The following is a 60,545-nucleotide window of genomic DNA, read 5'->3' as shown; positions in this document are numbered from 1 at the left end:
GTTCTGTCCTTATTGAAAGAGACTGTGATAATACCTCACTTCTCAAAATAGAACAATTTAATGTCAGATCCCTCACTACCAAGGCAGTCATAGTCAATGAACTAATCACTGATCGTAAACCTGACGTGATTGGCCTGACTGAAACATGGCTCAAGAATGATGAATTTACAGCACAGTCATGGCAGATAATCCTCACATTTTTGGTGACTTCACTATTAACACTGAGAACACCACAGACCCATTTTAAAAACTATTGCCTATATCTAATCTCCCATTCCCCTCATTGTTTTTGTCTAAAGCCGTTCAGTCAGCCATAACTGACGTCCAGGACAATAAGTGGCTGTGCATGCACCTCAAAAAATTGGATACGATCCTTCAACCCAATCCCAAAGAAGATGAAAATGAAGAAGACATTTGTCATCATTAAGTTCCTAGAAAAGATTAACCACAACCAGCTAAAACGGTTATACCTTATATACATGTAAATCGATTGACTTATGTAACATCTGACGTATCGGTCCACAGTCAGTGAAGAGAAAAGTAAACACAGAATGAATATGTGTCGTGTACGCGTACTACACGCATACGTGGCATGTTTTTTTGTTTGTTGCACGGACGGTGACGTAGGCGTTACCCGGAAGTGCTACATTTCATCCGCAATGGAGATGCTGACTTGTTGGCAAAACATTTCGAGCTAGCTATAGATATATATATATATATAAATAATAATAATAATAATAGCTTACTGCAGGTAGCTAGTTTTGATGAAATGGTTATAACAAATAGCAACGTTGGAGAGTGTACGATGTGGTCAACACGCTATGAATTACAACTTGCCTGCTGTAGGCAATAAGACTCAAGCGAGAAGATTGCCCGCTAGGCTAACTCTGCTAGCCAACGGTGTTTACATATCTGCAAAGTAAGGATCAGATTAGTTAGGTAGTTCTCTAGATGTACATGTTTGCATAACAAAACCGCGTTCAAGATAGATCAATAACTTGGAGCCTTTCCACGTCCTCTGAAAGTCACTAGAAATGAGTAAGACTGACATGTCTGTTTAGACCTCGGTACAGAAAGCTCTAGCCAGAATTGCGACGTCCGGGAGTTATATTTGTCGAGCGAGCTGGAGCCTCAACACGAACCACAAGTCGTGTCAAGCAAGCAAGTTGAAGAGCAACAACACCATTTGTGTTATCTAAACTGTAACTATGTCTATGGACGACTTCACTTCGATCAGCCTGCTTTCCCTGGCCATGTTGGTGGGGTGTTATGTGTCTGGAACCATTCCTCTGGCTGTCAGCTTCTCAGAGGTGAGTCGTATTCCGACTACAACTACCGTCTGTCCTAGTTGTTCTGTAGTCCTGATGAACCCTCTGTCCTAGTTGTTCTGTAGTCCTGATGAACCCTCTGTCCTAGTTGTTCTGTAATGTTGATGAACCCTCTGTCCTAGTTGTTCTGTAATCCTGCTGAACCCTCTGTCCTAGTTGTTCTGTAATGTTGATGAACCCTCTGTCCTAGTTGTTCTGTAATCCTGATGAACCCTCTGTCCTAGTTGTTCTGTAATGTTGCTGAACCCTCTGTCCTAGTTGTTCTGTAATGTTGATGAACCCTCTGTCCTAGTTGTTCTGTAGTCCTGCTGAACCCTCTGTCCTAGTTGTTCTGTAATCCTGATGAACCCTCTGTCCTAGTTGTTCTGTAATCCTGCTGAACCCTCTGTCCTAGTTGTTCTGTAATCCTGCTGAACCCTCTGTCCTAGTTGTTCTGTAATCTTGCTGAACCCTCTGTCCTAGTTGTTCTGTAATCCTGATGAACCCTCTGTCCTAGTTGTTCTGTAATGTTGCTGAACCCTCTGTCCTAGTTGTTCTGTAATCCTGCTGAACCCTCTGTCCTAGTTGTTCTGTAATGTTGCTGAACCCTCTGTCCTAGTTGTTCTGTAATCCTGATGAACCCTCGGTCCTAGTTGTTCTGTAGTCCTGCTGAACCCTCTGTCCTAGTTGTTCTGTAATCCTGATGAACCCTCGGTCCTAGTTGTTCTGTAATGTTGCTGAACCCTCTGTCCTAGTTGTTCTGTAATCCTGATGAACCCTCTGTCCTAGTTGTTCTGTAATCTTGCTGAACCCTCTGTCCTAGTTGTTCTGTAATGTTGATGAACCCTCTGTCCTAGTTGTTCTGTAGTCCTGCTGAACCCTCTGTCCTAGTTGTTCTGTAATGTTGATGAACCCTCTGTCCTAGTTGTTCTGTAATCCTGCTGAACCCTCTGTCCTAGTTGTTCTGTAATCCTGATGAACCCTCTGTCCTAGTTGTTCTGTAATCCTGCTGAACCCTCTGTCCTAGTTGTTCTGTAGTCCTGCTGAACCCTCTGTCCTAGTTGTTCTGTAATCCTGATGAACCCTCTGTCCTAGTTGTTCTGTAATCCTGCTGAACCCTCTGTCCTAGTTGTTCTGTAATCCTGATGAACCCTCGGTCCTAGTTGTTCTGTAGTCCTGCTGAACCCTCTCTGTCCTAGTTGTTCTGTAATCCTGATGAACCCTCTGTCCTAGTTGTTCTGTAATCCTGCTGAACCCTCTGTCCTAGTTGTTCTGTAGTCCTGCTGAACCCTCTCTGTCCTAGTTGTTCTGTAATCCTGATGAACCCTCTGTCCTAGTTGTTCTGTAATCCTGCTGAACCCTCTGTCCTAGTTGTTCTGTAATCCTGCTGAACCCTCTGTCCTAGTTGTTCTGTAGTCCTGCTGAACCCTCTGTCCTAGTTGTTCTGTAGTCCTGCTGAACCCTCTGTCCTAGTTGTTCTGTAATGTTGCTGAACCCTCTGTCCTAGTTGTTCTGTAATCCTGCTGAACCCTCTGTCCTAGTTGTTCTGTAATGTTGATGAACCCTCTGTCCTAGTTGTTCTGTAATGTTGCTGAACCCTCTGTCCTAGTTGTTCTGTAATGTTGCTGAACCCTCTGTCCTAGTTGTTCTGTAATCCTGATGAACCCTCGGTCCTAGTTGTTCTGTAATCCTGATGAACCCTCGGTCCTAGTTGTTCTGTAATCCTGCTGAACCCTCTGTCCTAGTTGTTCTGTAATCCTGATGAACCCTCGGTCCTAGTTGTTCTGTAGTCCTGCTGAACCCTCTGTCCTAGTTGTTCTGTAATCCTGATGAACCCTCTGTCCTAGTTGTTCTGTAATCCTGCTGAACCCTCGGTCCTAGTTGTTCTGTAATCCTGATGAACCCTCGGTCCTAGTTGTTCTGTAATCCTGCTGAACCCTCGGTCCTAGTTGTTCTGTAATCCTGCTGAACCCTCTGTCCTAGTTGTTCTGTAATCCTGATGAACCCTCGGTCCTAGTTGTTCTGTAATGTTGCTGAACCCTCTGTCCTAGTTGTTCTGTAATCCTGATGAACCCTCTGTCCTAGTTGTTCTGTAATGTTGCTGAACCCTCTGTCCTAGTTGTTCTGTAATCTTGCTGAACCCTCTGTCCTAGTTGTTCTGTAATCCTGATGAACCCTCTGTCCTAGTTGTTCTGTAGTCCTGCTGAACCCTCTGTCCTAGTTGTTCTGTAATCCTGCTGAACCCTCTCTGTCCTAGTTGTTCTGTAATGTTGCTGAACCCTCTGTCCTCTCTGTCTTGTCCTGCAGGAGAAGCTGAAGCTGGTGACGGTCCTGGGAGCAGGGCTGCTGTGTGGTACTGCCCTGGCTGTCATCATCCCCGAGGGGGTCCATGCCCTGTACGAGGAGGTCCTGGAGGGTGAGGCTCGGCCTGTGTCCCAAATGGCACCCTATATTCCCTTTCATAGTGCACTACTTTTGACCAGGTCCTATGGGGTTCTAGTCAAAAGTAGTGCACTATGTAAAGCTGAGCACAGATCGAAACAATGAGACAGATATTTCACCAGTGGTATGAATCTGAAGCATCCCCTTGGCGATTCCACTCACTACCAAATATGGTGGTGAGAGGAAGCCCAGTGGCTGGCAGTGGGAGAAGGGATACTGACATTTTGACAATTTTCTCATTGATGAAACATTTGATCTCAATACAGTATTCTGTTCCCAAAACTAGACATTGTTACAAACAGACTGGACTAAGTTTTGTGGACTTTACCCTTTGCCGAAGTTTTAAAAAATTCCGTTGTTTACAAGGATGTGATGTACACACTTCAGAGTAGGCGTTTCCTAATGGTTATATGCAAATGCACGCTAGAACGCGCCAATAGGAACTCGCTAGCTCGTGCTTGGCTCTGCCCAGGTTGCTTGTTCAACCCAATATGACTTATTTGTGCCCATTGGAAACAACAGTCTGTAGTCTATCTTGGGTTAGTTATAAAACACTCTTTGGTGTTAGGGTCTGTTCTTCTTTTGTCTGACTGGGTATGTCTGTCTGTACGTAGCGATGCTAGCAAGCCCAAGTAGGTAACAGTGATGTGTGTCTGTACGTAGCGATGCTAACAAGCCCAAGTAGGTAACAGTGATGTGTGTCTGTACTCTGTCTCTACTCTACTCTATGGGTTAGGGTCTCTGTCTCTACTCTACTCTATGGGTTAGGGTCTCTGTCTCTACTGTATGGGTTAGGGTCTCTGTCTCTACTCTATAGGTTTGGGTCTCTGTCTCTACTGTATGGGGTAGGGTCTCAGTCTCTCTCTCCCTCTCTCTCTCTGTGTAGGTGTGCACCACGCCCCTGGCCAGGTGGAGGGCGTGGAGGTGTCCCAGCCCAAGGAAGGTGTGGATGCAGCTCTGGGGGTCAGTGTGGAGCACAGCCACGGCCACGGCCACGAGCACCTCCATGCCTACATCGGGGTTTCCCTGGTCCTGGGGTTCGTCTTCATGCTGCTGGTCGACCAGATCGGAAGCGCCCACGTACACAGCAGTGCTGACGGTCAGTCTACACACACACACGGACACACGGACACACACACACGGACACACACACACAGACAGACAGACAGACAGAGCATGGGTGGAGCTCACCACTCTCAAGGCCTGCTTCCCGGACACAGATTAAGTCTAGTAGTCCTGGACTAAAGAAAGTTCAGTGGAGAATCACCATTGAAAGTTATTTTCACCCCAGTTCTAAGATTAATCAGTCCGGGAAACCGGGCCCTCAAGGTTCTACTTTATCAGAGCACGATTTGTCCATGGAGCTTTCTGTCTGATTTGTTAATGGAGTGGTCTGTCTGATTTGTTAATGGAGTGGTCTGTCTGATTTGTTAATGGAGTGGTCTGTCTGATTTGTCCATGGTGCTTTCTGTCTGATTTGTTAATGGAGTGGTCTGTCTGTTTTGTTAATGGAGTGGTCTGTCTGATTTGTTAATGGAGTGGTCTGTCTGATTTGTTAATGGTGTGGTCTGTCTGATTTGTTAATGGTGTGGTCTGTCTGATTTGTTAATGGAGTGGTCTGTCTGATTTTTTTATGGTGCTTTCTGTCTGATTTGTTAATGGTGTGGTCTGTCTGTTTTGTTAATGGAGCGGTCTGTCTGTTTTGTTAATGGTGTGGTCTGTCTGATTTGTTAATGGTGTGGTCTGTCTGTTTTGTTAATGGAGTGGTCTGTCTGATTTGTTAATGGTGTGGTCTGTCTGTTTTGTTAATGGAGCGGTCTGTCTGTTTTGTTAATGGTGTGGTCTGTCTGTTTTGTTAATGGTGTGGTCTGTCTGTTTTGTTAATGGAGCGGTCTGTCTGATTTGTTAATGGAGCGGTCTGTCTGATTTGTTAATGGAGCGGTCTGTCTGTTTTGTTAATGGTGTGGTCTGTCTGTTTTGTTAATGGAGTGGTCTGTCTGATTTGGTGTGTGTTCAGATCCAGAGTCTGCGAGGGTTGCCAGCTCAAAGATCACCACCACCTTGGGACTAGTGGTCCATGCAGCGGGTAAGATGGCTTCCTGACACAGTGTTTCAGACCAACATGTTTTTAGGAAGAAGAGGGAGTGGAAGGCTTGTTGGTGGATTTTTGTTGTTGTTGGTATGTTTTGATAGAGTATTTGTATTGATAAAAACATTTATGTTCCAGCGGATGGTGTGGCTCTCGGCGCAGCAGCTTCCACCTCTCAGACCAGTGTACAGCTCATTGTCTTTGTGGCCATCATGCTTCACAAGGTACAGTGAAAACGATTACAGACCGTTCACCTTCTAGTCCATGTTTGTGTGTTGCTTAACAGAATAGCCTCCTTCCTCACGAAGCCACACTGACAAACCAAATGATTTTCAGTTTAAAAATAAAAAAGATGAACAAAACAGACGAAAGGAACAACTATGAGGTAACAATTAGAAAGTAACCAATCCATGCTCTTATAAAGTTCAGTTGTCATTGGTCTGTATGTTAACCTGTCCCCCCCCCTAGGCCCCAGCTGTGTATTTGAACCCTGTCTTTCTCTCCCCACCCAAACCCCAGGCCCCAGCAGCCTTTGGCCTGGTCTCTTTCCTGATGCATGCTGGTCTAGAGAGGAACCGGATCCGTAAACACCTGCTGGTCTTCGCCCTGGCAGCACCAGTCCTCGCCATGGTTACCTTCGTAGGACTCAGCCAGGTCAGTTGGGGAGGGGGGCCCGAATGAGCCCAGAATGCTATTCTGTCCCCTCAGTACTCCTGTCCCCAACCCATAGAATGAAATGAAGCCCTGAGTATTCATTCCAAATGTTGTTCTCCCTCTATGGCTTTTCAAAAATGTATTTCACTTCATGCTCCAGTCATGAGAATTGATGCTCATTCTAATTCCTCCGTTCTGTTTGTTGTTTTCTTTCTTCCTGGTCTCGTCGACCTCTAGTCCAGCAAAGAGGCACTGTCAGATGTGAACGCCACGGGCGTGGCCATGTTGTTCTCTGCCGGGACCTTCCTGTACGTTGCCACGGTACATGTCCTTCCCGAGGTGGGCGGGACCGGACACAGCCACTCCCCCACACCGGGGAAGGAAACAGCGAAGGGACTGAGCAAGGTGGAGGTTGGGGCTCTGGTTCTGGGCTGTCTGATACCACTGGTGCTGTCTGTGGGACACCAGCACTAGAGACACACCCAGAGGAGGAGGAGAGAGAACGGGTAGGAAGGAGGAGGGTCTACAGGGAAAGCAGCCAAACAGATATCTCTCTTGTGTCTTATGTATCTGTTCTTTGACTGCTGATTGGTTGGAGTGGGACAACGACTTGCGGCGGGATCAAAACCATTTAAAACCCACGCTGGAAGACACAGGGATGACGATGTCATTAATAACAACAACTTTCCCACTTTTTCTACGAGAAGTGTTGTCTGTTGACAAGAGACTTGTACTACCATGTTTAAAAATATATATATATATTTGATTTGATTTTGAGCTCTAGGTAGACTGTACAGATAAGCAAGAGAGTTTGGATCATGGTCGTATCCTGTTTCAGACCAACTTTCAACTGACTCCTGAACTCGTATTAACGGGAAACTTGTTTGAAGACTTGGGCTGTAAAAAAAACTTTAAAACCTTATTAAATTGTGACATCTTGCAGTAAAATTTAAAGTTGTTTTTAAATCAGTGATTTAAAAAAAAAAAAAAAAAAAACCCTCCTTGGTTTTCAGACTTTGAATAACTTTACTCTTACTGTAAGATGAAATGTGACAGTTATTTATGTTCATGCTAGTGGGAATCGGGTTAAGTATTTAGAAGTTTTACATGTAAGTAGTTACATTTCTATGGCTTTTGATCTTACCTAATGGTTACTTATATATATCTGCTCTACTAGTAATATGAGACGTCTGAGAGAAATGTATCTATGAGACCTTTTGTTAACTGAAAGTTAATGACTGTCTAGCTTCAGCCACATAAAGGAATGCTTGCCACAGGATCGGCCTCTAAACGAGACACTGAAACATCTAAACCTAACAGCCCTTCTTTCTTTCACATTTCGTTTGGTTGTTTACCCCCTAGACCTGCTTCCCTGGTACAGGAAGTGGAGAGGTGATTATGGAGTAGAGTGAGGTTGCCACTATATGCTGATCTTTGGTCAGTTTTGTGTTCCCCCCCCCTCCCCACTAATGGGTAAGGTCAAAGCTGTACCTAGGGGAAACTTCACTCCTGAGAGATGATTGTATGGAGACAAAATGGCAACTAGTCTTTTTGATGGTGGTGGTGGTGGTGGTGGTCAAATAGACTAGTAGCCATTTTGTCTCCATACAATATGTGAGTAGTCTTTGTACAGTGTATGAGTAGTCAGAGAGACTCATTATAATGACCTCTGAACTGAGGGACCAGCATTGTGGAGTGTAGGGAGACAGACAGACAGACAGCTTCCTTTGGACCACTTTGTTTTAATCTAATCAGATGTTATTTGTCACATGTGCCTAATACAACAGGTGTAGACTTTACAGTGAAATGCTTACTTACAAGCTTGTAACCAACAATACAGAGTTAAAAAGTAAGAAAGAATAGCAAAGTAAGAAGTTTTTCACAATTCCTTAGGTCAGTTAGGATCACCGGTTTATTTTAAGAATGTAAATGTCAGAATAATAGTAGAGAGAATGATTTATTTCAGCTTTTATTTCATTCATCACATTCCCAGAGGGTCAGAAGTTTACATACACTCAATTAGTATTTGTATAAATCATAGCATTGCCTTTAAATTGTTTAACGTTTCGGAGTAGCCTTCCACAAGCTTCCCACAATAAGTTGGGTGAATTTTGGCTCATTCCTCCTGACAGAGCTGGTGTAACTGAGTCAGTTTTTATTTTTTAAAATCTTCATTTAACTAGGCAAGTCAGGGGGCAGAACGACAGATTTGTACCTTGTCAGCTCGGGGGTTTGAACTTGCAACCTTCCGGTTACTAGTCCAACGCTCTAACCAACTAAGCTACCCTGTGTGCTCACACATGCTTTTTCAGTTCTGTCACATATTTTCCATTGGATTGAGGTCAGGACTTTATGATGGCCACTCCAATACCTTGACTTTGTTGTCCTTAAGCCATTTTGCCACAACTTTGGAAGTATGCTTAGGGTCATTGTCCATCTGGAAGACCTATTTGCGACCAAGCTTTAACTTCCTGACTGATGTCTTGAGATGTTGCTTCAATATATCCACATAATTTTCCACCCTCATGACGCCATCTATTTTGTGAAGTGCACCAGTCCGTCCTGCAGCAAAGCACCCCCACAACATGGTGCTTCACGGTTGGGATGGTGTTCTGGGATGTCTTGCAAGCCCCCCCTTTTTCCTCCAAACATACCGATGGTCATTATGGTCAAAGAGTTCTATTTTTGTTTCATCAGACCACAGGACATTTTTCCAAAAAGTACGATCTTTGTCCCCATGTGCAGTTGCAGTGGCTTCTTCCTTGCTGAGCGGCCTTTCAGGTTATGTCAATATAGGACTTTACTGTGGATATAGATACTTTTGTACCTGTTTCCTCCAGCATCTTCACAAGGTCCTTTGTTGTTGTTGTTGTCCTATGGTGTTTATACTTGCGTACTATTGTTTGTACAGATGAACATGGTACCTTCAGGCGTTTGGAAATTGCTCCCAAGGATGAACCAGACTTGTGGAGGTTTACAAATTGTTTTCTGAGGTCTTGGCTGATTTATTTTGATTTTCCCATGATGTCAAGCAAAGAGGCACTGAGTCTGAAGGTTGGCCTTGAAATACACCCCCAATTGGCTCAAATTATGTCAATTAGCCTATCAGGAGCTTCTAAAGCCATTACATAATTTTCTGGAATTTTCCAAGCTGTTGAAAGGCACAGTCAACTTAGTGTAAACTTCTGTCCCACTGGAATTGTGATACAGTGAATTATAATTGAAATAATCTGTCTAAACAATTGTTTGAAAAATTACTTGTGTCATGCACAAATTAGATGTCCTAACCGACTTGACAAACACTATAGTTTGTTAACAAGAAATTTGTGGAGTGTTTGAAAAACGAGTTTTAATGACTCCAACCTAAGTGTATGTAAACTTCCAACTTCAACTGTACATGTATTTAGGGGTGAAGTGACTAGGATAGATAATAAACAATAGCAGCAGCGAAGAGTAAAAGTGTTTGGCGTCAACATGCATTCGTATGTTGTGTGTGTGTGTGTCGGTGTGTGTGTCGGTGTAGTGTGTGTGTCGGTGTAGTGTGTGTGTGTGTGTGTCGGTGTAGTGTGTATGAGAGGGTATGTTGTACATATTGAACATATTCCAGTCTGTGCTAGCGAAACAGTCCTGTAGCTTAGCGTCCGCTTCCTCGGACCACTTCCTGTTTGAGCTTCCAGTTTGAGTTTTCGCTTGTAACCAGGAATAAGAAGGATTTATGGTCAGATTTACCAAATGGAGGGCGAGGGCGAGCTTTGTACACATCACTGTGCGGAGTAAAGGTGATCTAGGGTTTTTGTGCTTCTAGTTGCACAGATGACATGCTGGTAGAAATGAGGTAAAAACGGATTTGAGATTTCCTGAATTAAAATCACGAGGAGCACCAACTCTGGGTTTTTCTTCTTTTTGCTTATGGCGCTCGTAAGTGCCAGCATCGGTTTGTGGTGGTAAATAGACACCTATGAAGAATATAGATGAAAACTTTCTTGGTAATAGTATGGTCTACAGCTTATCATGAGGTATTCTAACTCAGGAGAACAGAACCTCAAGACTTCCTTAATATTAGAGATCGTTCACCAGCGGTTGTTAACAAAAAGACACACTTCCTCCTTGAGCCCAACGCTGCTGTTCTGACCTGCCGATGCATACAAAAACCAGCTAGATGTACCCAGTTTATTATTAGGTACACCTATCTAGTAAAGGTTGGACCCCTCTGTCTCCAGAATGGAATTCTTCATTGTTCAATTGGTTTAAAGAAATCTAACGTGTGCCAGGAAAACATGGCCCAAAACAGCTCGGTGAGAGCGGTCTTAGTGCTAGCATCGGTTTGTGGTGGTAAATAGACACCTATGAAGAATATAGATGAAAAGTCTCTTGGTAATAGTATGGTCTACAGCTTATCATGAGGTATTCTTACTCAGGAGAACAGAACCTCAAGACTTCATTAATATTAGAGATCGTTCACCAGCTGTTGTTGACAGAGTCACACACCATTGAGTTTGCCCGACGCTAACCTTCTATCAGATGAATAGGAAAACCACTAATAATATTAACCATGTCCTTGTTCAGCCACGACTCGGAGAAAACATTGGATATTACAGTTCTTCAGATCACGTTGATCTCGAATGGAGCTTGTCCAGTTTATTCTCCAGTGACATTTGCCAATAGAACGGTGGAGGGAAGCGTAGTCTCGTCGGGTATCCCTGTCCTCCATAGCGTCGCCTCTTCCCTTTTTTGAGTGTCTGGGATTTGGGCCTGGTCCGGGATTAGCCGTATCGCGGCATGAATCACTGAGGCAGAAATCCTCATCCAAATCATTGCTGTTCTGATGTCCAGAAGCTCTTCTCGGTAATGAAGGGGTGAAAATGTAGGTACAAAAGAAAGGTATGAAAATAATCACACAGGAGCCTCGTCACTCTGTTTCGTCTGTAAATAGTTAATTCGTTTATTTTGGACCAAACAAAACAGCAGTTATGACGTAGATGTGTTTATTTTATTTTTTTCTCTCGGATTGCTTTCATTTATCTTCAGGTGTTAAATCTGAGATCTGCATTTGTTTGAAACAGCGCCGCTTGGCGCATCGCGGTAAAAATGAAAGTACATGATCGCGCGTGCAATGATGTCTGGGGGAAAAAAATGTTTGTTGTTTTAAGGTAACGTATTTTGTAATATCGCAAACGGACGTGGCAGTTTCACCTCTACGGATTCCAGCTCTAAAGGGATACTGTGAGATTTTCAGGATTTTTCAAATTTTTATGTCTCTGCGTGCAGTTTGGACATTATTGAAATCAAGATATCGTTAGCGTAACGCAATAGCTGAAAGACTCCCGGTACAGTAGTCAGCTCCTCTCAGAAGCATGGAAACAGGCCTTCTAACATCCCCAAAGCTGGGTCATTTATAGTCTTACAAAGATAGACATTAGTAATCAATATTTGATAAATTAGTACATTTTTTACTGATAATCATAAGAAACAAGATTCCACTCATGTTAGTATCTGTCTCAATGGCGCTGCCTAACAGACAAGGAAGTGGATAGATGAGTATCAGAAAAAATTGATCTATTTTATAAAATCTCAGTTACTATGAATAACATCATTACCGCCGTAGTATCCCTTTAAGAGCGATAATCATGTTCCTGTTGTACGTCCAGAGGGTTGGTCTGCTCTGCCAGGGGGGGGGCATTGGAGTTGGTCTGCTCTGCCAGGGGGGGGCATTGGAGTTGGTCTGCTCTGCCAGGGGGGCATTGGAGTTGGTCTGCTCTGCCAGGGGGGGGCATTGGAGTTGGTCCCTGCTCTACCAGGGGGCATTGGAGTTGGTCTGCTCTGCCAGGGGCTCTGCATTGGAGTTGGTCTGCTCTGCCAGGGGGGCTTTGGGTTGGTCTGGCCAGGGGGGCATTGGAGTTGGTCTGCTCTGCCAGGGGGGCTTTGGAGTTGGTCTGCTCTGCCAGGGGGGGGCTTTGGAGTTGGTCTGCTCTGCCAGGGGGGCATTGGAGTTGGTCTGCTCTGCCAGGGGGGCATTGGAGTTGGTCTGCTCTGCCAGGGGGGCATTGGAGTTGGTCCCTGCTCTGCCAGGGGGGGCATTGGAGTTGGTCTGCTCTGCCAGGGTGGGGGCATTGGAGTTGGTCTGCTCTGCCAGGGGGGATCATTGGAGTTGGTCTGCTCTGCCATTGGGTTGGGCTCTGCCAGGAGGGGCATTGGAGTTGGTCTGCTCTGCCAGGGGGGCATTGGAGTTGGTCTGCTCTGCCAGGGGGGCATTGGAGTTGGTCTGCTCTGCCAGGGGGGCATTGGAGTTGGTCTGCTCTGCCAGGGGGGGGCTTTGGAGTTGGTCTGCTCTGCCAGGGGGGCATTGGAGTTGGTCTGCTCTGAGCTTTGGAGTTGGTCTGCTCTGCCAGGGGGGCATTGGAGTTGGTCTGCTCTGCCAGGGGGGCATTGGAGTTGGTCTGCTCTTGGAGTTGGTCTGCTCTGCCAGAGGGGGGGCATTGGAGTTGGTCCCTGCTCTGCCAGGGGGGGCATTGGAGTTGGTCTGCTCTGCCAGGGGGGGGGGCATTGGAGTTGGTCCCTGCTCTGCCAGGAGGGGGCATTGGAGTTGGTCCCTGCTCTGCCAGGAGGGGCATTGGGTTGGTCTGCTCTGCCAGGAGGGGGCATTGGAGTTGGTCTGCTCATTGGAGTTGGTCTGCTCTGCCAGGGGGGCATTGGAGTTGGTCCCTGCTCTGCCAGGAGGGGGCATTGGAGTTGGTCCCTGCTCTGCCAGGAGGGGGCATTGGAGTTGGTCCCTGCTCTGCCAGGAGGGGGCATTGGAGTTGGTCTGCTCTGCCAGGAGGGGGGCATTGGAGTTGGTCTGCTCTGCCAGGAGGGGGGCATTGGAGTTGGTCTGCTCTGCCAGGAGGGGGCATTGGAGTTGTGTCTGCTCTGCCAGGAGGGGGCATTGGAGTTGGTGTCTGCTCTGCCAGGGGGGGCATTGGAGTTGGTCTGCTCTGCCAGGAGGGGGCATTGGAGTTGGTCTGCTCTGCCAGGGGGGGCATTGGAGTTGGTCTGCTCTGCCAGGAGGGGCATTGGAGTTGGTCCCTGCTCTGCCAGGGGGGGGCATTGGGTTGGTCCCTGCTCTGCCAGGGGGGGCATTGGAGTTGGTCTGCTCTGCCAGGAGGGGGCATTGGAGTTGGTCTGCTCTGCCAGGAGGGGGGGCATTGGAGTTGGTCTGCTCTGCCAGGAGGGGGACATTGGAGTTGGTCCCTGCTCTGCCAGGAGGGGGCATTGGAGTTGGTCCCTGCTCTGCCAGGAGGGGGCATTGGAGTTGGTCTGCTCTGCCAGGAGGGGGCATTGGGTTGGGCATTGGAGTTGGCTCTGCCAGGAGGGGGCATTGGAGTTGGTCTGCTCTGCCAGGAGGGGGCATTGGAGTTGGTCTGCTCTGCCAGGAGGGGGCATTGGAGTTGGTCTGCTCTGCCAGGAGGGGGCATTGGAGTTGGTCCCTGCTCTGCCAGGAGGGGGCATTGGAGTTGGTCCCTGCTCTGCCAGGAGTTGGTCCCTGCTCTGCCAGGGGGGCATTGGAGTTGGTCCCTGCTCTGCCAGGGGGCATTGGAGTTGGTCCCTGCTCTGCCCTTTGGAGTTGGTCTGCTCTGCCAGGAGGGGGCATTGGAGTTGGTCCCTGCTCTGCCAGGAGGGGGGCATTGGAGTTGGTCCCTGCTCTGCCAGGAGGGGGGCATTGGAGTTGGTCCCTGCTCTGCCAGGAGGGGGGCATTGGAGTTGGTCCCTGCTCTGCCAGGAGGGGGCATTGGAGTTGGTCCCTGCTCTGCCAGGAGGGGGCATTGGAGTTGGTCCCTGCTCTGCCAGGAGGGGGCATTGGAGTTGGTCCCTGCTCTGCCAGGAGGGGGCATTGGAGTTGGTCCTGCTCTGCATTGGAGTTGGTCCCTGCTCTGCCAGGAGGGGGGCATTGGAGTTGGTCCCTGCTCTGCCAGGAGGGGGGCATTGGAGTTGGTCCCTGCTCTGCCAGGAGGGGGGCATTGGAGTTGGTCCCTGCTCTGCCAGGAGGGGGCATTGGAGTTGGTCTGCTCTGCCAGGAGGGGGGCATTGGAGTTGGTCCCTGCTCTGCCAGGAGGGGCATTGGGGTCCCTGCTCTGCCAGGAGGGGGTTGGTCCCTGCTCTGCCAGGAGGGGGCATTGGAGTTGGTCCCTGCTCTGCCAGGAGGGGGCATTGGAGTTGGTCCCTGCTCTGCCAGGAGGGGGGCATTGGAGTTGGTCCCTGCTCTGCCAGGAGGGGGCATTGGAGTTGGTCCCTGCTCTGCCAGGAGGGGGGAGTTGGTCCCTACTCTGCCAGGAGGGGGCATTGGAGTTGGTCCCTGCTCTGCCAGGAGGGGGGCATTGGAGTTGGTCCCTGCTCTGCCAGGAGGGGGCATTGGAGTTGGTCCCTGCTCTGCCAGGAGGGGGCATTGGAGTTGGTCCCTGCTCTGCCAGGAGGGGGCATTGGAGTTGGTCCCTGCTCTGCCAGGAGGGGGGCATTGGAGTTGGTCCCTGCTCTGCCAGGAGGGGGCATTGGAGTTGGTCCCTGCTCTGCCAGGAGGGGGCATTGGAGTTGGTCCCTGCTCTGCCAGGAGGGGGCATTGGAGTTGGTCCCTGCTCTGCCAGGAGGGGGCATTGGAGTTGGTCCCTGCTCTGCCAGGAGGGGGCATTGGAGTTGGTCCCTGCTCTGCCAGGAGGGGGCATTGGAGTTGGTCCCTGCTCTGCCAGGAGGGGGCATTGGAGTTGGTCCCTGCTCTGCCAGGAGGGGGCATTGGAGTTGGTCCCTGCTCTGCCAGGGAGGGGGCATTGGAGTTGGTCTGCTCTGCCAGGAGGGGGCATTGGAGTTGGTCCCTGCTCTGCCAGGAGGGGGCATTGGAGTTGGTCCTGCTCTGCCAGGAGGGGGCATTGGAGTTGGTCCCTGCTCTGCCAGGAGGGGGCAGTTGGTCTGCTCTGGCAGTTGGTCCCTGCTCTGCCAGGAGGGGGCATTGGAGTTGGTCTGCTCTGCCAGGAGGGGGCATTGGAGTTGGTCCCTGCTCTGCCAGGAGGGGGGCATTGGAGTTGGTCCCTGCTCTGCCAGGAGGGGGGCATTGGAGTTGGTCCCTGCTCTGCCAGGAGGGGGGCATTGGAGTTGGTCCCTGCTCTGCCAGGAGGGGGCATTGGAGTTGGTCTGCTCTGCCAGGAGGGGGCATTGGAGTTGGTCCCTGCTCTGCCAGGAGGGGGCATTGGAGTTGGTCCCTGCTCTGCCAGGAGGGGGGCATTGGAGTTGGTCCCTACTCTGCCAGGAGGGGGCATTGGAGTTGGTCCCTGCTCTGCCAGGAGGGGGCATTGGAGTTGGTCCCTGCTCTGCCAGGAGGGGGCATTGGAGTTGGTCCCTGCTCTGCCAGGAGGGGGCATTGGAGTTGGTCCCTGCTCTGCCAGGAGGGGGCATTGGAGTTGGTCCCTGCTCTGCCAGGAGGGGGCATTGGAGTTGGTCCCTGCTCTGCCAGGAGGGGGCATTGGAGTTGGTCTGCTCTGCCAGGAGGGGGCATTGGAGTTGGTCCCTGCTCTGCCAGGAGGGGGCATTGGAGTTGGTCCCTGCTCTGCCAGGGGGGGCATTGGAGTTGGTCCCTACTCTGCCAGGAGGGGGCATTGGAGTTGGTCCCTGCTCTGCCAGGAGGGGGCATTGGAGTTGGTCCCTGCTCTGCCAGGAGGGGGCATTGGAGTTGGTCCCTGCTCTGCCAGGAGGGGGCATTGGAGTTGGTCCCTGCTCTGCCAGGAGGGGGCATTGGAGTTGGTCCCTGCTCTGCCAGGAGGGGGCATTGGAGTTGGTCCCTGCTCTGCCAGGAGGGGGCATTGGAGTTGGTCTGCTCTGCCAGGAGGGGGCATTGGAGTTGGTCCCTGCTCTGCCAGGAGGGGGCAGTTGGTCCCTGCTCTGCCAGGGTTGGCATTGGAGTTGGTCTGCTCTGCCAGGAGGTGGCATTGGAGTTGGTCCCTGCTCTGCCAGGAGGGGGGCATTGGAGTTGGTCCCTGCTCTGCCAGGAGGGGGCAATGGAGTTGGTCTGCTCTGCCAGGAGGGGGCATTGGAGTTGGTCCCTGCTCTGCCAGGAGGGGGGCATTGGAGTTGGTCCCTGCTCTGCCAGGAGGGGGCATTGGAGTTGGTCCCTGCTCTGCCAGGAGGGGGCATTGGAGTTGGTCCCTGCTCTGCCAGGAGGGCATTGGAGTTGGTCCCTGCTCTGCCAGGAGGGGGGCATTGGAGTTGGTCCCTGCTCTGCCAGGAGGGGGCATTGGAGTTGGTCCCTGCTCTGCCAGGAGGGGGCATTGGAGTTGGTCCCTGCTCTGCCAGGAGGGGGCATTGGAGTTGGTCCCTGCTCTGCCAGGAGGGGGGCATTGGAGTTGGTCCCTGCTCTGCCAGGAGGGGGGCATTGGAGTTGGTCCCTGCTCTGCCAGGAGGGGGGCTCCCTATTCCTTATGGTGGACATCTTTTGACCTAAAGTAGTGCACTATATAGGGAATAGGGTCCCTGGTCTAAAGTAGTGCACTATATAGGGAATAGGGTCCCTGGTCTAAAGTAGTGCACTATATAGGGAATAGGGTCCCTGGTCTAAAGTAGTGCACTATATAAGGAATAGGGTCCCTGGTCTAAAGTAGTGTACTATATATGGAATAGGGCCCTGGTCTAAAGTAGTGCACTATATAAGGAATAGGGCCCTGGCCAAAAGTAGTGTACTGTATAGGGAATAGGGTCCCTGGTCTAAAGTAGTGCACTATATAGGGAATAGGGTCCCTGGTCTAAAGTAGTGCACTATATAGGGAATAGGGCTCTGGTCTAAAGTAGTGCACTATATAGGGAATAGGGCTCCATTTGGGATGCACACTTTGCCGCTTACATTGGGAATGGACCTCCGCTAAATATCATGCTTTAAGTCTGACTTTGTTTTCATGGGGGATTTACCTGCTTGTTGTTTTCATGGGGATTTACCTGCTTGTTGTTTTCATGGGGGATTTACCTGCTTGTTGTTTTCATGGGGGATTTACCTGCTTGTTGTTTTCATGGGGGATTTACCTGCTTGTTGTTTTCATGGGGGATTTACCTGCTTGTTGTTTTCATGGGGGATTTACCTGCTTGTTGTTTTCATGGGGGATATACCTGCTTGTTGTTTTCATGGGGGATTTACCTGTTTGTTGCTTTTCATGGGGGATATACCTGCTTGTTGTTTTCATGGGGGATTTACCTGCTTGTTGTTTTCATGGGGGATTTACCTGCTTGTTGTTTTCATGGGGGATTTACCTGCTTGTTGTTTTCATGGGGGATTTACCTGCTTGTTGTTTTCATGGGGGATTTACCTGCTTGTTGTTTTCATGGGGGATTTACCCTCCATGAACAAATGGCTTACAGTACTTATGTGATGGCTCTTTGGTTCTCATATCAAGATGGAATTAACTACAGGCTACGTCCCAAATGGCACCCTTTTGGCCAGAGCCCGATGGGTCGTAGTGCACTATGAAGGGAATTGGGTTTCATTTGGGACAGAAACAGACTCCTGGCTTTCACAATGTGTCTGTATTCCTAATGATTTTAGCTCTGGCTTCAGAAGGAAGTCGTCTGATGTCGTAGACCTGCGTATTATCACACGCCCCGGTGACGGGAACGGTTTCTATTGGTTGATGTGGAGGCTGGCTGCTGCTCTCCTCATTTCTGATTGGCTGGGGTTTGTAGGTGTCACTGTAACCGTGCCTACCCAGCAGAGCTCGTATGTATTTATGATGTATGTACATGTATGACAGGAAGTTGGTGGCTCCTCAGTTGGGTTTGGATGGGTTTTGTGGTAATGACTGGAGCGGAATTAGTGGAATGGGATCAAGTACGTGGTTTCCATGGTTTCCATGAGGTTGATGCCATTCCATCTGCTCCGTTCCAGACATTGTTATGAGCCGTCCTCCCCTTAGCAGCCTCCACTGACATGTATTTGTTGATGCTGTACAATAAAATAACGGTCTCTCAGTGCATCCCAAATTACACCCTATTCTCTATATAGTGCACTACTTTAGACCAGAACTCTACGTGCCCTGTTGTAGGTAGTGCACTTAAAAGGTCATGCTTGTCATGAAATGTGATGATATTTGAAAGAAACCAGATCAAAGAAGGAATATAAAAGTATGAGCAATGACTGTTTCTTCTACATTGATCAACGTTTGATCATAAAGTTACTAGTCCCCTCCTCCATGTCAAACACTTGGATTCATTATTCACGGGATAGAGTGATGTCACCTTAACTCATGTAATGACCTGACTAGATCATAAATGAACAATTGTCCAGACAGAGGCTTGAGTTTGCGAATTGACGGTTTATTAAACCAACTTTACACAGGCTACTGTTTGGGCCGTAGCACACGCCAAAAAGATGACAGATAACCCACAAGCCAATCATGACCTTCTCTTGGGAAGCCCAGACGTAAGAGAGAGAGAACAAAAAGCTGAACCTGGTCTTAACTTCCAATGCTCCACCCCCCTGCCCAACCCCCCTCCACGCCACTCCGCCAACCACCAGGATGCCCGGCATCAGAACATTCCAGGCATTCCCGTGATTGGCAGATAGCAGGTTGATTGACATGTCGGACCCCGCGAACACCGGGTACTGGTCAGTACAACACAACCACCTCCTAGCCTAACACATAACACACAGCTGTCTGTGCGGGTCGCTACACTCATTTAAATACACCAAATGGGTAAAATGCTTTTCTCTTAAATCATTTAAATACACCAAATGGGTAACATGCTATTCTCTTAACTCATTTAAATACACCAAATGGGTAACATGCTATTCTCTTAACTCATTTAAATGAGTACAAGTGAACAACATCGGAGAAGGCATTTGCAGAGGGTCATGGTTTATATAACTAGGTAGCTACTCCTCTAGTGGCAAAATGTGACTGTAGTGTCCGCAAATATAGTTAAAAAGTTTACCGTATCTATGGCAACGATAATGATATGTTTCCCATTACGTCTGTGTCTGGTGTTTAGCTATGTACTAGTGAGCTCGGTCTACAGCGAGCATGGAACACACGTGGAGGAGAAGGCTCATTCAAAACTCAAGACGCTGTTGAGGCTCGCTCTCATTCTGTTGGCCTGGGCAGCATAGGCCACAGTGCTACAGTGGTTTCTGGACTTGCAGGGCAGAGGGAATAGGAAGGACCAGGTCACAAAAGGTTTGAGTGGGGAGTCCAGTCTAAATATAAATAACATTTTATTATAAGTTTTAGAAGTTAAGCTTTGAATTGAGTTTTACATGGGAATAGTAATTTAACTAATATTATATTATGAGAACACAAGAAAAACAGCCATTGTACACAAGCAGAATAGACAGAAACCAAAGATGTTCTTCTGGGGTCAGGGAGAGGGTAGCCTATCACAGTAGAGAGGAGAGGGTTGCCTATGACAGTAGAGAGGTGAGTAGCCTATCACAGTAGAGAGGAGAGGGTGCCTATGACATTAGAGAGGGGAGTAGCCTATCACAGTAGAGAGGAGAGGGTTGCCTATCACAGTAGAGAGGAGAGGGTTGCCTATCACAGTAGAGAGGAGAGGGTTGCCTATCACAGTAGAGAGGAGAGGGTAGCCTATCACAGTAGAGAGGAGAGGGTAGCCTATCACAGTAGAGAGGAGAGGGTAGCCTATCACAGTAGAGAGGAGAGGGTAGCCTATGACAGTAGAGAGGTGAGTAGCCTATCACAGTAGAGAGGAGAGGGTTGCCTATGACAGTAGAGAGGGGAGTAGCCTATCACAGTAGAGAGGAGAGGGTTGCCTATCACAGTAGAGAGGAGAGGGTAGCCTATGACAGTAGAGAGGTGAGTAGCCTATCACAGTAGAGAGCAGGGTGGCCAGATCGAACCCACCTCTGGACCCTACCCTCATCCCGAAGGAGCTATCCCCGAACTGGCCACGCCTGAGAAGAAGGCTGAGAGTTACACAACCTTTGGACAACACCTCGTCAGGACCTGGGACTCAACACCACATCAGGACCTGGGACTCAACACCTCGTCAGGACCTGGGACTCAACACCACATCAGGACCTGGGACTCAACACCTGGGACTCAACACCTCGTCAGGACCTGGGACTCAACACCACATCAGGACCTGGGACTCAACACCTGGGACTCAACACCTCGTCAGGACCTGGGACTCAACACCACATCAGGACCTGGGACTCAACACCTGGGACACAACACCACATCAGGACCTGGGACTCAACACCACATCAGGACCTGGGACTCAACACCACATCAGGACCTGGGACTCAACACCACGTCAGGACCTGGGACTCAACACCACGTCAGGACCTGGGACTCAACACCTGGGACTCAACACCACATCAGGACCTGGGACTCAACACCTGGGACTCAACACCACATCAGGACCTGGGACTCAACACCGCCTCAGGACCTGGGACTCAACACCTGGGACTCAACACCACATCAGGACCTGGTACTCAACACCTGGGACTCAACACCGCCTCAGGAACTGGGACTCAACACCGCCTCAGGACCTGGGACTCAACACCTGGGACTCAACACCACATCAGGACCTGGGACTCAACACCACATCAGGACCTGGGACTCAACACCTGGGACTCAACACCACATCAGGACCTGGTACTCAACACCTGGGACTCAACACCGCCTCAGGAACTGGGACTCAACACCTGGGACTCAACACCACATCAGGACCTGGTACTCAACACCTGGGACTCAACACCACATCAGGACCTGGGACTCAACACCTGGGACTCAACACCACATCAGGACCTGGGACTCAACACCACATCAGGACATGGGACTCAACACCTGGGACTCAACACCACATCAGGACCTGGGACTCAACACCACATCAGGACCTGGGACTCAACACCTGGGACTCAACACCACATCAGGACCTGGGACTCAACACCACATCAGGACCTGGGACTCAACACCACATCAGGACCTGGGACTCAACACCTGGGACTCAACACCACATCAGGACCTGGGACTCAACACCACATCAGGACCTGGGACTCAACACCTGGGACTCAACACCACATCAGGACCTGGGACTCAACACCACATCAGGACCTGGGACTCAACACCTGGGACTCAACACCACATCAGGACCTGGGACTCAACACCTGGGACTCAACACCGCCTCAGGACCTGGGACTCAACACCTGGGACTCAACACCACATCAGGACCTGGGACTCAACACCGCGTCAGGACCTGGGACTCAACACCTGGGACTCAACACCGCCTCAGGACCTGGGACTCAACACCTGGGACTCAACACCACATCAGGACCTGGGACTCAACACCTGGGACTCAACACCACATCAGGACCTGGGACTCAACACCTGGGACTCAACACCACATCAGGACCTGGGACTCAACACCACATCAGGACCTGGGACTCAACACCTGGGAATAAACACCACATCAGGACCTGGGACTCAACACCTGGGACTCAACACCGCCTCAGGACCTGGGACTCAACACCTGGGACTCAACACCACATCAGGACCTGGGACTCAACACCACATCAGGAACTGGGACTCAACACCTGGGACTCAACACCACATCAGGACCTGGGACTCAACACCACATCAGGACCTGGGACTCAACACCACATCAGGACCTGGGACTCAACACCACATCAGGACCTGGGACTCAACACCTGGGACTCAACACCACATCAGGACCTGGGACTCAACACCTGGGACTCAACACCACATCAGGACCTGGGACTCAACACCACATCAGGACCTGGGACTCAACACCACATCAGGACCTGGGACTCAACACCTGGGACATCAGGACCTGGGACTCAACACCACATCAGGACCTGGGACTCAACACCTGGGACTCAACACCACATCAGGACCTGGGACTCAACACCTGGGACTCAACACCTGGGACTCAACACCGCGTCAGGACCTGGGACTCAACACCGCATCAGGACCTGGGACTCAACACCGCGTCAGGACCTGGGACTCAACACCTGGGACTCAACACCACATCAGGACCTGGGTCTCAACACCTGGGACTCAACACCACATCAGGACCTGGGACTCAACACCTGGGACTCAACACCACATCAGGACCTGGGACTCAACACCACATCAGGACCTGGGACTCAACACCACATCAGGACCTGGGACTCAACACCTGGGACTCAACACCACATCAGGACCTGGGACTCAACACCACATCAGGACCTGGGACTCAACACCTGGGACTCAACACCACATCAGGAGGACCTGGGACTCAACACCACATCAGGACCTGGGACTCAACACCACATCAGGACCTGGGACTCAACACCACATCAGGACCTGGGACTCAACACCGCGTCAGGACCTGGGACTCAACACCTGGGACACAACACCTGGGACTCAACACCACATCAGGACCTGGGACTCAACACCGCGTCAGGAGCTGGGGCTCAACACCTGGGACTCAACACCGCCTCAGGACCTGGGACTCAACACCTGGGACTCAACACCACATCAGGACCTGGGACTCAACACCTGGGACTCAACACCGCCTCAGGACCTGGGACTCAACACCTGGGACTCAACACCACATCAGGACCTGGGACTCAACACCTGGGACTCAACACCTGGGACTCAACACCACATCAGGACCTGGGACTCAACACCTGGGACTCAACACCTGGGACTCAACACCGCGTCAGGACCTGGGACTCAACACCGCATCAGGACCTGGGACTCAACACCACATCAGGACCTGGGACTCAACACCTGGGACTCAACACCACATCAGGACCTGGGACTCAACACCACATCAGGACCTGGGACTCAACACCACATCACCTGGGACTCAACACCACATCAGGACCTGGGACCTGGGACTCAACACCATCAGGACCTGGGACTCAACACCACATCAGGACCTGGGACTCAACACCACATCAGGACCTGGGACTCAACACCTGGGACATCAGGACCTGGGACGTCAGGAACACCACATCAACACCTGGGACTCAACACCACATCAGGACCTGGGACTCAACACCTGGGACTCAACACCACATCAGGACCTGGGACTCAACACCACATCAGGACCTGGGACTCAACACCACATCAGGACCTGGGGACCTGGGACTCAACACCTGGGACTCAACATCAGGACCTGGGACTCAACACCGCATCAGGGACGTCAGGAACACCACATCAGGAGGACCTGGGACTCAACACCACATCAGGACCTGGGACTCAACACCTGGGACTCAACACCTGGGACTCAACACCGCGTCAGGACCTGGGACTCAACACCACATCAGGACCTGGGACTCAACACTCACATCAGGACCTGGGACTAACACCTGGGACTCAACAACACACAGGACCTGGGACTCAACACCACATCAGGACCTGGGACTCAACACCTGGGACTCAACTGGGACTCAACACCACATCAGGACCTGGGACTCAACACCTGGGACTCAACACCACATCAGGACCTGGGACTCAACACCACATCAGGACCTGGGACTCAACACCGCGTCAGGACCTGGGACTCAACACCTGGGACACAACACCTGGGACTCAACACCACATCAGGACCTGGGACTCAACAGTCAGGACCTGGGACTCAACACCTGGGACTGGGACTCAACACCACATCAGGACCTGGGACTCAACACCACATCAGGACCTGGGACTCAACACCTGGGACTCAACACCACATCAGGACCTGGGACTCAACACCACATCAGGACCTGGGACTCAACACCACATCAGGACCTGGGACTCAACACCTGGGACTCAACACCTGGGACTCAACACCCTCAGGACCTGGGACTCAACACCACATCAGTCAGGACCTGGGACTCAACACCTGGGACTCAACACCACATCAGGACCTGGGACTCAACACCACATCAGGACCTGGGACTCAACACCACATCAGGACCTGGGACTCAACACCACATCAGGACCTGGGGCTCAACACCACATCACCTGGGACTCAACACCACATCAGGACCTGGGACTCAACACCACATCAGGACCTGGGACTCAACACCTGGGACTCAACACCACATCAGGACCTGGGACTCAACACCACATCAGGACCTGGGACTCAACACCACTCAGGACCTGGGACTAACACCTGGGACTCAACAACACATCAGGACCTGGGACTCAACACCACATCAGGACCTGGGACTCAACACCACACCGCCTCAGGACCTGGGACTCAACACCTGGGACTCAACATCAGGACCTGGGACTCAACACCTGGGACTCAACACCACATCAGGACCTGGGACTCAACACCACATCAGGACCTGGGACTCAACACACATCAGGACCTGGGACTCAACACCACGTCAGGACCTGGGACTCAGGAAATCAGGACCTGGAACTCAACACCTGGGACTCAACACCTAAAGTCAGGACCTGGGACTCAATCAGGACCTGGGACTCAACTGGGACTCAACACCGCCTCAGGACCTGGGACTCAACACCACCACATCAGGACCTGGGACTCAACACCTGGGACTCAACACCTATAGGTGGAACTGGGACTCAGCTGTCACATCAGGACCTGGGACTCAACACCTGGGACTCAACACCACATCAGGACCTGGGACTCAACACCACATCAGGACCTGGGTCAACACCTGGGACTCAACACCACATCAGGACCTGGGACTCAACACCACATCAGGACCTGGGACTCAACACCTGGGACTCAACACCACATCAGGACCTGGGACTCAAGCACCACATCAGGACCTGGGATCAACACCTGGGACTCAACACCACATCAGGTGGACTCAGACACCTGGGACTCAACACCACATCAGGACCTGGGAGCTGTCACATCAGGACCTGGGATGTAGAGGTCAGGACCTGGGACTCAACACCTGGGACACAACACCTGGGACTCAACACCACATCAGGACCTGGGACTCAACACCGCCTCAGGACCTGGGACTCAACACCTGGGACTCTAACACCACATCAGGACCTGTGGATCAACACCTGGGACTCAGACACTGCCTATAGGACCTGGGACTAGACCTGGGACTCAGAGCACATCTGGACCTGGGACTCAACACCACATCAGGACCTGGGTCAACAGGTGGGATGTACACCTGGGACTCAGAGCTGTCTAGGGTGGATGCATTAGACCTGGGACTCAGAGCTGTCAGGACCTGGGACTCAACACCTGGGACTCAGACACTGTCCTTTAGGACCTGGGACTCAACACCTGGGACTCAACACCCATCAGGACCTGGATGTCAACACCTGGGACTGTCCTTTACATCAGGACCTGGGACTCAGAGCACCACATCAGGACCTGGGACTCAACAGACATCAGGACCTGGGACTCAACAGGTGGGATCAACAGACATCAGGACCTGGGACTCAACACCACATCAGGACCTGGGACTCAACACCTGGGACTCAACAGGTGGATGGGAGCTGTCTCAGGTGGACACCTGGGACTCTATAGCCTCAGGACCTGGGACACACCTGGGTCAACAACACATCAGGTGGATGTAGAGGCAGAGCTGGGACTCCAGCACCTGGGACTCAACACCTGGGACTCAACACCACATCAGGACCTGGGACTCAACAGAGCTGTCAGGTGGACTCAACACCTGGGACTCAACACCGCCTATAGGTGGGATCAACACCTGGGACTCAACACCGCCTCAGGACCTGGGATGTACACCTGGGACTCAACACCACATCAGGACCTGGACTCAACACCACATCAGGACCTGGGACTCAACACCACATCAGGACCTGGGACTCAACACCACGGCAGACCTGGGACTAAGGCCTCAGGACCTGGGACTCAACACCTGGGACTAACACCACATCAGGACCTGGGACTCAACACCTGGGACTCAACAGGTCAGGACCTGGGACTCAGACACCACATCAGGACCTGGGACTCAACACCACATCAGGACCTGGGTCGCAACACCTGGGACTCAACACCACATCAGGACCTGGGACTCAACACCACATCAGGACCTGGGACTCAACACCTGGGACTCAACACCACATCAGGACCTGGGACTCAACACCACATCAGGACCTGGGTCTCATACACCTGGGACTCAACACCACATCAGGACCTGGGACTCATAGGTGGATGTCAGGACCTGGGACTCAACACCTGGGACGCAACACCACATCAGGACCTGGGACTCAACAGGTCAGGACCTGGGACTCAACTCCACATCAGGACCTGGGAGGCAACACCACATCAGGACCTGGGATCAACACCAGGACTCAACACCACATCAGGACCTGGGATCAACACCACATCAGGACCTGGGTCTCAACACCTGGACTCAACACCACATCAGGACCTAGGTGGACTCAACACCACATCAGGACCTGGGTCTTTACACCTGGGACTCAACACCACATTAGGACCTGGGACTCAACACCACATCAGGACCTGGGACTCAACACCTGGGAATCAACACCTGGGACTCAACACCATATCAGGACCTGGGACTCAACACCACATCAGGACCTGGGACTCAACTCCACATCAGGACCTGGGACTCAACACCACGTCAGGACCTGGGACTCAACACCACATCAGGACCTGGGTCTCAACACCTCGGACTCAACACCACATCAGGACCTGGGACTCAACACCTGGGACTCAACACCTGGGACTCAACACCATATCAGGACCTGGGACTCAACACCACATCAGGACCTGGGACTCAACTCCACATCAGGACCTGGGATCAACAGACGTCAGGACCTGGGATCAACACCACGTCAGGACCTGGGACTCAACACCTGGGACTCAACACCACATCAGGACCTGGGACTCAACAGCGTCAGACCTAGGACTCAACACCTGGGACTCAACACCACATCAGACCTGACTCAACACCTGGACTCAACACCACATCAGGACCTGGGACTCAACACCACATCAGGACCTGGGTCTCAACACCTGGGACTCAACACCACATCAGGACCTGGGACTCAACACCTGGGACTCAACACCGCATCAGGACCTGGGACTCAACATCGAGTCAGGACCTGGCCCAGAATAGGAAATGACGAGGTACTAGCGAAATAAGAGTGTTTTGTTTAGCATAAAGTCTAATGCTGTATAATTGTAAGTAGAGGCAGAGCTGTCTATAGGTGGATGTAGAGGGAGAGCTGTCCTTTAGGTGGATGTAGAGGCAGAGCTGTCCTATAGGTGGATGTAGAGGCAGAGCTGTCTATAGGTGGATGTAGAGGCAGAGCTGTCTATAGGTGGATGTAGAGGCAGAGCTGTCCTTTAGGTGGATGTAGAGGCAGAGCTGTCCTTTAGGTGGATGTAGAGGCAGAGCTGTCCTTTAGGTGGATGTAGAGGCAGAGCTGTCCTTTAGGTGGATGTAGAGGCAGAGCTGTCCTTTAGGTGGATGTAGAGGCAGAGCTGTCCTTTAGGTGGATGTAGAGGCAGAGCTGTCCTTTAGGTGGATGTAGAGCCAGAGCTGTCCTTTAGGTGGATGTAGAGGCAGAGCTGTCTATAGGTGGATGCAGAGGCAGAGCTGTCCTTTAGGTGGATGTAGAGGCAGAGCTGTCCTTTAGGTGGATGTAGAGGCAGAGCTGTCCTTTAGGTGGATGTAGAGGCAGAGCTGTCCTTTAGGTGGATGTAGAGGCAGAGCTGTCCTTTAGGTGGTGTAGAGGCAGAGCTGTCCTTTAGGTGGATGTAGAGGCAGAGCTGTCTATAGGTGGATGCAGAGGCAGAGCTGTCTATAGGTGGATGTAGAGGCAGAGCTGTCCTTTAGGTGGATGTAGAGGCAGAGCTGTCCTTTAGGTGGATGTAGAGGCAGAGCTGTCCTTTAGGTGGATGTAGAGGCAGAGCTGTCCTTTAGGTGGATGTAGAGGCAGAACTGTCTATCTTTTAATCTCCTATCCACTACTACACACAAACTTCCTAAATATGCGTTGTAACCAGTTGCAACCTGTCAATCAAAGCCCCACCTGTTTATTTTTTATTTAAAAAATGGCCTGTTTTGCATGTAATTTTGGCATTAAAACGTGTCACATATCAGTAAATGTAAAAAAAATATATACTTAAATTTGAGTTAATAAAGCTACATACAAACATGGTCTCTTTTCTGCTTTCTTGAGTAAGGCAGCTCCAAAATGCAGGTGTTTCAGCCTAGCTCAGTGCCTTCTGTGGTGGTGGGGCAGCCAGGGGAAAATATGGAGTATAGGGGTTGGTAATGTTCTCTAGTTGCACCGTGATTGGCTCAGTGTTCTGTCACTCATGGGGACACTACGTCACTGCAAAATCTATGGGTAGAGCTTGAAAATTCAAGCCCCTTGGGTGCTGTCATAGAGTTACATTAGATGTGCCCATCCAAGAAGGCTCAAGGTCATTGGCCACAGATAAAATTACATTACATCACATTATAAATACCGTAGCTTTGATTGGACTGATCATGTCAACATCTAACTTTCCAAATCTTAGCGAGCAGTCGTCATCATGAATCAAGTCGACGATCTACTGGCAAATCCTTTTAAACTCTTGTCATATGAAGATAAATTATAGATAAAACATATCGGTGCTCATCGGCCATTGGAAATAAACATTACACAACGAGTTGGAAATTGCAGATTGCAAATTCAACAATGAGTGTTTTGGAAGGAATCAGTGGCTAACTGCTTGTGTTGCAAAAAAGCAATCACTAGCCTGCTATTCAGTGGTGTGGGTGTGTGGTCCAAGTCTAGGTTTAAGGGTCTCTTTACCAAGCTTAAAATGATAAACATTCAACACCATGGGCCACAAAAGGTTGAATACATTGGCCATGCTGTCAATCCAGCATGACTTCTGCCGTGTTCAAGACAACTGGGGACTCAAAAAAAAAAAATAAGGGGGGAGCTCCGACTGGGAAAATCCGATCATCCAACTCGGAATTCCAAGTCGGGGCCGATCACTGATTCAACATTGTTGTTTTCTCTCGATTTCCCAGTTGTCTTGAAAGCAACATAAATCCAGAGAATGCCATACTTTTGATGACAAAGTTTGATGACAACATTTTCTCGTGAAGGACCGACGCGCCATCTTCCTGTTGAAGTGAGCACAGCACAACAAGGTGAGACCAAAAATGTATTCTATGGTGCTGCATAAATTATGTAATATGCCAGGGAGATATGTATACTGTAGCTAAGAAAGTAATACTAAGTGTATGTTGTGTAGTAAGCTGTTAGTAGCCCATGTGTCTCATGCTAATAATTTGGTATGTTTTCCCCTCATAATTTAGCCTACTGTTCTGACTTGGTGTTGCACATGTAGCCTATATCCTGTCTTAGAAAAATGTAATCATTGAATATTGTAAGAGCTTTCATTGTCTGCTTATATGCCCCCTTTATTCATCCTACGGTTCTGACTTGGTGTACAGGGAGTATACTGTAAGAACGGCCCATGTTCTGAATTCCGTTGCTGTAAATATCAAAAGTGCTGAACAAATAGTTATATTGACTACTTTCGTCCTAGCTCGCTCATTAATGTCTTCATCGAAATGACGGATTTCCTCTTATCCCCTTATGCCATAGTTTGTACATTTTGATTGTCAGTAGAAACCACATTTGTTTAACCAAGTCAGCCATGTCAGTGATGTTTTTTAAAAGGCAGTAAATGAGGCTAAATGAACTGTTTCGCTGCCAGACAAGGTTCCCCCTGATAGCCAGGTGTAGCAGAGGATTCACTCCATGGTTCTGAATAGAAAGCTCTGCTGTTGGGACAGCTTTATAAGGCCCTAACTGCTTGTTGTCACCGTTATAGTGCAATGACTGTATTGTTTAGTGTGTAGTGTAGTGTAGAGGCTTTGCTGGCATGCATCCTCAGAAAAAAATGAAGGGGGGGGGTTGCCCCATCAAGATGTACATGCTTAAATCACCACTGTCCGTCACCTAGTAACCATTCAGTTGTATACAACAGGACTCATAATAATGTCCGGAACTGAGTGAATGGAACCGTATCCATTCCACCTATTCCGCTCCAGCCGTTACCACGAGCCCGTTCTCCCCAAACTGAGTGAATGGAACCGTATCCATTCCACCTATTCCGCTCCAGCCGTTACCACGAGCCCGTTCTCCCCAAACTGAGTGAATGGAACCGTATCCATTCCACCTATTCCGCTCCCCAACTGAGTGAATGGAACCGTATCCATTCCACGAGCTCCCCGTTGTCCCCAGAGAAGGAGTCACCAATCTCCTGTGATGTACACATAACAAACCCTCTTTTTCATTTCACTACCTAACATGCTCTTTGCTAGAAAGTAGCGTGCTTGTTGTTATGCCTCTGATACAGATTCTTAATTATACCTAACAGCAGGTAGGTCCTGTCTAGTTAAATATACCTAGCAACAGGTAGGTCCTGTCTAGTTAATTATACCTAGCAGCAGGTAGGTCCTGTCTAGTTAATTATACCTAGCAGCAGGTAGGTCCTGTCTAGTTAATTATACCTAGCAGCAGGTAGGTCCTGTCTAGTTAATTATACCTAGCAGCAGGTAGGTCCTGTCTAGTTAATTATACCTAGCAGCAGGTAGGTCCTGTCTAGTTAATTATACCTAGCAGCAGGTAGGTCCTGTCTAGTTAATTATACCTAGCAGCAGGTAGGTCCTGTCTAGTTAATTATACCTAGCAGCAGGTAGGTCCTGTCTAGTTAATTATACCTAGCAGCAGGTAGGTCCTGTCTAGTTAATTATACCTAGCAGCAGGTAGGTCCTGTCTAGTTAATTATTCCTAGCAGCAGGTAGGTCCTGCGTAGTTAATTATACTTAGCAGCAGGTAGGTCCTGCGTAGTTAATTATACCTAGCAGCAGGTAGGTCCTGTCTAGTTAATTATACCTAGCAGCAGGTAGGTCCTGTCTAGTTAATTATACCTAGCAGCAGGTAAGTCCTGTCTAGTTAATTATACCTAGCAGCAGGTAGGTCCTGTCTAGTTAATTATACCTTGCAGCAGGTAGGTCCTGTCTAGTTAATTATACCTAGCAGCAGGTAGGTCCTGTCTAGTTAATTATACCTAGCAGCAGGTAGGTCCTGTCTAGTTAATTATACCTAGCAGCAGGTAGGTCCTGTCTAGTTAATTATACCTAGCAGCAGGTAGGTCCTGTCTAGTTAATTATACCTAGCAGCAGGTAAGTCCTGTCTAGTTAATTATACCTAGCAGCAGGTAGGTCCTGTCTAGTTAATTATACCTAGCAGCAGGTAAGTCCTGTCTAGTTAATTATACCTAGCAGCAGGTAGGTCCTGTCTAGTTAATTATACCTTGCAGCAGGTAGGTCCTGTCTAGTTAATTATACCTAGCAGCAGGTAGGTCCTGTCTAGTTAATTATACCTAGCAGCAGGTAGGTCCTGTCTAGTTAATTATACCTAGCAGCAGGTAGGTCCTGTCTAGTTAATTATACCTAGCAGCAGGTAGGTCCTGTCTAGTTAATTATACCTAGCAGCAGGTAGGTCCTGTCTAGTTAATTATACCTAGCAGCAGGTAGGTCCTGTCTAGTTAATTATACCTAGCAGTAGGTAGGTCCTGTCTAGTTAATTATACCTAGCAGCAGGTAGGTCCTGTCTAGTTAATTATACCTAGCAGCAGGTAGGTCCTGTCTAGTTAATTATACCTAGCAGCAGGTAGGTCCTGCATTGTTAATTATACCTAGCAGCAGGTAGGTCCTGTCTAGTTAATTATACCTAGCAGCAGATAGGTCCTGTCTAGTTAATTATACCTAGCAGCATGTAGGTCCTGTCTAGTTAAGAGGGGGTCCTGCTGAAACGTGAAGAGAGTAGATATCATTTAACAGATGGGCTCCCGCATTCTTCTGCATGTTTTTACATAAAGATAGATTCTTTGGCCTTGTTTGCAAACTACCGCTCTCAAACGAGTGCAGTGTATAAAGTCTGAACATCTGCTGTCTCAGCCACTGCCCTGTAACCAAGGGAGTACCCCAAGGCTCGATCCTAGGCCCTACACTCTTCTCAACTTACATCAACAACATAGCTCAGACAGTAGGAAGCTCTCTCACCCATTTATATGCAGATGATACAGTCTTATACTCAGCTGTCCCCTCCCTGGATTTTGTGCTAAATGCTCTACAACAAAGCTTTCTTAGTGTCCATCAAGCTTTCTCTGAACACCTCCAAAACAAAGGTCCCGTGGTTTGCTGAGAAGAATGTCCTTCTCCCCACCAGTGTGATTACTACCTCTGAGGGTTTAGAGCTTGAGTTAGTCACCTCATACAAGTACTTGGGAGTATGACTAGATGGTACACTGTCCTTCTCTCAGCACATATCAAAGCTGGAGGCTAAGGTTAAAGAGTCCTGTAATCGGTCCTCTTTCACCTCAGCTGCCAAACTAACCCTGATTCAGATGACCATCCTACACATGCTAGACTACGGCGACATAAGTTATAGATCGGCAGGTAAGGGTGCCCTCAAGCAGCTAGATATTCTTTACCATTCGGCCATCAGATTTGCCACCAATCCTCCTTATAGGACACATCACTGCGCTCTATACTCCTCTGTAAACTGGTCATCTCTGTATACCCGTCACGAGACCCACTGTTTGATGCTTATTTATAAAACCCTCTTAGACCTCATCTCCCCCTTATCTGAGATATGTACTGCAGCCCTCATCCTCCACATACGTCTCTCTTTATGTAGTGTTGTGATGTGCGTTTTACATCCTATATATCCCATTAATCCCCCCAGGAGGCCTTTTGCCATAATTGTAAATAAGAATTTGTTCTTAAAACTTCTCCACACACCCATTCTGTTTTTGTTGCCTGGTTAAAGACAGCTGCTGTGTTGTGCACTGAAGTCCACAAGGAAAAGGTGAGAGGACGAGAGCGCGTACCTTATTTACACAAGTATTCCGACCCTTTGCTACAACAGTCCACCTGTGATGAATTCAATTGCTTGGACATGATTTAGAAAGGCACACACTTGTCTATATAAGGTCCCACAGTTCCACGTCATCCGCGGATTACTGGAGGTTTTTCAGGTCTACTTCTGGCGCAGACAAAGAGGGCCGCCTCGCTTCGCGTTCCTAGGAAACTATGCATTATTTTGGTTTTTACGTGTTATTTCTGACATTGGTACCCCAGGTAATCTTAGGTTTCATTACATAGGTTCATTACATACAGTCGGGAGGAACTACTGAATATAAGAGCAACGTCAACTCACCATCAGTACGACCAGGAATATGACTTTCCCGAAGCGGATCCTGTGTTCTGCCTTCCACCCGGGACAATGGATTGGATCCCAGCCGGCGACCCTAAACAACGACGCCGTAAAAGGGGCAAACGAAGCGGTCTTCTGGTCAGGCTCCGGAGACGGGAACATCGCGCACCACTCTCTAGCATACTACTTGCCAACGTCTAGTCTCTTGACAACAAGGTTGATTAAATCCGAGCAAGGGTAGCATTCCAGAAAGACATCAGAGACTGTAATGTTCTTTGCTTTATGGAAACATGGCTCACACGAGACACGGATGGAGTCGGTGCAGCCAGCTGGTTTCTTCCCACATCGCCGACAGAAACAAGCATCTTTCTGGTAAGAAGAGGGGCGGGGGGGGTATGCCTTATCATTAACAAGGCGTGGTGTGATCATAACAACATACAGAAACTCAAGTCCTTCTGTTCACCTGATTTAGAATTCCTCACAATCAAATGTCGACTGCATTATCTACCAAGGGAATTCTCTTCAATTATAATCATATTCCCCCCAAGCAGACACATCGATGGCCCTGAACAAACTTTACTTGACTCTTATGTAAACTGGAAACCACATATCCTGAGGCTGCATTCATTGTAGCTGGGGATTTGAACAAGGCTTATCTGAAAAAAAGACTCCCTAAATTCTATCAGCATATAAATTGTGCTACCAGGGCTGGTAAAACCCTGGATCATTGTTATTCTAACTTCCGCGACGCATATAAGACCCTCCCCGCCCTCCTTTCGGAAAAGCTGACCACGACTCCATTTTGTTGCTTCCAGCCTACAGACAGAAACTAAAACAAGAAGCTCCAGTGCTCAGGTCTGTTCAACGCTGGTCCGACCTATCTGATTCCACACTCCAAGACTGCTTCCATCACGTGGGATACTGTATGTTCCGCATTGCGTCCAACAACATTGACGAATACACTGATTCAGTGAGCGAGTTCATTATACCCACAGCAACGATTAAAACATTCCCTAACCAGAAACCGTGGATTAATGGCAGCATTCACCCGAAACTGAAAGCGCAAACCACTGCTTTTAACCAGGGCAAGGTTACCGGCAACATGACCGAATACAAACAGTGTAGCTATTACTCTCGCCAGGCAATCAAACAAGCTAAGTGTCAGTATAGAGACAAAGTAGAGTCGCAATTCAACAGCTCAGACACAAGAGGTATGTGGCAGGGTCTACAGTCAATCACGGATTACAAAAAGAAAACCAGCCCCGTAGCGGACCAGGTTGCTCCCAGGCAGACTAAATAGCTTTTTTGCCCGCTTTGAGGACAATACAGTGCCACTGACACAGCCTGTTACCAAAACCTGCGGACTCTCCTTCACTGCAGCCAACGTGAGTAAAACATTTAAACGTGTTAACCCTCGCAAGGCTGCAGGCCCAGACGGCATCCCCACCCGCGTCCTCAGAGCATGCGCAGACCAGCTGTTCCCACCATTGTTCCCGTTCCCAAGAAAGCGAAGGTAACTGAGCTAAACGACTACCGCCCCGTAGCACTCACTTCCGTCATCATGAAGTGCTTTGAGAGTCTAGTCAAGGACCATATCACCTCCACCCTACCTGACACCCTAGACTCACTCCAATTTGCTTACCACACCAATAGTTCCATAGATGACGCAATCGCAACCACACTGGACACAGACCTAACCCATCTAGACAAGAGGAATACCTATGTGAGAATGCTGTTCACCGACTACAGCTCAGCATTTAACACCATAGTACCCTCCAAACTCGTAATCGAGCTTGAGACCCTGGGTCTCGACCCCGCCCTGTGCAACTGTGTACTGGACTTCCTGACGGGCCGCCCCCCAGGTGGTGAGGGTAGGTAACAACATCTCCACCCCGCTGATCCTCAACACTGGGGCCCCACAAGGGTGCGTTCTGAGTCCTCTCCTGTACTCCCTGTTCAACCACGACTGCGTGGCCATGCACGCCTCCAACTCAATCATCAAGTTTGCGGACGACACTACAGTGGTAGGCTTAATTACCAACAACGACAAGACGGCCTACAGAGAGGAGGTGAGGGCCCTCGGAGTGTGGTGTCAGGAAAATAACCTCACACAGACAGCATCGTGAAGAAGGCGCAGAGGCGCTACAGGAAGGAGGCATAGCAGCGCCTCTTCAACCTCAGGAGGCTGAAGAAATTTGGCTTGTCACCAAAAGCACTCACAAACTTCTACAGATGCTCAATCGAGAGCATCCTGTCGGGCTGTATCACCGCCTGGTACGGCAACTGCTCCACCCACAACCGTAAGGCTCTCCAGAGAGTAGTGAGGTCTGCACAACGCATCACCGGGGGCAAACTACCTGCCCTCCAGGACACCTACACCACCTGATGACACAGGAAGGCCATAAAGATCATCAAGGACAACAACCACCCGAGCCACTGCCTGTTCACCCCGCTATCATCCAGAAGGCGAAGTCAGTACAGGTGCATCAAAGCAGGGACCGAGAGACTGAAAAACAGCTTCTATCTCAAGGCCACCAGACTGTTAAACAGCCACCACTAACATTGAGTGGCTGCTGCCAACATACTGACTCAACTCCAGCTACTTTAATAATGGAAATTTACGTAAAAATGTATCACTAGCCACTTTAAACAATGCCACTTAATATAATGTTTACATAACCTACATTACTCATCTCCTATGTATATGTATATACTGTACTCTATATCATCTACTGCATCTTGCCATCTTTATGTAATACATGCATCACTAGACACTTTAACCTATGCCACTTTATGTTTATATATCCTACATTACTCATCTCATATGTATATACTGTACTCGATACCATCTACTGCATCTTGCCTATGCCGTTCTGTACCATCACTCATTCATATATCTTTATGAACATATTCTTTATCTCTTTACACTTGTGTGTACAAGGTATTAGTTGTGGAATTGTTAGGTTAGATTACTCGTTGGTTATTACTGCATTGTCGGAACTAGAAGCACAAGCATTTCGCTACACTCGCATTAATATCTGCTAACCATGTGTATGTGAATCCCTGAGCAGTGTCCTTCCTCTCCGGCAACTGAGTTAGGAAGGACGCCTGTATCTTTGTAGTGACTGGGTGTATTGATATACCATTCAAAGTGTAATTAATATCTTAACCGTGCTCAAATGGATATTCAATGTCTGCTTTTTTTTACCCATCTACCAGTAGGTGGCCTTCTTTGCGAGGCATTGGAAAATGTTTACTCCTGAACTTATTTAGGCTTGCCATAACAAAGGGGTTGAATACTTATTGACTCAAGACATTTCAGGTTTTTATTTTTATTAATTTGTAGAAATAATTCCACTTTATGGGGTACTGTGTGAAGGCCAGTGGGTGTGAATAGTTTCTGAAGGCACTGTAGCTTCCTAACCAAGTACAGCCATTTGGGATAGGGACCAGTATGTTCAGCAACATGAAGTTAGTAGAATTTTTTTTTTTTAACTGTAGAAATGTGAACCTACTGTCTCCAGCGTCTGATGTTCTCACTCCTTCTTCAGGTGTATCACGCTGAGCTGCACCTGGCCACCTGTTTCCAGTCTGTTAATGGACACCTGGCCACCTGTTTCCAGTCTGTTAACGGACACCTGGCCACCTGTTTCCAGTCTGTTAACGGACACCTGGCCACCTGTTTCCAGTCTGTTAACGGACACCTGGCCACCTGTTTCCAGTCTGTTAACGGACACCTGGCCACCTGTTTCCAGTCTGTTAATGGACACCTGGCCACCTGTTTCCAGTCTGTTAACGGACACCTGGCCACCTGTTTCCAGTCTGTTAACGGACACCTGGACACCTGGACACCTGTTTCCAGTCTGTTAACGGACACCTGGCCACCTGTTTCCAGTCTGTTAACGGACACCTGGACACCTGGCCACCTGTTTCCAGTCTGTTAACGGACACCTGGCCACCTGGCCACCTGTTTCCAGTCTGTTAACGGACACCTGGCCACCTGTTTCCAGTCTGTTAACGGACACCTGGACACCTGGCCACCTGTTTCCAGTCTGTTAACGGACACCTGGCCACCTGTTTCCAGTCTGTTAACGGACACCTGGCCACCTGTTTCCAGTCTGTTAACGGACACCTGGACACCTGGCCACCTGTTTCCAGTCTGTTAACGGACACCTGGCCACCTGTTTCCAGTCTGTTAACGGACACCTGGCCACCTGGCCACCTGTTTCCAGTCTGTTAACGGACACCTGGCCACCTGGCCACCTGTTTCCAGTCTGTTAACGGACACCTGGCCACCTGTTTCCAGTCTGTTAACCGGACACCTGGCCACCTGTTTCCAGTCTGTTAACGGACACCTGGACACCTGGCCACCTGTTTCCAGTCTGTTAACGGACACCTGGCCACCTGTTTCCAGTCTGTTAACGGACACCTGGACACCTGGCCACCTGTTTCCAGTCTGTTAACGGACACCTGGCCACCTGTTTCCAGTCTGTTAACGGACACCTGGACACCTGTTTCCAGTCTGTTAACGGACACCTGGCCACCTGGCCACCTGTTTCCAGTCTGTTAACGGACACCTGGCCACCTGTTTCCAGTCTGTTAACGGACACCTGGCCACCTGTTTCCAGTCTGTTAACGGACACCTGGACACCTGGCCACCTGTTTCCAGTCTGTTAACGGACACCTGGCCACCTGTTTCCAGTCTGTTAACGGACACCTGGACACCTGTTTCCAGTCTGTTAACGGACACCTGGCCACCTGTTTCCAGTCTGTTAACGGACACCTGGCCACCTGTTTCCAGTCTGTTAACGGACACCTGGACACCTGGCCACCTGTTTCCAGTCTGTTAACGGACACCTGGCCACCTGTTTCCAGTCTGTTAACGGACACCTGGACACCTGTTTCCAGTCTGTTAACGGACACCTGGCCACCTGTTTCCAGTCTGTTAACGGACACCTGGCCACCTGTTTCCAGTCTGTTAACGTACACCTGGCCACCTGGCCACCTGTTTCCAGTCTGTTAACGGACACCTGGACACCTGGCCACCTGTTTCCAGTCTGTTAATGGACACCTGGACACCTGGCTACCTGTTTCCAGTCTGTTAACGGACACCTGGCCACCTGTTTCCAGTCTGTTAACGGACACCTGGCCACCTGTTTCCAGTCTGTTAACGGACACCTGGCCACCTGTTTCCAGTCTGTTAACGGACACCTGGACACCTGTTTCCAGTCTGTTAACGGACACCTGGCCACCTGTTTCCAGTCTGTTAACGGACACCTGGCCACCTGTTTCCAGTCTGTTAACGGACACCTGGCCACCTGTTTCCAGTCTGTTAACGGACACCTGGCCACCTGTTTCCAGTCTGTTAACGGACACCTGGCCACCTGGCCACCTGTTTCCAGTCTGTTAACGGACACCTGGCCACCTGGCCACCTGTTTCCAGTCTGTTAACGGACACCTGGCCACCTGTTTCCAGTCTGTTAACGGACACCTGGCCACCTGTTTCCAGTCTGTTAACGGACACCTGGCCACCTGTTTCCAGTCTGTTAACGGACACCTGGACACCTGTTTCCAGTCTGTTAACGGACACCTGGACACCTGGCCACCTGTTTCCAGTCTGTTAACGGACACCTGGCCACCTGTTTCCAGTCTGTTAACGGACACCTGGCCACCTGTTTCCAGTCTGTTAACGGACACCTGGACACCTGGCCACCTGTTTCCAGTCTGTTAACGGACACCTGGACACCTGGCCACCTGTTTCCAGTCTGTTAACGGACACCTGGCCACCTGTTTCCAGTCTGTTAACGGACACCTGGCCACCTGTTTCCAGTCTGTTAACGGACACCTGGACACCTGTTTCCAGTCTGTTAACGGACACCTGGCCACCTGTTTCCAGTCTGTTAACGGACACCTGGCCACCTGTTTCCAGTCTGTTAACGGACACCTGGCCACCTGTTTCCAGTCTGTTAACGGACACCTGGCCACCTGTTTCCAGTCTGTTAACGTACACCTGGCCACCTGGCCACCTGTTTCCAGTCTGTTAACGGACACCTGGACACCTGGCCACCTGTTTCCAGTCTGTTAACGGACACCTGGCCACCTGTTTCCAGTCTGTTAACGGACACCTGGCCACCTGTTTCCAGTCTGTTAACGGACACCTGGCCACCTGTTTCCAGTCTGTTAACGGACACCTGGCCACCTGTTTCCAGTCTGTTAACGGACACCTGGACACCTGTTTCCAGTCTGTTAACGGACACCTGGCCACCTGTTTCCAGTCTGTTAACGGACACCTGGACACCTGGCCACCTGTTTCCAGTCTGTTAACGGACACCTGGCCACCTGTTTCCAGTCTGTTAACGGACACCTGGCCACCTGGCCACCTGTTTCCAGTCTGTTAACTGGACACCTGGCCACCTGTTTCCAGTCTGTTAACGGACACCTGGCCACCTGTTTCCAGTCTGTTAACGGACACCTGGCCACCTGTTTCCAGTCTGTTAACGGACACCTGGCCACCTGTTTCCAGTCTGTTAACGGACACCTGGACACCTGTTTCCAGTCTGTTAACGGACACCTGGACACCTGGCCACCTGTTTCCAGTCTGTTAACGGACACCTGGACACCTGTTTCCAGTCTGTTAACGGGACACCTGGCCACCTGTTTCCAGTCTGTTAACGGACACCTGGACACCTGGCCACCTGTTTCCAGTCTGTTAACGGACACCTGGCCACCTGTTTCCAGTCTGTTAACGGACACCTGGCCACCTGTTTCCAGTCTGTTAACGGACACCTGGACACCTGTTTCCAGTCTGTTAACGGACACCTGGCCACCTGTTTCCAGTCTGTTAACGGACACCTGGACACCTGGCCACCTGTTTCCAGTCTGTTAACGGACACCTGGACACCTGGCCACCTGTTTCCAGTCTGTTAACGGACACCTGGCCACCTGTTTCCAGTCTGTTAACGGACACCTGGCCACCTGTTTCCAGTCTGTTAACGGACACCTGGACACCTGGCCACCTGTTTCCAGTCTGTTAACGGACACCTGGCCACCTGTTTCCAGTCTGTTAACGGACACCTGGCCACCTGTTTCCAGTCTGTTAACGGACACCTGGACACCTGGCCACCTGTTTCCAGTCTGTTAACGGACACCTGGCCACCTGTTTCCAGTCTGTTAACGGACACCTGGACACCTGGCCACCTGTTTCCAGTCTGTTAACGGACACCTGGCCACCTGTTTCCAGTCTGTTAACGGACACCTGGACACCTGTTTCCAGTCTGTTACCGGACACCTGGACACCTGTTTCCAGTCTGTTAACGGACACCTGGCCACCTGTTTCCAGTCTGTTAACGGACACCTGGCCACCTGTTTCCAGTCTGTTAACGGACACCTGGACACCTGTTTCCAGTCTGTTAACGGACACCTGGCCACCTGTTTCCAGTCTGTTAACGGACACCTGGCCACCTGTTTCCAGTCTGTTAACGGACACCTGGCCACCTGTTTCCAGTCTGTTAACGGACACCTGGCCACCTGTTTCCAGTCTGTTAATGGACACCTGGCCACCTGTTTCCAGTCTGTTAACGGACACCTGGCCACCTGTTTCCAGTCTGTTAACGGACACCTGGACACCTGGCCACCTGTTTCCAGTCTGTTAACGGACACCTGGACACCTGTTTCCAGTCTGTTAACGGACACCTGGACACCTGGCCACCTGTTTCCAGTCTGTTAATGGACACCTGGCCACCTGTTTCCAGTCTGTTAACGGACACCTGGCCACCTGTTTCCAGTCTGTTAACGGACACCTGGACACCTGGCCACCTGTTTCCAGTCTGTTAACAGACACCTGGACACCTGTTTCCAGTCTGTTAACGGACACCTGGACACCTGGCCACCTGTTTCCAGTCTGTTAATGGACACCTGGCCACCTGTTTCCAGTCTGTTAACGGACACCTGGACACCTGGCCACCTGTTTCCAGTCTGTTAACGGACACCTGGCCACCTGTTTCCAGTCTGTTAATGGACACCTGGCCACCTGTTTCCAGTCTGTTAACGGACACCTGGACACCTGTTTCCAGTCTGTTAACGGACACCTGGCCACCTGGCCACCTGTTTCCAGTCTGTTAATGGACACCTGGCCACCTGTTTCCAGTCTGTTAACGGACACCTGGCCACCTGTTTCCAGTCTGTTAATGGACACCTGGCCACCTGTTTCCAGTCTGTTAACGGACACCTGGACACCTGTTTCCAGTCTGTTAACGGACACCTGGCCACCTGGCCACCTGTTTCCAGTCTGTTAATGGACACCTGGCCACCTGTTTCCAGTCTGTTAACGGACACCTGGCCACCTGTTTCCAGTCTGTTAACGGACACCTGGCCACCTGTTTCCAGTCTGTTAACGGACACCTGGATACCTGGCCACCTGTTTCCAGTCTGTTAACGGACACCTGGACACCTGGCCACCTGTTTCCAGTCTGTTAACGGACACCTGGACACCTGTTTCCAGTCTGTTAATGGACACCTGGCCACCTGTTTCCAGTCTGTTAACAGACACCTGGCCACCTGTTTCCAGTCTGTTAACGGACACCTGGCCACCTGTTTCCAGTCTGTTAACGGACACCTGGCCACCTGTTTCCAGTCTGTTAACGGACACCTGGCCACCTGTTTCCAGTCTGTTAACGGACACCTGGACACCTGGCCACCTGTTTCCAGTCTGTTAACAGACACCTGGACACCTGTTTCCAGTATGTTAACGGACACCTGGACACCTGGCCACCTGTTTCCAGTCTGTTAATGGACACCTGGCCACCTGTTTCCAGTCTGTTAACGGACACCTGGACACCTGGCCACCTGTTTCCAGTCTGTTAACGGACACCTGGCCACCTGTTTCCAGTCTGTTAATGGACACCTGGCCACCTGTTTCCAGTCTGTTAACGGACACCTGGACACCTGTTTCCAGTCTGTTAACGGACACCTGGCCACCTGGCCACCTGTTTCCAGTCTGTTAATGGACACCTGGCCACCTGTTTCCAGTCTGTTAACGGACACCTGGCCACCTGTTTCCAGTCTGTTAATGGACACCTGGCCACCTGTTTCCAGTCTGTTAACGGACACCTGGACACCTGTTTCCAGTCTGTTAACGGACACCTGGCCACCTGGCCACCTGTTTCCAGTCTGTTAATGGACACCTGGCCACCTGTTTCCAGTCTGTTAACGGACACCTGGCCACCTGTTTCCAGTCTGTTAACGGACACCTGGCCACCTGTTTCCAGTCTGTTAACGGACACCTGGATACCTGGCCACCTGTTTCCAGTCTGTTAACGGACACCTGGACACCTGGCCACCTGTTTCCAGTCTGTTAACGGACACCTGGACACCTGTTTCCAGTCTGTTAATGGACACCTGGCCACCTGTTTCCAGTCTGTTAACAGACACCTGGCCACCTGTTTCCAGTCTGTTAACGGACACCTGGCCACCTGTTTCCAGTCTGTTAACGGACACCTGGCCACCTGTTTCCAGTCTGTTAACGGACACCTGGCCACCTGTTTCCAGTCTGTTAACGGACACCTGGACACCTGGCCACCTGTTTCCAGTATGTTAATGGACACCTGGCCACCTGTTTCCAGTATGTTAACGGACACCTGGACACCTGGCCACCTGTTTCCAGTCTGTTAACGGACACCTGGCCACCTGTTTCCAGTCTGTTAACGGACACCTGGCCACCTGTTTCCAGTCTGTTAACGGACACCTGGCCACCTGTTTCCAGTCTGTTAACGGACACCTGGCCACCTGTTTCCAGTCTGTTACCGGACACCTGGCCACCTGTTTCCAGTCTGTTACCGGACACCTGGCCACCTGTTTCCAGTCTGTTACCGGACACCTGGACACCTGGCCACCTGTTTCCAGTCTGTTACCGGACACCTGGCCACCTGTTTCCAGTCTGTTACCGGACACCCGGACACCTGGCCACCTGTTTCCAGTCTGTTAACGGACACCTGGCCACCTGTTTCCAGTCTGTTAACGGACACCTGGACACCTGGCCACCTGTTTCCAGTCTGTTAACGGACACCTGGACACCTGGCCACCTGTTTCCAGTCTGTTAACGGACACCTGGCCACCTGTTTCCAGTCGGTTAACGGACACCTGGACACCTGTTTCCAGTCTGTTAACGGACACCTGGACACCTGGCCACCTGTTTCCAGTCTGTTAACGGACACCTGGCCACCTGTTTCCAGTCTGTTAACGGACACCTGGCCACCTGTTTCCAGTCTGTTACCGGACACCTGGCCACCTGTTTCCAGTATGTTAACGGACACCTGGACACCTGGCCACCTGTTTCCAGTCTGTTACCGGACACCTGGCCACCTGTTTCACGGACGCATCCGACTACAGGCTCTCGTTGCCATAACAACAAAGGGGTTGAATACTTACTGACTTAAGACGTTTCAGGTTTTCATTTTAAATTAGTTCGTAAACATGAAAAGCATTTTATTTAATACAATCTTTTTTTAATGAAAAATGAATATATGTTTATTGTATATGGCATACAAGCCATCTATATACTGTCCTCTGTTATTGATTCAAGGACATCTGGAAAAAATAATGTATATAGTTATTGAGCCAATAGGATGTGAGCAGCGTTTTAACCACTGTGACATGATGGTATAAACAAACTAGCTTCATACAGTACAGGCAGTTTGACCTGACCTCTACACCAAAGATGTACTCTTGAAAATACAAATGCAATTGTGAATCACCCATATAGCCAACACACACACACACACACAATGCGAAAGGATGCAAGTTCGAATCCAGAAATCCTAGTGGTTAGAGTCGACTTGGAAACCACGTTGGGATTTATTTTTCTCGTCTTTGATTGTTGATTTGTATTTACATAGATTGCCAACTTTTAAAAAAAAGCTTTGAATACATTTTGAAGGTAAAACTGACAGAGATTTGTATCTGATATAATTATAATATGAAACCAGTTTCTAACTTAGCCTGGTCACAGATCTGTTTGTGCTGTATTGCTTGACAATGACCATAGGATTTGACAAGACAACACAAACAGATTTGGGACAGGAATAGGTTCAATGCTACATGGGTATATTCTGTTCTCGACCAGAAACACAACGTAAGAAACACTCATCACACTCACTGCTAAACAAGCATCTCACTGTAAATTATACAAATTAATATATACAGAGTATTCAGAAAGTATTCAACTTGTCTTTATGTTGTTACATTACAGCCTTATTCTAAAGTTAATTAAATCCCCCAAAAATTCAGCTCATCAATCTACACACAATGCACCATAATGACGAAGCAAAAAACAGGTTTTTAGAAATGTTAGCAAATTTATACAAATAAAAAAACTGAAATATAACATTTACATAAGTATTCAGACCTCTTACTCAGGGGGATGCTGCCACCACCATGCTTCACCGTAGGGATGGTGCCATTTTTCCTCCAGACGTGACGCTTGTCATTCAGGCCAACGAGTTCAATCTTGGTTTCATCAGACCAGAGAATCTTGTTTCTCATGGTCTGAGAGTCTTTAGGTGGCTTTTGGTAAACTCCAAGCAGGCTTTCATGTGCCTTTTACTGAGGAGTGGCTTCCATCTGGCCACTCTACCATAAAGACCTGATTTGTCGAGTGCTGCAGAGATGGTTGTCCTTCTGGAAGGTCCTCCCATCACCACAGAGGAACTCTGGAGCTCTGTCAGAGTGACCATTGGGTTCTTGGTCACCTCCCTGACCAACCCTCTTCTCCCCAGATTGCTCAGTTCAGCCAGGCGGCCAGTTCTAGGAAGAGCCTTGGTGGTTCCAAATTTCTTCCATTTAAGAATGATGGAGGCCACTGTGTTCTTGGGGACCTTCAATGCTGCAGAAATGTTTTTGGTACCCTTCCCCAGATCTGTTCCTCGACACAATCCTGTCTTGGAGCTCGACCTCATGGTTTGGTTTTTGCTCTGACATGCACTGTTAACTGTGGGACCTTTATATAGACAGTTGTGTTCCTTTCGAAATCATGTCCAATCAATTGAATTGACCACAGATGGACTCCAAGGAAGTTGTAGAAACATCTTAAGGATGATCAATGGAAACAGGATGCACCTGAGCTCAAATTCAAGAGGGTCTGAATACTTATGCAAATAAAGGTATGTCTGTTTTTCGCTTTGTCATTATGGGGTATTGTGATGTCATTATGGGGTATTGTGATGTCATTATGGGGTATTGTGTGTAGATTGATGAGGAACGTTTTTATTGAATCCATTTTAGAATAAGGCTGTAACAAAATGTGGAACTAGTTAATGGTTCTGAATACTTTCTGAATGCAGTGTATAACTTAACACATGACATGGCCCACGGTGGATAATAAGCCCTCGTGTTTTAGGGCAGGGAAACATAACATCATTTTGAACCTAACATTGTGTTAATAATGTTCAACCAAGGACTTGTTCTGGTTCAATACATTACAGACCCATAACTCTAACCTAGGCCTTGTTCTGGTTCAATACACTGAAGCCCTTTAAGAGCCCATTGAGGATAGCCCCCTGTGGGTCGGTGTTCTGTGGGTCGGTGTTCTGTGGGTCGGTGTTCTGTGGGTCGGTGTTCTGTGGGTCGGTGTTCTGTGGGTCGGTGTTCTGTGGGTCGGTGTTCTGTGGGTCGGTGTTCTGTGGGTCGGTGTTCTGTGGGTCAGTGTTCTGTAGGTCAGTGTTCTGTAGGACATTCAGGACAGTTCTCCAGGGCATCATGTAGGAGGCAGAGTTCTATTGGCTGTAGGCGTGGCTGTAGTGTTCTGTAGGACATAGACTAGTAGGTTCTTTTGGCAATAGATGTGTTCTGTAGGGTGTGGTAGGTGGAGGTGGGGGCACGAGGTAGGTGGAGAACGTCTTCGCCCTTTCCATCCTTGCCATGATCTGCAACACATATAACACATATAACCCTATATATCACTATATAACACTATATAACACATATAACACATATAACACTATATAACACATATAACACTATATAACACTACATAACTATATAACACATATAACACTATATAACACATATAACACTATATAACACTATATAACACTATATAACACTACATAACTATATAACACTATATAACACTACATAACTATATAACACTATATAACACATATAACACTATATAACACATATAACACTATATAACACTATATAACACATATAACACATATAACACTATATAACTATATACCACATATAACACTATATAACACTACAACACATATAACACTATATAACTATATACCACATATAACCCATATAACACTATATAACACATATAACACTATTTAACACATATAACACTATATAACACATATAACACTATATAACACATATAACACTATATAACACTATATAACACTACATAACTATATAACACTATATAACACATATAACACTATATACCACATATAACACTATATAACACTATATAACACTACAACACATATAACACTATATAACTATATACCACATATAACCCATATAACACTATATAACACATATAACACTATTTAACACATATAACACTATATAACACATATAACCCATATAACACTATATAACACATATAACACTATATAACACATATAACACTATATAACACTACATAACTATATAACACTATATATCACTATATAACACTATATAACACTACACAACTATATAACACATATAACACTATATATCACTATATAACACTATATAACACATATAACACATAACACTATATAACACTATATAACTATATACCACATATAACACTATATAACACATATAACACTAACACATATAACACTATATAACACTATATAACTATATACCACATATAACACATATAACACATATAACCCATATAACCCATATAACACTATTTAACAAATATAACACTATATAACACATATAACACTATATAACACATATAACCCATATAACACTATATAACACATATAACACTATATAACACTATATAACCCATATAACACATATAACACTATATAACACTATATAACTATATACCACATATAACACTACAACACATATAACACTATATACCACATATAATCCATATAACACTATATAACACATATAACACTATATAACACTATATAACACTATATAACACTATATATCACTATATAACACTATATAACACTACACAACTATATAACACTATATAACACTATATATCACTATATAACACTATATAACACTATATAACACTACAACACATATAACACCATATAACACTATATACCACATATAACCCATATAACACATATAACACCATATAACACATATAACACTATATAACACATATAACACTATATAACACATATAACCCATATAACACTATATACCACATATAACCCATATAACACTATATAACACATATAACACTATATAACTATATAACACATATAACAAAATATAACACTATATAACACATATAACACTATATAACACTATTTAACACTATATAACACATATAACACTATATAACACATATAACAAAATATAACACTATATAACACTATATAACACATATAACACTATATAACACATATAACACATATAACACTATATAACACATATAACACTATATAACCCATATAACACTATATAACACTATATAACTATATAACACTATATAACACATATAACACTATATAACACATATAACACTATATAACCCATATAACACTATATAACACATATAACACTATATAACACTATATAACACATATAACCCATATAACACTATATACCACATATAACCCATATAACACTATATAACACATATAACACTATATAACTATATAACACATATAACAAAATATAACACTATATAACACATATAACACTATATAACACTATTTAACACTATATAACACATATAACACTATATAACACATATAACAAAATATAACACTATATAACACTATATAACACATATAACACTATATAACACATATAACACATATAACACTATATAACACATATAACACTATATAACCCATATAACACTATATAACACTATATAACTATATAACACTATATAACACATATAACACTATATAACACATATAACACTATATAACCCATATAACACTATATAACACTATATAACTATATAACACTATATAACACATATAACACTATATAACACTATATAACACTATATAACTATAAACTATATAACACTATATAACACATATATATAACACATATAACACTATAACATATAACCCATATAACACTATATAACACATATATCACTATATAACACATATAACCCATATAACACTATATAACACTATATAAAACTATATAACACTATATAACACATAACTATATAACACTATATAACTATATAACACTATATAACTATATATAACACCATATAACACTATATAACTATAACACTATATAACACTATATAACACATATAACACTATAACACTATATAACACATATAACACTATATACCACCTATATAACACTATATAACACATATAACACTATATATATCCTATATAACACTATATAACTATATAACACTATATAAAACATGTAATACTATATAACACTATATAACACATATAACACTATATAACCCATATAACACTATATAACACTATATAACACATATAACACTATATATACCACATATAACACTATATAACACATATAACACTATATAACACATATAACACTATATAACCCATATAACACTATATAACACTATATAACTATATAACACTATATAACACATATAACACATATAACACTATATAACACATATAACACTATATAACTATATAACACTATATAACTATATAACACTATATAACACATATAACACTATATAACTATATAACACTATATAACACTATATAACACTATATAACTATAACACTATATAACACTATATAACACATATAACACTATATAACACATATAACACTATATACCACATATAACCCATATAACACTATATAACACATATATCACTATATAACACATATAACCCATATAACACTATATAACACTATATAAAACATATAACACTATATAACACTATATAACACATAACTATATAACACTATATAACTATATAACACATATAACACTATATAACACATATAACACTATATACCACATATAACCCATATAACACTATATAACACATATATCACTATATAACACATATAACCCATATAACACTATATAACACTATATAAAACATATAACACTATATAACACTATATAACACATAACTATATAACACTATATAACTATATAACACATATAACACTATATAACGATATATAACACCATATAACACTATATAACTATAACACTATATAACACTATATAACACATATAACACTATAACACTATATAACACATATAACACTATATACCACATATAACCCATATAACACTATATAACACATATAACACTATATAACACATATAACACATATAACACTATATAACTATATAACACTATATAAAACATGTAACACTATATAACACTAACACATATAACACTATATAACCCATATAACACTATATAACACATATAACACTATATACCACATATAACACTATATAACACATATAACACTATATACCACATATAACACTATATAACACTATATAACACATATAACACTATATACCACATATAACACTATATAACACATATAACCCATATAACACTATATAAATATATAACCCATAACACTATATAACACTATATAACACATATAACACTATATAACACATATAACCCTATATATCACTATATAACACTATATAACACATATAACACTATATAACACTATATAACACTATATAACACATATAACACTATATAACACATATAACCCATATAACACTATATAACACTATATAACTATATAACACTATATAACACTATATAACCTATATAACACATATAATCCATTATGACATTTAACATTGAAGTTAAGATAAAGATGTTCCCAACATAATTTGCAAATAAATGAATTAAAAATCCTACAATGTGATTTTCTGGATTTTTTTATTCTTATTTTGTCTGTCATAGTTGAAGTGTACCTATGATGAAAATTACAGGCCTCTCTCATCTTTTTAAGTGGGAGAACTTGCACAATTGGTGGCTGACTAAATACTTTTTTGCCCCACTGTATATTTTTCCTTACAGGCAAAAGCCCATGTTTGTAATTCTGCCAGCTGACTCCAGTTCACCTCCCCTCTGGCCAGCTGAAGGACACACACAATTTACATCCCAAATGGCACTCTATTCCCTATTTAGAGCACTACTTTTAACCAAAGCCCATGGTCAAAAGTAGTGCACTAAATAGGGAATAGGGTGCAGGCAGAGGTCTGCAGTCAGTATAGTACGCCTAACATACTGCTCTCTGCCAGGCCGGACTAATGCGACAGGGAACAGCTCTAATATATTTCAGCCTTTTTATATTTCATCTCTTCATTTAGAATATAGATGGATGTTGGCACATTTTCTAGTTTGTTAAAAGCAAAAATAATACAGGACAGGTGCCAGTCTAAGAGAGAGGGATCTGTGCAGATGGAGCGAGAGGGATCTGTGCAGATGGAAAGAGAGAGGGAGGGAGGGATCTGTGCAGATGGAGCGAGAGAGGGAGGGAGGAATCTGTGCAGAGAGAGAGGGATATGTGCAGAGAGAGAGAGGGAGGGAGGAATCTGTGCAGAGAGAGAGAGGGAGGGAGGGAGAGATTGAGAGTATCTGTGCAGAGAAAGAGAGGGATGGAGAGATACAGAGGGTAGGAGAGACAGAGAGACAGAGAGACAGAAAGAAAGAAAGAAAGAAAGAAAGAAAGAGGGGCTAACTGAGTAGGTCTTTTTGTGTTTGTTTCATTAATCTGTTGTTGACACAGTCCCAACATGTTTTGCTTGTCAGCAATCAAGTTTTCAAGATATGTAACTTTCAAAATATAGCAATCTGGCAGGTATGATCGACTAATGAACAAATACCAGTTTTCCTTTCAGGGATTTCTCTCCCACACTGAACCCTGTTCGGGAATGAGCAGAAAGCTCTGCAGTCATGTCCCTCCCTGCTCCACACAGTCGTCAATGTTATTATGTCTCCAATGAATGTCCTTTAGGAATCTACTTTCCAGATGAGAGAAATCTGCAACTGTAAGTCAGTTGAGAGACACGCTTTCTGCTGTGTGCAGAGTCTCTCCAGCCTGCAGCCTGCCAGCAGCCCTCCCCTCCTCTCCCTCCCCCTTCTCTCCAGCCTGCAGCCTGCCAGCAGCCCTCCCCTCCTCTCCCTCCCCCTTCTTTCCAGCCTGCCAGCTTCCCCTCTCCTTTTCTCCCCCTCCCCTTCAACCGCCTCTTCTCCTGCCAGCACCATTCCCCTCCTCTCCCTCCTCTCTCCAGCCTGCCAGCACCCCTCCCTTCTCCAACCAGCACCAACACTGACAGTCCCTCCCCTTCTCCAATCAGCACCAACACTGACAGTCCCTCCCCTTCTCCAACCAGCACCAACACTGACAGCCCTTCCCCTTCTCCAACCAGCACCAACACTGACAGCCCCTCCCCTTCTCCAACCAGCACCAACACTGACAGCCACTCCCTTCTCCAACCAGCACCAACACTGACAGCCCCTCCCCTTCTCCAACCAGCACCAACACTGACAGCCCCTCCCCTTCTCCAACCAGCACCAACACTGACAGCCCCTCCCCTTCTCCAACCAGCACCAATACTGACAGCCCCTCCCCTTCTCCAACCAGCACCAATACTGACAGCCCCTCCCCTTCTCCAACCAGCACCAATACTGACAGCCCCTCCCCTTCTCCAACCAGCACCAATACTGACAGCCCCTCCCCTTCTCCAACCAGCACCAATACTGACAGCCCCTTCTCCAACCAGCACCCCTCCCCTTCTCCAACCAGCCCCTCCCCTTCTCCAACCAGCACCAACACTGACAGCCCCTCCCCTTCTCCAACCAGCACCAATACTGACAGCCCCTCCCCTTCTCCAACCAGCACCAATACTGACAGCCCCTTCTCCAACCAGCACCCCTCCCCTTCTCCAACCAGCACCCCTCCCCTTCTCCAACCAGCACCAACACTGACAGCCCCTCCCCTTCTCCAACCAGCACCAACACTGACAGCCCTTCCCCTTCTCCAACCAGCACCAACACTGACAGCCCCTCCCCTTCTCCAACCAGCACCCCTCCCCTTCTCCAACCAGCACCAACACTGACAGCCCCTCCCCTTCTCCAACCAGCACCCCTCCCCTTCTCCAACCAGCACCAACACTGACAGCCCCTCCCCTTCTCCAACCAGCACCCCTCCCCTTCTCCAACCAGCACCAACACTGACAGCCCCTCCCCTTCTCCAACCAGCACCCCTCCCCTTCTCCAACCAGCACCAACACTGACAGCCCCTCCCCTTCTCCAACCAGCACCCCTCCCCTTCTCCAACCAGCACCAACACTGACAGTCCCTCACGTTCCCACGTACCTCTGCCCTCTCTGTCTCAGCTCTAACTTCTGCCACCCCTCATCTCCGCCCCATCCCCCTGGTGCTGTTACCATGGTAACTCTTACATCGGAGGCCAAATCACCGCTGTGTGTATTTCTCTTTCTGTTTTAATCAGAGAGACACTGGCCTCTAAAGCTTGTTGGCTACGATGGCAGGTTGTGCGTGTGTGTGTGTGTGTAGCGTGTTTTGTGTGTGTGTGTGTGTGTGGTCGCGTGTGTTTGGTCACGGATGTAGTAAGCAGGAATAACACAAATACTGAACACGATACATATGATATGTAAAAGCAACTACTACATTTAATTGGATAACATTGTAAAAAGCTTGTTACATACCTGTTAAACTTCACACAGAGAGGCAAACTGGATGGTTGCCGGGGACAGAAGGTGGGGATTTGGGGTTCGAGGGTCTCTGGCTGGAACACAAGACTTTCCTGTTAAGTCACATGACATGAGGAAGGTCCAGGAGGAGAGACTGGAGCAGAGACTTGAGGAGAGACAGGAGGAGGGTATAAAACATAGCGATATCTAATCTCTATGGTATAGAATGTCCTCCACTGCAGAACCAGGGGTGTATAGAATGTCCTCCACTGCAGAACCAGGGGAATATAGAATGTCCTCCACTGCAGAACCAGGGGGGTATAGAATGTCCTCCACTGCAGAACCAGGGGGGTATAGAATGTCCTCCACTGCAGAACCAGGAGGGTGTAGAATGTCCTCCACTGCAGAACCAGGAGGGTGTAGAATGTCCTCCACTGCAGAACCAGGAGGGTATAGAATGTCCTCCACTGCAGAACCAGGGGGGTATAGAATGTACTCCACTGCAGAACCAGGGGGGTGTAGAATGTCCTCCACTGCAGAACCAGGAGAGTATAGAATGTCCTCCACTGCAGAACCATGGGGGGTATCGAATGTCCTCCACTGCAGAACCAGGAGGGTATAATATGTCCTCCACTGCATAACCAGGGGGGTCTAGATTGTCCTCCACTGCAGAACCAGGGGGTATAGAATGTCCTCCTCTGCAGAACCATAGGGGGTATAGATTGTCCTCCACTGCATAACCAGAGGGGTCTAGATTGTCCTCCACTGCAGAACCAGGAGGGTGTAGAATGTCCTCCACTGCATAACCAGGGGGTCTAGATTGTCCTCCAATGCAGAACCAGGAGGGTATAGAATGTCCTCCACTGCAGAACCAGGAGGGTATATAATGTCCTCCACTGCAGAAACAGGAGGGTGTAGAATGTCCTCCACTGCAGAACCAGGAGGGTATAGAATGTCCTCCACTGCAGAACCAGGGGGGTCTAGATTGTCCTCCACTGCAGAACCAGGAGGGTATAGAATGTCCTCCACTGCAGAACCAGGGGGGTCTAGATTGTCCTCCAATGCAGAACCAGGAGGGTGTAGAATGTCCTCCACTGCAGAACCATGGGGGGTATCGAATGTCCTCCACTGCAGAACCAGGAGGGGATAGAATGTCCTCCACTGCATAACCAGGGGGGTCTAGATCGTCCTCCACTGCAGAACCAGGGGGGTACAGAATGTCCTCCACTGCATAACCATAGGGGGTATAGAATGTCCTCCATGCAGAACCAGGAGGGTATAGAATGTCCTCCACTGCAGAACCATAGGGGGTATAGAATGTCCTCCATGCAGAACCAGGAGGGTATAGAATGTCCTCCACTGCATAACCATAGGGGGTATAGAATGTCCTCCATGCAGAACCAGGAGGGTATAGAATGTCCTCCACTGCAGAACCAGGAGGGTATAGAATGTCCTCCACTGCATAACCAGGGGGGTCTAGATTGTCCTCCAATGCAGAACCAGGAGGGTATAGAATGTCCTCCACTGCAGAACCAGGAGGGTATAGAATGTCCTCCACTGCAGAACCAGGAGGGTGTAGAATGTCCTCCACTGCAGAACCAGGAGGGTATAGAATGTCCTCCACTGCAGAACCAGGAGGTCTAGATTTTCCTCCAATGCAGAACCAGGAGGGTATAGAATGTCTTCCACTGCAGATCCAGGAGGGTATAGAATGTCCTCCACTGCAGAACCAGGAGGGTATAGAATGTCCTCCACTGCAGAACCAGGAGAGTATAGAATGTCCTCCACTGCAGAACCATGGGGGGTATAGAATGTCCTCCTCTTCAGAACCAGGAGGGTATAGAATGTCCTCCACTGCATAACCAGGAGGGTATAGAATGTCCTCCACTGCAGAACCAGGAGGGTATAGAATGTCCTCCACTGCAGAACCAGGGTATAGAATCCATAATAGCAGCAGAGGGGATTGAATAGGAGAGAGTGTCCAGGAGGGTATAGAAAACCTCTGCAGCAAAACTAGGAAGGTATAGATTCTATCCTATACTCCACTGCACAACCAAGGCTCTGATGTTTCCTGTTATATGACATGAGGAGAGACAGGCATAGGATCCTGGAGGACAGTCCAGGAGTGTTTATAGAACATATAGTCTCTATACTATAGAACACCTCTGCAGTAGAATCAGGTTCCAGGTAGATTCTATTCTACAGTAGAAGCAGGTTCCAGGTAGATTATATTCTACAGTAGAATCAGCGGCCAGGTAGATTATATTCTACAGTAGAATCAGGTTCCAGGTAGATTATATTCTACAGTAGAATCAGGGGCCAGGTAGATTATATTCTACAGTAGAATCAGGGGCCAGGTAGATTATATTCTACAGTAGAATCAGGGGCCAGGTAGATTATATTCTACAGTAGAATCAGGAGCCAGGTAGATTATATTCTACAGTAGAATCAGGGGCCAGGTAGATTATATTCTACAGTAGAATCAGGGGCCAGGTAGATTATATTCTACAGTAGAATCAGGGGCCAGGTAGATTATATTCTACAGTAGAATCAGGAGCCAGGTAGATTATATTCTACAGTAGAATCAGGGGCCAGGTAGATTCTATTCTACAGTAGAATCAGGGGCCAGGTAGATTATATTCTACAGTAGAATCAGGGGCCAGGTAGATTATATTCTACAGTAGAATCAGGGGCCAGGTCGATTATATTCTACAGTAGAATCAGGGGCCAGGTAGATTATATTCTACAGTAGAATCAGGGGCCAGGTCGATTATATTCTACAGTAGAATCAGGGGCCAGGTAGATTATATTCTACAGTAGAATCAGGGGCCAGGTCGATTATATTCTACAGTAGAATCAGGTTCCAGGTAGATTATATTCTACAGTAGAATCAGGGGCCAGGTAGATTCTATTCTACAGTAGAATCAGGGGCCAGGTAGATTATATTCTACAGTAGAATCAGGGGCCAGGTAGATTATATTCTACAGTAGAATAAGGGGCCAGGTAGATTATATTCTACAGTAGAATCAGGGGCCAGGTCGATTATATTCTACAGTAGAATCAGGGGCCAGGTAGATTCTATTCTACAGTAGAATCAGGGGCCAGGTCGATTATATTCTACAGTAGAATCAGGGGCCAGGTATATTCTATACTGCAGTAGAATCAGGAGCCAGGTAGATTATATTCTACAGTAGAATCAGGGGCCAGGTAGATTATATTCTACAGTAGAATCAGGAGCCAGGTAGATTATATTCTACAGTAGAATCAGGGGCCAGGTAGATTCTATTCTACAGTAGAATCAGGGGCCAGGTCGATTATATTCTACAGTAGAATCAGGGGCCAGGTAGATTATATTCTACAGTAGAATCAGGGGCCAGGTAGATTATATTCTACAGTAGAGTCAGGGGCCAGGTAGATTCTATTCTACAGTAGAATCAGGTTCCAGGTAGATTATATTCTACAGTAGAATCAGGGGCCAGGTAGATTATATTCTACAGTAGAATCAGGGGCCAGGTATATTCTATACTGCAGTAGAATCAGGAGCCAGGTAGATTATATTCTACAGTAGAATCAGGGGCCAGGTAGATTATATTCTACAGTAGAATCAGGGGCCAGGTAGATTCTCTTCTACAGTAGAATCAGGGGCCAGGTATATTCTATACTGCAGTAGAATCAGGGTTCTCTCTGATGCCTCATCAGCAGCTGGCTGAGTTGTGTTGTGCTGACATCACTCTGAGTGATGTCACGTTGCTCTGCCACAGCTGCTTCGTCAGCGGTTGGTTGGTCGGCTCGGCCGTACGGTGAAGACAGGAGAGTACAGCCAAGGGCTCAGAAACAGCACAGTACAGAATACACTACACACTTAGAAAAACTACTTCCAAAGGGTTTATTTGGCAGCCACCATAGGAGAACTCTTTTTGATTCCAGGTAGAACCCTTTTCGGTTCAGTGTAAAACTCTTTTGGATTCCATGTAGAACCCCCTCTGGAAAGGGTTCTGCCTGGAACCAAAAAGGGTTCTTCAAACGGTTATCCTATGGGGACAGCCGAAGAACCCTTGTAGATTCTAGATAGCACCTTTTTTCTAAGAGTGTACAACACAGTTTCTCCATCTGCATCACAACACACAAAAGAGTCCCTGGTCTGCTTTAGGGCTCTCAGACCACTCACTTGTGCTTCCCTTCCCCTTTCTATCTGATTCTCTCTCCCCCTACAGAAAGAGAAGGGCTCCGTTAAAAGCAGCCAATGTGGCTAGTTGTCATGGAGTTGTGCTTCCCGGGGCAACAATGGTTCTTTTCATTCCAACAGCACAGCTCTCAGTTGGGTAGATCTGATAAAGAGGGAGCATGGAGGGGGCTGTGTTACTCGGTGGAACATACTATATTATGTCCCAAAATGTTGGTTTATAATCCACAAGAGCAGATCTTTGTCCAAGTCAACCTGCATACACTATTTTATTTAATTTATTATTCTTCTTCATTGATTTGCATATTATAAAGTTTACTTTTGGCTTTAAGATAATATGTCTAAACAACACAAAGGAATGATTCTGATTTCACCAAATAAATGGGTGAGTTGTAAAGAGGAAAGGGGCATCATTGGACAGGAGACACATTTCCTCATGAGAGACAAATGTTTTAAAGCTGTGCAGCATTGCAGCTAGTTAGGAGGCCATAAGCAGTCAGAGAGCACTATGATGACCACCAATCAGAGAGCACTATGATGACCACCAATCAGAGAGCACTATGATGACACACCAAATGATGACCACCAATCAGAGAGCACTATGATGACCACCAATCAGAGAGCACTATGATGACCACCAATCAGAGAGCACTATGATGACACACCAAATGATGACCACCAATCAGAGAGCACTATGATGACCACCAATCAGAGAGCACTATGATGACCAAATGATGACCACCAATCAGAGACCAATCAGAGAGCACTATATGATGACTATGATGACACAATCAAATGATGACCATGACCACCAATCAGAGAGCACTATGATGACCACCAATCAGAGAGCACTATGATGACCACCAATCAGAGAGCACTATGATGACACACCAAATGATGACCACCAATCAGAGAGCACTATGATGACACACCAAATGATGACCACCAATCAGAGAGCACTATGATGACACACCGAATGATGACCACCAATCAGAGAGCACTATGATGACACACCAAATGATGACCACCAATCAGAGAGCACTATGATGACACACCAAATGATGACCACCAATCAGAGAGCACTATGATGACACACCAAATGATGACCACCAATCAGACACCATTATGATGATACACCAAATGATGACCACCAATCAGAGAGCACTATGATGACACACCAAATGATGACCATCAATCAGAGAGCACTATGATGACACACCAAATGATGACCACCAATCAGAGAGCACTATGATGACACACCAAATGATGACCACCAATCAGAGAGCACTATGATGACACACCAAATGATGACCACCAATCAGACACCATTATGATGCAAATGATGACCACCAATCAGAGAGCACTATGATGACACACCAAATGATGACCACCAATCAGAGAGCACTATGATGACACACCAAATGATGACCACCAATCAATTATGATGATACACCAAATGATGACCACCAATCAGAGAGCACTATGATGACACACCAAATGATGACCACCAATCAGAGAGCACTGATGATGACCACCATTGACCACCAATCAGACAGCACTATGATGACACACCAAATGATGACCACCAATCAGAGAGCAGTATGATGATGACCACCAATCAGAGAGCACTATGATGACACACCAAATGATGACCACCAATCAGAGAGCACTATGATGACACCAAATGATGACCACCAATCATGACCCAAATGATGACCACCAATCAGACACCATTGATGACACACCAAATGATGACCACCAATCAGCACTATGATGACACACAAATGATGACCATCAATCAGAGACACTGATGACACCAAATGATGACCACCAATCAGAGAGCACTATGATGACACACCAAATGATGACCACCAATCAGACACTATGATGATACACCAAATGATGACCACCAATCAGAGAGCACTATGATGACACACCAAATGATGACCACCAATCAGACACCATTATGATGATACACCAAATGATGACCACCAATCAGAGAGCACTATGATGACACTATGATGATACACCAAATGATGACCACCAATCAGAGAGCACTATGATGATACACCAAATGATGACCACCAATCAGAGCACTATGAGCACAAATGATGACCACAATCAGACAGCACTATGATGACACCAAATGATGACCACCAATCAGAGAGCACTATGATGACACACCAAATGATGACCACCAATCAGAGAGCACTATGATGACACACCAAATGATGACCACCAATCTATGATGACACACCAAATGATGACCATCAATCAGAGCACTATGATGATGACCACCAATCAGCATTATGATGACACAAATGATGACCACCAATCAGCACTATGATGACACACCAAATATGATGAGCACACACCAAATGATGACCACCAATCAGATGAGCACCAAATGATGACCACAACCAAATGATGACCACCAATCAGAGAGCACTATGATGACACACCAAATAATGACCACCAATCAGACACCATTATGATGATACACCAAATGATGACCACCAATCAGAGAGCACTATGATGACACACCAAATGATGACCACCAATCAGAGAGCACTATGACACACCAAATGATGACCACCAATCAGAGAGCACTATGATGACACACCAAATGATGACCACCAATCAGACACCACCAAATATGATGACACACCAAATGATGACCACCAATCAGAGAGCACTATGATGACACACCAAATGATGACCACCAATCAGAGAGCACTATGATGACACACCAAATGATGACCACCAATCAGAGAGCACTATGATGACACACC

At 47.3% G+C, this 60,545-nt stretch overlaps 2 protein-coding genes across 2 annotated transcripts in view; one reads left to right on the top strand and one right to left on the bottom strand.

The window, feature by feature from the left end:
- Positions 1-632: 632 nt before the first annotated feature.
- Positions 633-8,291, top strand: LOC135537197 (zinc transporter ZIP9-like). The gene is made up of 7 exons (XM_064963395.1): positions 633-1,310; positions 3,615-3,723; positions 4,636-4,848; positions 5,767-5,835; positions 5,977-6,062; positions 6,358-6,492; positions 6,730-8,291. Exons 1-7 carry the CDS (start codon positions 1,209-1,211, stop codon positions 6,964-6,966), a joined length of 951 nt encoding a protein of 316 aa, XP_064819467.1. The 5' UTR covers positions 633-1,208; the 3' UTR covers positions 6,967-8,291.
- Positions 8,292-44,511: 36,220 nt separating this feature from the next.
- LOC135537193 (uncharacterized) overlaps positions 44,512-60,545 on the bottom strand; it is a 22,025-nt gene continuing 5,991 nt past the window's right edge. The window contains exons 2-3 of the mRNA XM_064963391.1: positions 53,586-55,605; positions 44,512-46,591 (exon numbers count right to left, since the gene is read on the bottom strand). Of these exons, the coding sequence (XP_064819463.1) occupies positions 53,785-55,605 (1,821 nt within the window). The 3' untranslated portion in view covers positions 44,512-46,591; positions 53,586-53,784. The remainder of the gene's footprint in view (positions 46,592-53,585; positions 55,606-60,545) is intronic.

This window comes from Oncorhynchus masou, unplaced genomic scaffold (assembly GCF_036934945.1).
Source record: "Oncorhynchus masou masou isolate Uvic2021 unplaced genomic scaffold, UVic_Omas_1.1 unplaced_scaffold_722, whole genome shotgun sequence".
In the NCBI taxonomy this organism is placed as follows: Eukaryota; Metazoa; Chordata; class Actinopteri; order Salmoniformes; family Salmonidae; genus Oncorhynchus; species Oncorhynchus masou.
The sequence above is the reverse complement of the archived record's forward strand: the minus strand, read 5'-3'. Positions and strand labels throughout refer to the sequence as shown.

Coding starts and splice junctions, on each gene's coding strand:
- LOC135537197 (XM_064963395.1), top strand. CDS start 1,209: ATGTCTATGGACGACTTCACTTCGATCAGCCTGCTTTCCCTGGCCATG. Junction 5,836..5,976: donor ACTAGTGGTCCATGCAGCGG/GTAAGATGGCTT, acceptor TTTATGTTCCAG/CGGATGGTGTGGCTCTCGGC. Junction 6,063..6,357: donor TGGCCATCATGCTTCACAAG/GTACAGTGAAAA, acceptor CCCAAACCCCAG/GCCCCAGCAGCCTTTGGCCT.